Here is a 71589-nt window from a genome sequence, read left to right as displayed (position 1 = left end):
ACAGTATTGATCGTACAGTGTGGGGTAAACAAAAAAGAACAACACAGTGTAGTTATAAAAATAGTAATATTTATTATACACACTCACTAAGCCCATTGGTATAGCTCCTACCCGGAGATCTAAACACAATGTACACAATATATCAAAAGGAGAACAGGTAAGTACCAAAAATACGCAGTAGTCTCCAGGGGGGAGACCCAGCCATATATTAATAAAGTGGAATGCGAACTTTAACCAAAGTCGAGACATGACCCAGAAGACTTAGAAAAGCTGGGAACCCAAGGAACCACCCGAGGTAAGTATCCAGGAATTCCACGGTGGCTATGTGCAGTGTGGAAACACAGCCATGAACTCAATGCAAGTCAATAAGAAAGTCGCGGTTGCAGTTTTCAAGAAGAAGGACCCTTCTCAGAGGACCCTGAAGAAACTCAGTGGAAGATGGAAGGTTGGAGAGTCACCCCAACCGTGGATACCCCAGGAATCAGGATACCTACACCAGGGAAGCCGGGTGCATAGTTGCAAAGTGACGTCGGAAACTGACTAGACCACAATGGAGGACTTTAGTGAAGATGACGCTGGCGAAAAAGGTGAAAGAGCAGGTGGAATCCAAGGATGGATTCTTGAAGAGAAGTACCTGCAAGCAGAGGGGACAGAGTCTATGCCACATGGGTGTGACCAGGAGGCATGGAAGACGAAAGACCACCGATGTTGGAAGATGCAGGAGAGTTGACAGTGACCTTGTAGCTGCAGCTGTGAAGACCAGGCGATGCTGTGGAAGACCAGGAGCAGTTCAAAAGCTGTCCCCTGTAGGAAGTCTAGAACAAGGGGGGCAGTGTCTGGTGGGAGCACCAACAAGCCCTGGCAGCCGCAACAGACATGGCAAACGAAGAAAGTGCACTGTTGGGACCAGCAAGGTCCATGGGACTCACCTAGTGCAGGAGAGTCAGAGCAGGCCCGAGCAAGCAGGGGAGAGTCCACTAGAGCCAAAGAAGACCCTCAAGAGGACCCACAGGACAAAGGCACAAAAGTCGCATGAGGACCTCGAGCAGCTCACCAAGGATGCAGGCCGACGGTGCAGAGGATGCAGTGAGTGCCAAGATTTTGGTAGCAAGAGAGGCTGGAGCCTCTTGGAGCTCAAATATCTATGGAGGAGAGAGTCAACAAGTCTTGGCAATGGCAAGTTGACGTGGTGCACAGGGGTGCTGTTCCAGAGGTTCAGACGAGGGATACTGGCCTCAAACTCAGTGAGAATGCAGTGCAGGCCGAGGGAGTTGAGGAACCACCACCTGTGTTGCTGGGCCTTTCGAATTCCGGAGGACATCAGAGCAGAAGACCAGTCAGCTTAGCTATGGTGACTGCAGATGCAGGGGAGTGACTCCTTCACTCCAAGGGAGATTCATTCAGGTGTCTTTGATGCCCACAGTCCTGGAGAGGTATCTGATTGAAGCACAGGCACAGACGACACAGAAGACTGTCAGGACGACGAGACAGGAGCAGCAGGAGTCTTCCCATATGCAGTCTCGGTTCCCAAAGTGCAGTCCAGTAAAGTCCAAAGTGCGCATATTGTAGAAGTAGAAGTGGTTTCGGATCTGAATCTTGTCCCGACAAATCTGAAGAGCCAACCACAGGTAAGCAAAAGCAAAAGTACCCAAAGGAAAGTGATAGGATGATTCAGGGGTCCCTCCCAGAGGCGGGACCGGACAGAGTGGAGGATCCTCTTATGTCCTTTCTCATGCAAACGGCTCCCTGAACTGGTTTCAAGAGCACCAAATATGCCCTTCAAAGTATTCTGGTGGTGCTGGCAAGCACCTCAACCCAAGCCCAATACACTAAGTACTGTCTTGGAGGTGGTCAAACCTCCCTAAGGCAGGAAAGCTATTGTTCTACCTTTCCCTGCTCGAGCTCAGCTCAGCAGCAGGAGGTCAGAATTGTGTCTGTGGTTGGCAGGTGCTCTAGTTTGCTGTTAGACTCTGAAAGGCTGGTACTGGGAATACAGAGGGGCTCCCTAGTGGAGCCCCCAAGTACATGGAATCCTGCAGGCAACACTGGAATCGGTGTTGGGGTAGGATTCCAACATGTTTAATACCAAACATGACCAGTTTCGGTGCAGCCAATATATAGTTAGACATCTCGTAATTGACTGGAGAATCTACTCCTGAGTTTGTAGGGGGTGTCCAGCTCATGAAGGCACCCTTGCACTCATAAACAAGCACCCTGCCTTCCGGATTGAAAGGCCTGCCTTAGGGGTGTGTAAGCGGGACGAATCAGGGCGGTCCACAACAAGAGAGGTTTCAATGGGATTTATTTTTATATATATACATGCACTTTGGTTCTGTCGGAATGGACCTTCATAAATAATGTCTTTATTCGCCACTTCTATGGCTTTTTTCAGTATCCACGAATCCTGATACCGTTGTAAGATTGCCTTCTTGTCACGGGCTTTTCCTCAAAACATCAAAATAAAGAAAGAACAAAAAAAATGGTGTGTGACTATATCTTCACATTCACACCGTCACCATAGGGAGGAAAGGGAGTGGGGAAACACCCGGTGCTCTCTCACTGGAAGGTGGTGTACAAGTGAAGGGAGGGGGATTAACGGGTTGGTGGCAGAGCTATGCGGTTTAGCCTGGTTTCTCCCCACCGACCTTCGCCGGCCTCCCAGCCCACCCCGCAATCCGTGCACGCACCTGGGAGAGCCACACTCCTCCTGGATGTTACACAGACACGTCGGTCTCCTTCTACTTCCGCAGTTCCGATGGTCCCTCGCTCGGCAGTCAGGACTGGACTCGGGGCGTTTTCTTCCTTTCCCAGCTTTCCTTTTCCTGGACTCTGCACGCCGTAACCTCCTCCGTTCCCGGTGTGTCTCCCTGGATTCGGCACACAGTGTCTTCCTTCCGCCAGCGGTTCTTCCAGTCCGTCTTCTCCTCTGGAGCCTCGTCCTTAATTGGGTTAGGGCAAATGACGACAGGCCAGGGGGGTGGTTCGTTGAAGCTTGCTCCTGGTTAAAGGAGCCCCTCCTGTCTCCGGTCGAATCTCGAAGGAAGCAATCTGGGAAAATCCTCCGTCTGCAAAAAAAGGAGAGGATTGTGGTTTCCATGAATATGCCACCCAGTGTAATCATTGGTAAGGGGGGTTTCGTGACAGGGTGACTTTTAGGTTTTAAGAGCAGGGACCACAGATATAAGGAAACGTATATCTGTGGTGAGGGGTGCTAGAACCAGCTCACACAGGCTGCAATGGCACTCCTATATTCACAGTCCGAGTGGTCTCTCTTGTGTTGCATAATACATGGTGCAGCCTATGGGAGATCCCTAGTATACCCATGCCCTGGGTACCTTAGAGCCATATACTAAGGACTTAGAAGGGTACAGCAGTAGCCAATTAGTAAGGTACCAAAGTACTTACCATAGTCCAATTTAGGGAGAAATCACAATGACTGGGGTCCTGATTAGCAGGAACCCTGTCAGAAAACAGAACAACATAAGCAAAAAAGTGGGGGTAACTATGAAGCAGGTCCTACTTTCCTTCAGTTGGGTAGGCTGTGCCAGTGACAGCACCTAGGACAGACCCCAGGAAGGGCTGAACCTAATATGACTTGATAGCATTTATAAAAAATCCAAACCTGTGGAACAGGGGAATAGTAGCGTGGGTGGGCGAGGCTCTTATGCCTGCTTGCGCTCTTGATTGGCCAATCATCTAGCTAGTGAATATGTGACCGCCTCCCCTTCTGAGGTGGCAGCTGCTACCACTAGACATTTGTGAAGACCCTTGGGGCTGTGGTAACCCCGGTAGGCCCCACCTTGAACTGGTAGGGCTGTTCACTTACCACAGAGCAGTGCAGCGCTGATGAGCAGGGTCCTGTCATAATGTGAGGGAAGATCCACCGAATTGGCAATATGTCAATTACTGACAACCGCCAACAATACTCTTGCCTGCTGCATCTATTAGCTTACTTTCCTGGTCAGGTAGTGGCTTGTGCAGAATTCTGTTTACTCTCAGTATGTACTACAAATGAGTCAGGGGGGAATATGAGCCTTCATGTATGTAGGATCACATGGAAGCAGATTGAATTTTTTTTTCAATCCTAGTTGTAACCATCCAGTCCTTGACAGGCTTGCTAAATGTCTCAGAGAAAGACTTTCCCCTTCCCTTTAGCATAGGGAGGAACTGCACGGACAACTACTATTTAAAAAGCATCTCCACAAGACCATCTTTTTTTGGCATCACATGCATAGCCATCTTGTGAAAGGCTGCGGCCTGTTGGATATGTTGTAGTGTCATGGGGGAGGAGTTTTTCTAAGTATGGAACCCCTGGTGGATTAACATTAAAGTCTTCCCACAGGTCCTTGTTCGGAGGGTGTGGAAGGAGGTCACACAGTAATCTGCCGCTATGTAAAGACTGTCAGTGCGTAAGAGTGCGGAGACCCGTGGGTAGAGTACTGTGGAGGTGAAAGCGAAGATGGAAGATGTGGTAGTGGAGGAGGGGAAGGTCGACCATAAGGAAGAGGGCTGGGAGTCATATCCCTTTGTCTCATAGGTGGCGGAAGATGGATCTGAAGGGATGTTCATCCTCAAACCCCACACCCGCTTCATTTGCAAAGTCTCTAGGGTCTTTGGTGCAGACACCTTGGCAGAATCTTTCTTGTACGAGGGTACATGAAGATCTGCGTTTACCTTACATCCAGTTCTTTTTGGGGCTTTTCCAGGATTGTTATTTTGGAGTAATCAAACCCGGCTGAGGAAGGCGCTCTTGGTACCCACTCTGACTTTGGCGCGGAAGGAGCAGCGAGTGCTGACAGTGTTTTCGTCTTTTATGCACTGGAAGGCCAATGAGGGTCGATGTACTTTGTTGGATCCTGTTTTATCTCTGATGCCTTTTGTTGGTGTTGAAAGGAGCCTGAAGGAGGGGGTGACCAGCAGGCAGCAGTTTTTTGCTCACAGGATCGGATACCAGACTCTCTTGAGACGGTGACCTGTCTCAGTGTGCAGCCTTTTGCGGAGCTTCTGGTGGGGTTGGACTTTGGATACACTCGCAGGTCTTGGGTCGACTTAGTGCGAGGGCCGGTACTGGTGGAGGTCAACAGAGCTCCTTCGATGGTCTCTTCTTCAGCATTTGAGCCACTGGAGTCTAAGACCTCTGGGCTGGATTGGGGAGGTAGGACACCTGAAGATTCAACATCTTCCTCCTCAGCACTGAGTGGTTCTAGTTACCGAAGATGTCTGGAGCTTTTTCTGTCAGCTGTCACTGCATACTGATGTGAGCCAAGCGCCTGTTCCTGCAGTAGCAATAGTCTTCTTATAATGGAAGGCGCGGAAGAATGTGCAATCATCATTGTTGTGGTCTGGAGAGAGGCCCCTCACAAGTATCCTTGCTGTAGGTGTCAAGGACCTTCTCCTTGACACCTACAGCCTCATCTTGAAGGGTCCCCCTGACCGGAACCGGTGAGAAGAAACTTCCGCCCCATCTCTCTTCTTCCCTTCCCGGCGAAAGTGATCGAGAAGATCTTCAATAAATAGCTGACCGCATTCCTCGAGGCCAATGGATTCCTCAACCCATCCCAGTCCGGATTTTGAGCCAACCACAACACCGAGACCGCCCTCATCGCAGCCACCGACGACATCAGGACCCTACTCGACAACGGGAAACTACCGCCCTCATCCTCCTAGACCTCTCAGCCGCCTTTGATACAGTCTGCCATTGCACCCTAATAACCCGCCTCCACAACGCCTGGATCCAAGGTAAAGCCCTGGACTGGATCACCTCGTTCCTCTCCGACAGAACCCAAAGAGTCCGCCTCCCTCCCTTCCGTTCCGAGGCGACCGAGATCATCTGAGGCGTACCCCAAGGCTTATCGCTCAGCCCAACCCTCTTTAATATCTACATGAGCCCCCTCGCCACCATCGCACGCAAACACAACCTCAACATCATCTCATATGCCGACGACACTCAGCTGATACTCTCCCTCACCAAAGACCCAGCCACCGCCAAACTCAACCTCCAGGAAGGAATGAAAAACGTCACTGAATGGATGAAACTCAGCCGCCTGAAACTGAACTTAGACAAGACGGAGGTCCTCATCCTCAGACCATCCCCTTGGGACGACTCCTGGTGGCCCACAGAACTGGGCAACGCACCGACACCCACTGACCACGCATGCAACCTGGGATTCATCCTGGACTCCTCTCTCACGATGACCAAGCAAGTCAACGCCATCTCATCATCATGCTTCAACACCCTGCGCATGCTCCGTAAGATCTTTCGGTGGATCCCTACCGGAACTAGAAAGACGGTCACCCATGCCCTCGTCACCAGCCGACTAGATTACGGGAACGCACTATACGCAGGAACCACAGCCAAACTTCAGAAAAGACTCCAACGCATACAGAACGCATTCGCACGACTCATCCTCGACATCCCCCCGCCACAGCTCCATATCAGCCCACCTGAGAGACCTGCACAAGCTCCCCGTCAACAAAAGGATCAGGTTCAGGCTCCTCACCCACGCACACAAAGTGCTCCACGACATAGGTCCTGAATACCTCAACAACCGCCTCACGTTCTACACTCCAACACGCAAACTCCGCTCCGCCAGCCTCGCCCTCGCCACTGTCCCACAGATCCGCAGAACCACCGCTTGAGGAAGATCATTCTCCTACCTGGCGCCCAAGAAGTGGAACTCCCTCCCCGCACACCTACGACTGACCCAGGACCACCTCACATTCAGGAAACACCTCAAAACCTGGCTCTTCGAGCAGTAGCGGCACCCCCCACCTCCCCCAGCGCCTTGAGACCCTCACGGGTGAGTAGCGCGCTTTACAAATGTACTGATTGATTGATTGATTGACGTGAAAGGATACCCTTGCACCTGAAGTTCGCAACCGATGGTGACCTGGTGTCCAGCAATTCTTCAACTACATCCCACAGTCGTTGGTTCCCTTCATCCAGTCTTTTGGCTCTAGCAGCAGCCCTTTTTCGTGACAAACCTATGATGACTGGCCCAAAGATACTTATCCTGGCATTGAGGTTATTTCATCACCCGTCTTGTGTGAAATATCCATGTCTAATTCTTACTCACCCATATTTAGACCTCGCACAGTTCTACTGGATGCAGTCTCTGTAAACTCAGTTGTGCAGTCTTAACAGTGCAATACCTGATCTAGCTATCCATTTATAACTTATTTTAATATACAACCTCAACAACTATGAGGTGTAGCTATCATTAGCAGAGCAGGTGCAGTGGCACCAGGGCCCAGAGGTAAGTGACCCACTCCACTCTAATTATGAGTGTCTTTTACCTCCCTACCAGGTAGTGGAGGCCAATCTTTCTTGCATTCATTAGAGTGCATGACACCCTTGGTACACCACACATATAAAAGCGAAGTAAGCGGAAATATTAAGTATAAACGTAAGAATACATCAGACATCATAGAAATTAACTAGAGAAAAATATGCAGTGAGGGAGCTTTGCTGACGTCCCCCATAATGGTAAATAATGTCAAAGGATTGCTGTATGTGCTGTTAATAAACTCCTCTTAACTGAACAGGCTCCATGTGGGTCATCTCTCAATTGTATCCTAGTTTGATCCCCTTTTGATTGCAATTGCTGACCACTTCCACCATCGATGTGCAGAACCTATCAGCTAATTTCCACCCCAAACCTTTTTTTTAAAAACATTTTTATTTGCATTTTATTAAGTAACAACAATACAATACAATCATGTCGTCATTGGTCCTCGCACCCTCCCCCCAACCCTCCACCCACCAATCAGCACCATTAGAAGCAATATAGTGTAATTCAGAGCAAGTATCTGTGCCGAAACAGTCTCGAGCCCAAGTCCGTATTGCCATATCAGACTACCCTTAGATGGAGTGCCTATGCTCATTCTCGAATCTTTCAAAGTCCCCCGTCGAGTACATGATATTTCCGCCATTTACTCCAGACTCTGCTAAATTTCTTGGGGCACCCCCTAGCTATGTACGTGACGCTTTCCGCTGCCATGTATAAATCCAGCCCCCTCCGCCATTCCTCCAACTGCGGTGGAGAGGCTGCCCCCACTTCCTTGCTACGTCTCTCTTGGCCACCACTAACGCCAGGACCAGGAAAATCAAGAGCGGGCGTGCGAGATCCACCTCATTTGTCATACCCAACAGGGCTAGTTTAGGGTCCAGTAGCAAGGGCGTCTCCAGCACCTCCCCCAATTCACTCAGGACTTCAGTCCAGTAGGCTTGGATTATCGGGCATGACCATATTGTATGATAGAAATTCCTCCAATCCTTGGAGTTCCAAATTCTGGCCTTCGTGTCTTGGCTCTCCTCCTCGCCCTGTCGACTCTGCTAAGAGTCTGGGAGTTATTATTTGTAAGGACCTCTCGATGAAGCCCCATATTAATGCTGTGATCTCTTCTAACTTTTTCTACCTTCGAAAGATCCGCAAAATATCTTGCTTCCTCACTACAGAGGCCCTTACCCTGGCCCTTCTGGCACTCGTAATCTCCAGGATCGATTACGCTAACTCCCTCTATGTTGGAATTCCTGCATACCAGCTGAACCGTTTGCAGCTGGTACAGAACCAGGCTGCGAGATTAATTTTTCATCAGCCCAGACACCACCATGTTCGTCCCCTGCTTAAAACCCTTCACTGGCTCCCGGTGGCCAAACGCTGTGAATTTAAATTAGGTTGCATCACCTTTAAAGCCTTGGCCGGCCTTTACCCGCTTTTTATTTCTTCTCTCCTTCACCACAACCTCCCATCGCGCAACCTTCGTTCCTCCCATCTCGCCCTCCTCACGACTCCCACTTTTAAGCGCAAAAAGCATGGTGGCCTCAGGTTTTCGTTTCTCGCCCGCCTCGCGCTGGATTGCACTTCCTCTGGAGCTCAGACTTACCACTTCTTATGCCCATTTTAGGTCCCTCCTCAAAACTTTCTTGTTCTGTAAAGCTTATGACTAAAAACTCCATCTCTCTGTTGCCTTGACTTCTGACTGTCCGTCCTCTTTTGCTCACAGCGCCATGAAACCGTTGGGTGTAAGTGCGCTTTACAAGAATTTTAACATAACATAAACACCCTACGGGGGAGGGGGTAGTATTCATTCTGGAATGCATAAAGAAGTTTGGGCAGAGTCATCCTTTTGAACATGGCCGCATGGCCCAGGATCGTAAGGGGGAGCAGACACCATCTATTCGCATCATCTTTAAAGTTATGTACTATCCTTCTTATGTTTTTGCCATATGAGCGGCCGCTATCGAGCGTCATAAATACACCAAGGTAGGTAAAACCCTCCCTAGACGTCTGCAACTGCTCAGGAAAGTCCACCCATTGTTCTTGTCCTCTGGGGTCATATAGGACGGACTTATGCCAGTTTATCCTGTATCCTGCGTGGGTTCCATACCTTTCTAGGTCTGAGAATAGGGCCGGTATCGTGGTTTCAGGGTGCGTGATATATAAGAGGACATCTGCGGTATTCGTTCCCCCCAGTTGGAAACCTCTAATTTCGGGGTTTTGCCTAATTGCACTTGCGAGTACCTCAATTGTTAGCGTAAAGAGGAGGGGGGACTGTCGGTCCCTCGCCTCACTAGGAAGTCCCAGGATAAAATCCCATTTACTTTAACCTTCGCTCTAGGGTCTGTATACAATAATTGATTTCCACCCCAAACTTAACTAATTCTAAGCAATATCTAAAAAGACTAGGAGGATCATTGTATGGAGTGGAGAAGTGTGGCTCAATGGTTAGAGCAGGCAGACCTCGATGCAGAGCTCTGGCCAGGGACCAGGGTTCGATTCCTGCCCCGGCGGGTCTCGGGCTCATTAATTCCCCTGACCGGATATTCTCGCCTTAGTGCCTATTCTGATCATGGGTCCCACGCTGCAACTCTGGGCAATAGCTGCTTAGTCTCCACAATGGCCCCCACAACGCGAGGGATGCCTGGCCTGCACCATGGGGGTGCCCAGGAGTGGACACTTCACAGGGAAAGCCAGGAAGGGTTCCCTTGCGGTATTCGTACAAGCGCCGGGAAACCCACTGCGGGTAGCTGTGCGCTATACAAGTACAAAAACATTTACATTTTACTAGCATTGCAAAAGTAATTTGTCATAGGGCAGCAATAAACTTCATTTCAGAACTAGCAGGTGCTGGAGAAGAAAATACTGTTTTGCTAAACTTTAGTGGGAGAGGGTTCCCAAAGTGAACTGTGCTGGATGAGGAACCTATCTGGAGGAATTAATATCACTTGAGGCTCTTTACTTAACTGGTATCCCTTGCTTAACTGGCTTAGAGAATGACTTTGGTTTGCTTTTCAAAACACAGTAACTCTCATCTGGTCTTCTGCTTTGTACTAAAATATTCATTACAAGCGAGCAAGATCGCCTTATCAGTGACCAAGTCCATCTTTATCCACATATTCTTCATAGACCCAGATAGAGTGTCATGTATGACTGTTGTCACTGGACTTGTCTGAAGGAACAATATCAGTTCTAACTCAAAGAAGATTGCTAATCACAATGTTTCTATGTGAATTTGAAATTAAATTCAACTTAGTCAAACACCATTTGAGCATGCAGGGTGATGCCGTACAGTCTGAGGTCTTTGAGCGCCAGGCTTGATGAGTATTTTCAGCAGCTGTATTTCAACTTTTCTGACTTTGTCAAAGATCTACGAGGGCTGCTTTAGATGCTCTTAGGGTAGGTGTAGGAAAGTGCCCCTTTTTGCATAGCTGCCCCCTAACCTTTTGCCAGACACTTGATGCCAACTTGACTGAGTGTGTGTTGGGATCCTGCTAACCAGGTCCCAGCACCAGTGTTCTTTCCCAAAATTGTACATTGTACCCACAATTGGCACAACTCTGGGGCACATGTAAGACCCTTGTAAAATGTATTCCTGGTACCAAGGGCCTTGTGACCAGAGAAGGACTCTGAGGGCTGCAGCATGTATTGTGCCACCCTCAGAGACCTCGCAGCAAAACACCCCCACCCTGCCATTGCAGGCTGCGTGTTTTGGTGCAGACCAAACTGAAGAGTCGACATGGCACACATCCCTGTGTACCATGCCCACCAACACTGCCTGTGGCATGGGTAAGTCACCCTTCTAGCAGGCCTTACAGCCCTAAAGGCAGGGTGCACATACCCGGGTGAGCAGTGACGGCTCCTCCGCTGTGGAGGAGCGACGCCCCCTCCTTTTAAGCAGTGTAACTAAACGAAAAAATAAAATGATAACTTTATTATAATTATATTTGTTCCTGCTACGTTGCAGCTGGAAAGGCAGAGGCTGCTCTGCTTTCAGAGCAGGGGAGGAGTTTTTTGCCCACTCCAAGTTCGTATGACTGATTGGCCAGCCCTCTACGACCGGCCAAGCAGTTATGCGCACTTTGCATGTTCTACACACAGGCTGCATTTCCAGCCTGCGTGGAGAACATACCCAGGCCCCAATTCACTGGCTGAGCTCTGATCTATGGGGCTCAGACCAATCACAAAGCTGCATTTCAGCATTATGATTGGTCAGGGGGGCCTGGGTGCTTCCTGGTTCCTGTTCCGGCTGAGTCCTGATGCGGAGGAGAGAAAGGAGAGACGAGGTGGCGATAAGGTGTGTTTTTTTTTTACATTCCTCCCCTCCTGACGCGCCATCCCCGATCTGTGCCCGACGCCACTGCAGGTGAGGGAATAGATGCAGGACCAATGTGCCCATACAGTGTCTGTGCCATTCACAGACATTGTAAGTGTAGTGGAGCCATTTTGAGTGCATGGGCTGAGAGTTTGTCAACACAAACTCCACAGCTCCATGATGGCTCTACTGAAATCTAGGAAGTTTGGTATCATTTATCCAAGCACATTAAAGCCACACTAAAGCCAGTGTGCGATTTAATGTAAAATGCACTCAGAGGGCATGTTAGAGATAACCCCTGATAAACGACCAATCCTGGTTTGGTTCCTGACTGGCTGTCAATCCATCTGCCACCACAAGACAGGTTTCTGGGCCCCTGGGCAGAGACCCTCTTCTCTCTGGGTCTGGATACAAACCACATCTGAGCAGAGATTTTGCGCCTCCTCCCCCAGGATAGGCAGGGTTCCCGAACAGGAAGCTTCAAAGGCCTGCCGCCTTTGTTAGCTACCCCCAGCCTCTGCTGCTATCAGCTACTGGCTCCAAATGGTTCTGACCCCCATTTTGCATTTTGGGCATGAGAACCGGCGGGAAAACCTAGCCAGGAAAGGAGGTGTGCCCACCTTTGCCAACCCCACCCGTCAGGTGGGGGAGGCGAAGGGAAGGCCACCTCTCAGTCCCCGCCATCTTGAAGATGTGGGGACTCCTCCAATCAGTAAGAGGCCTATGTCCCCCTCCCACTGGAGGGTGGCACACTAGGGTGTGTAGACACTCCAGTGAAAGGACCCATTGGTCCCAACCTGCACATCCCTGTAACACCCCTAAATCTAGTATTTAGGGGCACCCCCGATCCTTGTCTCTTTAGATGCAACGTGACAAGTAGGACCAAAGAACCGTGCTGCAGAAGAGTAGGTCGACGACAATTGCTTTGGCCCCAGCCCTACCGGCCTGTCTCCAGCTCTGAACCCCTGCAAGCTGAAACCCCGCATTTCCTGCAGCCTACAAGAACCTCTGGGACCTGCCCTGCCTTCCTTAAGAACTCTGATCTCCCGTAGATACCGCATTTGTCCAATACCAACTCAAGCCAGGACTCCAGATCCAGCCGGATACGCAAGTCCTCACCACTCTGCACCCAATGCACACAACCAGGTTTGAGTGGCCCCAACACCCCAGGGAGGTCCCCCAGTGATCTGGACCTATGTTCCAGCATTGGACGACCTCCTTGACACCTACAGACTCATCTTGAAGGGTCCCCCTGACTGGAACCAGTGAGAAAAATACGACGTGAAAGGACACCTGTGCACCCGCTGCTCCGGAGGTTCCCAACCGATGGTGTCCTGCAATTCTTCGTCTACATCCCCCAGTCGTTGTTTCCCTTCATCCAGTCTTCTGGCTCCAGCCTGCAGTCCTTTTTCGTGACCGACATCCTCCATAGAAAAGCATTGGGCTTCCGACACCTCCTGAGCACCCTGCACACAGCTGCCCTAGCGCCGCTGGTGGTGTGGACTTGGTGCTAACCTGGGACCCCCTTTGCCCTGACCTTAACCCTTAGATTCCTTTGGAGCAGGCTCTATTTAGAGGCTCTTAACCCCTTGCATGCTGATGACAGAACGGTTCCGTCATCAGCGACGGCTGAGCTGTGCTGATGACGGAACCGTTCCGCCATGACTCCGCCCGCGCAACGCGGAGTCAGCATGGGCGGGGAATTCCCGCCGCACGCAAGGGGTTAAGGAAGCGTAGGTTTCGATGCTCTTTGGTTAGATACATTTAGTTGATCTTAAAGTAAGACTGATTTAGATTCTCCTAACTTAGGTCTGACTTAGATGCTTTTAGGGTGAGGTACACTCTCAGGCTTTCGATGAGTTGTCAAGTTAAATGCCCTCAGTGTGGATAGAGGATTTAGATGCACCTGGATGTGATTTTTAAAGGGAATGATCTTTTAAAGTATAGGATGAGATTACATCAAAATATCAGCATTAATCCACAGAGGTATAACTGGTAGGCTGAAATGAACCACAGAAGGCGTTGATTATCCAAAAAGCAAACGTGAAACTGAGATTTGATGTTGAAATCTCACCTGTTAGTGTGGGCAATTTGGTTCTAGGAATTCGCTGCTACTGACAAGGTGACACTATTGTCCTAACGTCAGCAAAATCAAGATAAAAAATAGGGGCCGTAGGCTCACATCAAAAATGATGACTGAGGTAAGGAACACCTTGGTGACTTTCAAGCACCCCATCAAGGACTACCAAAGCGCTACTTTCCAATAATTGTTCTTTTTTAACTGCTTAGGCAATGGTCCCAAATAATCTGCATAAAGGATAAACCTCAGTATTTGATGGATTTCAATTTCCAAGCAATTCCAGAGATAACTTTTCTAACTAGGCCGTTCTGTGGCATAGAAATCAGACTTCAGTTTTGGCATCTCTTACTAATCGATATATCTAGTCACTATTGAGCTATAAGGGACAATTTCTGTAAAGAAATGCTAACTTTGTGACTATGTCATTGCTCCACAATGCTAAGAAACTCTAATATGAAGACTTCAATGACCATTGGAATCAACTTTCCAAAACATGAACCTTGTTTCACAACTTGTGACTTGACTTTACCCAATATTGTTTCTCCCTTGCACACGTCCAATGCCCAACTTTTTAAGATTCTTCTTCCAGTAGCAGGAGGTCAGTGAGAATGTGTTGTCACAAGTAACAACCAATACCCTCTTCGGTCTCATCTGCATCCACCCACAAGCTTCAAGAGGATTTCTCAGTTTCTGGGAGAAATCAGTTTCTGGGAGAAATCTTCTGCTCTACATAGATTATCTGATGTATTTTCTAGCCCTGGGCACACATTACACATGCAAACCTTTAGTTACCGCACAGTAGGTATTTTTAATTAAACATTGGCATAAGAAAGGAAAGAATAAAAAAAGATATATAATTTTTATGTGAATAATGCAATTAGCCGATTCTTTTGGCATCAGCAGAGATCTTTTATTTGTAGATCGTGTCCACAGTCCAAGTAGCCAACACGTGTTTCGTCGGTTTAGCGACTTCATCAGGTCTGTTTATAATGGCGCCAGATCTGTTGAACGGCACGCTAGATTGGAGGTCAGTAAGTCAATCAATCAATAATTCAATCATAGCATTTGTGAAGCGCACTACATACCTGTGAGGGTCTCAAGGCGCTGGGGGCGGGGTGAAGGGGGGGGGGGAGGAGCACTGCTACTGTTCGAAGAGCTAGGTCTTGAGGTGCTCCTGAAGGTTAGGAGGTCTTCGGTTTGCAGTAGGCAGATGGGGAGGATGTTCCAGGTCTTGGCGGCGAGGGGGGAGAATGATCTACCGCCGGCGGTCGCTTTTCAGATGCAGGGGACGGTGGCGAGGGTGCGGTGTAGAGGCTGAGTCGGCTGTTGAGGTATGTTGGTCCGGTGTCGTGAAGTGCCTTGTGTGCGTGGGTGAGGAGCTTGAAGGTTATCCTCTTGTTGACCGGGAGCCAGTGCAGGTCTCAGGTGGGGTGTGATGTGGCTGCGGCGGGGGATGTCGAGGATTAGGCCTGTGGAGGTATTCTGGATGCGTTGGAGCCATTTCAGGAGTTTGGCCGGGGCTCCTGCATAGAGTGCGTTGCCGTAGTCCAGTCTGCTGCTGACGAGGGCCTGGGTGACGGTCCTTCTAGTTTTGGTGGGGATCCACTTGAAGATCCTGCGAAGCATGCAGAGGGTGTTGAAGCAGGAAGAGACGGCGTTGACCTGCTTCGTCATGGAGAGGGTGGAGTCGAGGATGACCCCTAGGTTGCGTGCGTGGTCGGTGGGTGTAGGAGGTGCTCCCAGGGCAGTCGGCCACCAGGAGTCGTTCCAGCCCGAGGGGGTGGGACCGAGGAAGGGGACCCCCGTCTTGTCCGAGTTCAGCTTCAGTTGGCTGTTTCTCATCCAGTCGGCGACGGCCTTCATTCCTTCGTGGTGGTTGGTTTTGGCGGTGTGGGGGTCGTTGGTGAGGAAAAGTATCAGCTGGGTGTCGCCGGCGTAGATGATGATGTTGAGGTTGTGCCGACGGGCGAGCTAAGCCATGTAAACGTTAAGGCCCAAGGGGAGTATTCCTGCCGTACCAATCAGGTAGGAGGTAAAAAACAATCAGATTGCAAAAATCAATATTTTATCCATTGGAGTCATTGTACTGCACATTTATTTTGAAAGATCAATCCGAGGGTTGCGTAATAAAGTTTCAGTAGTGTAAGAGTAAATTAAAACTAAGACAGGCCGCCGAAAACCGAGGGTTATGCTACGAAGCAAAGCCTAGAGGGACCGTACTCAGATCCCCGTGCTCCATTATTCCTTGTATTGGGGAACCACGATCTTACTCTACTTGCCAGGATCGTGTAAAACAGTCATTATTTGTGAACAAGATCTACAAACAAAAGATCTCTACTGACGCCAAAGAATTGGATAATTGTATTATTCACATGAAAAATAATAATATATTTTTACATTTTTTCCTTTCTTATGCCAATGTGTAATTGAAAATTACTACTGTACGGTAACTAACCGTTTACATATGTAGTGTGTGCACAGGGCGTGTCAATTCCTGTACACGACTCCCAAGGGGGGGGGTCTCATTTTTAGGAGCGTAGGGTAACACTCCTACCTTGTGTGCACCACTTTAAACTCTTCTTTTGAAGTATTGTGTCTTACTATCAGGTGAGCATCAACCACTAGTCCCCAAAATTTACCCATGTGAGTTTTCATATATCTGATGTACTTTACTGCATCAAAGTGAACAATTAAATAATATTTCAGATCCAATGAAAGCTCAACTCATCAGGACGAAGAAATGTGCCTCTTCCAACTTTCTTTAACTTAGCACCAGTAATGTGTAATACATGAAATGAAATGGCCAAGCCCGTACTGTATTGTCTTGATGCCCTAGAAACATGGAGGTGGGGGGAGATAAAACACCCACAGACATAACTACATCAACCCCGCCGTCTTCCATATGATTTTTCTGCCGCCAAGAAAATTTACCAAAATCTATCTATTCCAAAGAATTGAAAGTTTAACCCTCTGATGTGTTAAACCAGAGACCCATCACCGAGGTATATTTTCTGCGAAAGGCCACTGCACAAGCAGTGAACTTTCAACTCCAAACGTTACTCTCAAATCGGTCCACTTGTAGAGCACTACTACTAATCCCCTCTATTGATCTCTAGTGAAATAGTGGTCAAGAGTGTCAGGGGTCTCCGGTACGCGTCACCCATTTAGCCCATTGCGGGCTGGAATGGAGTACGGTGGTTCGCAGCCAGCATAACTCCACCACTGGCCACACCTAAGTCTACTCGTGGCTCTGACGCACCCTGACGTGGAGCCGCCTGTTTGGCTATTCCAAAGTTGGGCGAGACATAGGAGTCTCAGCGACTTTTTCAGGGCCACAAACATAGCTGCGCTAAATTGACTAACGGATTCAGCTCCCATACTTGCATCTCCATTATTTTTCTCCCGACCGTTCTCCAGTTCCAGTTTGTCCCTGTTCCGCTCGCTCCGAGGAGCTAACCCTGATTTAGTTATTCCATTGAAAATTGAGTTAAGTAGCTTGTACACTAAATATGAGCTCGCGCATTGAGGGGTTTGCCATTTGTATTCTACTTGGGTCATCATTTAGAACGCTTTCATCGAGATTTTCTGCTTTTTATTGTAACGTTGGTGTAACCCATAGTTTACCCCCTCAAAATTGCATGTGGTCTTAACCTCGAGCTTATTACCAAGAGCTTCATTTGGTGTTTAACAGTCCTTAAGAAATTCCTAGCCATTTAATACCGTGATCGTTATCGATATGCCTAGTGGCTTTTATTGTTTTCCCCCGCATTAGAAGAAATAGGCTTTGCCTTATACTGGAATCTGACTTATTAGACCCAGACTCCTTCATAAGCTCTGATTTCAAGAGCTCCTACTGCATTCTGAGCCTTACCACCAATAAGTTCCTTTTGCAAATCAAATGGCAAGATATCATGAACTTGCAAAACCATAACATTCCTGAAACTCCATCTAAGTTACAAAACTTCCAGGTACTGCCTTACACATAAAGGGTTATTATATGATATAGTATCTAAAATATAGTTTAAGTTCATATATATATATCTCTCTTTTCCACAACAATGTGAGTTCCAAGGGTGTCGATCCTGCCATGTGGTATGTCAAGTCGCTGTTTGTACGCGGTCTAGAGGCCAGTCAAGAACAGAACCAGGGAGGACAAGTGAATAGTTTTTCTCTTCCCCCACTTTCCTTGTTTTCTTCCCCTGTTTCCACTCGGTGCTTCCTCTTGGTGGAGTGTTGTTTATTCATCAGGTTAGAGCAGGGGCGCAGTGGAGCACTATGCTTCGAAATATTCCTGCTGGGTACGACATATACAGGTCATTGCTACTTGATTTTCTACTTAAGCGCTGAGCTGTCTGGCACCGAGAAGGTCACCAATAAAGACCTCCAGGCCACCCATATGCAACTTGCCAGTTTTGTGCACAAAAGCGGTCACTGTCACCTTTGTTCTTTAATATAAACATGGAAAAGTTGGGTCTTCTGATGGAACAACAGGCGTCTGGTCAGCGGTAAGCAATAATATCTCATTTTACCTCTATTCTGCTATCATGATGGTATAAGCAAAACAAAATCATACCACGGTCTCAATGAAAAATGAACTGCAGCATCTTTTTTCAAATTGGTCTGAGCTGCCTTCTTTCCCGTTCAGCCAGACAAATTACCCACCAACTTTTAGCAAAGCCATCTCAAATTCACATCTGGGCATTTGCCCAAGTCTACCTGCCAGCTAAGACAAGAGACTCTGTACTAGGTAACCATGGGTCTACAGTTCTACCGGTGGGCCTGCACATATTCCGGCAGGGCTGTGTATAATGTATAGAAGTATTTCACAGACAACATAAAAATGTAATTAAAACATTGGAGCCAGATTGTAGGATAGAGGTGGGGTGTGTATGTGTGTGTGTGTGGGTATACACAGCCCTGCCATACTAGGTGCAGCCACCGATGCCTGTGATCTGACGATGGGCCCCTCTGACCCAACTCGGGGAAAAAAATGGGACATGACACTCATGACTTTGTAAAAAAAAGGTTACACCAAAGTTGCAGGACATAGAAACAGAATATAAGCTGTTTATTTGGGTTTTCAATTGTTTTCTTATTTATTGCAATACTCAGCTGGCGATTATCAGCACCTTAGCGTCTCTATGTCGCATCAATAGATCCTGGGCCTGCTTTGCCTTGTGCTTTGTTTGGCCAAGTCCAATGCCTCGTCCCAGTCCAAGTGCTAACAGACATCACAGGCCAACATCCCCAAGTTATTCACTGCTGATCCTTTCCTGCGGAAAGCATTCCTGGGCACATCCAGTAGTTTTTGTGCAGTTTGCCAGCCTTCACCATTAGCACAAGTAGCAGCAGAACAAAGACCAGCCCAGCAGGTGGGTCTAGCAGGATCTCTACCCAAAGATACCGGGGTTGCGAAGTCGCAAGGTCTGCAGAAGGGTTTTGAAGAGTTCCGGGCTCCAGGCAGACACCTGATTCGGGACTGAACCCACTTCAGGGCACAGTTTCTCAGCACTGCTGCTTGATGGGCTGAGGGACACAAAAAGAGATTAGGTTAACACCACAGACTTCTTGGATACATTTAGCATGGAATACTGAAGTGACCAACGTACCACACAGCACCAGATGGGAGATGGACAGCCGCCTCCACCAACATCACAGACCTTATGAAACACATGTAAGGCATTCGTACTTCATCCAGTCTTGGTTTATCCTCCGCATTCCGGTACATCGTTTTAATTTTTCCCATTGTAAACGATAACCAACAATTATTAAAATGCAACAAACAAACATCACTGGATAAGCTACTCACACTCAACAAACAACCTGAACTCTATGTACAGCAGTTCTGCTGATATGGAATATTTATTAGAGGATCCATTATAGGACTGTCCTGGGGGCCGTGGCTAGAATATGTTCCTTAGGCTGGGATCTCGAGTATTCGCGGATCTGAATATCTGCCAGATGGATACCCCAGATTTAGGGTGAACCAGCTATCCTAAGTCTACAGATCTGCAATGCACTGTCATTACATTGTTTTAAGTATATAGCGCTGTAAAACAGCCAATCCTCTATCGTAAACATGTGCAGCACTTTAGTTCTGCTACCCATGTATCTGGACCATGAATAGCCTTGTGGTACCAACTAACCTGCATAGTCGCTGTGCACATTGGTAATGGGAATAAGAAGGTAAAAAAACTACTTGTGCGTAATCCTCCTTCTCCATCATTGGATTTTACAATGAATATCAAAACTGGGTATCTCTGCCCACTTCGCTGGGTGCAAGTCTACCTAACAACATTTTGCAAGTGTATGAACAGATCTCCAGTTAAGTGGCTTAGAAAACTTCACTCATGGGCACATTTCAAAGGAGGGCTGTAGCAATCTCTTTTAAAGCGGATTCTAGGATTCCCTCACAGTGGCCAAATGGCTTTTTTTGCAACATCCTGAAATCCATGAACAAATCCAACGGGCTACAGATTGTTTTGAGTTTGGCAATTGTAAATAAATATTTTTCTTGTTATCTAATATTTTAGTTTTGCATAAGTAATGCTGGAGACCCCTCCACATGTAGAGTGTGGTGTGCCTTCTAAGCTGGCAAGGACGGATTTAGAAAGAACAATGAAAGCAATTTTTGGAAGGGACGATGGGTGTCAGGTCTGGCATATCCAGATTGCGGCGTAAGACCCAACAGCACCACCAGCAGGACTGGCTGCACAGAGTGGCATATTTCAATTGGAAGGTGCAAATATAGCCTGTTGCCGAAGGTTGTAACACAACACACTGCATGCTTTTGCCACGCAGGCCTTTACCACACAGTTTTTACAACGCATACAATTACCACGCATCTGCCTTTGCCAAGCAGGTAGATTTAACTGAGGAAAGTAAATTAAATATATATATATTTTCACTCCTCCCCTCAAAAAAATGTAAAGTAACGTTATACTTAGGTGGCTATGTAAGTGACAACATTAATGTGTTGAACTAGAAAAAAGAACTGAAATTCACCAGTTATTGTTAGCGGTGCTAACTATAACTTGCGCACCTGTCATGCACTGCTTATGACCTCACAAACTACATAATTTGTGACGTGTTCTATGACATCATTTATAACATCACTGATGGCATCTCAAATGACATAATTGGTGGGATCACAGATGACTGGGCACTCTGGAACCTTTAACGTCTCGGGAGGGGGCCCACTTGCCCGCACCTTATATTGAATAAGGCCCCGGGGTGGGATCCCAGGGACCAATTATTGCTTGGGGAGGGGGCAGCGTCCCCAGCTTCCCTTAAATAAACAATGCAGCCCCTGGGGTGGACTCACTGGTGCCTTTAATTGAAAATTAGGGCCCTGGCTGCCATTTTGGTTTTCTTACTTCAGTTCTGCGGGATCGCAACCAAAACAGAAACTGCAGATTCTGGTAACATTTTGGTCTGGGGGCTTAGTAGGTCAGGGTATCCCTACCCAGATAGATAGATAGATATAGATATATATATTTATTTTTTACTAATTGAGGACAGAGGACTAAGTCCCACAGTCCTCTAATGGCTGCTAGCAACATTGTTCTGATGTTGCTGGCAGCCAATCAGAAAGCTTGCTCTGCGGTAGTCTGACTCCTGTGGGTGCGCATTGGCTAAAGGGAAATAAATCTACCTGGGCTAATCAGAATGCTCTATAAACTGGTGCTCCCGAAGAGTTTCACGAGCCTTTAGCTGACCCAACCTTGGCTATCGGTCGACTGTTATCGGTCTAGTAGGCGAGACATCAAAATAGTGTCTCTATGTATGTATGTATGTAAAAAAAGTAACATTAGCATGGTCAGGAACTGTTCATCTTAGTTGCTTATAACATCGACACACTGCATACAATTTTACAGCAGTGGTATCATATAAATGATAACCTGGAACACCACTCAAGTTACAATGTACCACTTCAAAACACAAGGTTATCTGGCACTTGAACAATCCCATCAACAGCAATCCCTGCCCTCCATGGTGCTGATCTGCTTCTGATTTCTACATTGACCTATGAAGCTTGCCCCACTTCTGTGCCCTGGCTTTGCAGCATGCGCGTCAGCCTGGCTACCTTACTGTCTTCTCTTCTGCTTCTGTATTCTTAAGTAAGTAACCTGCAGGATTGCTATCCACTTGAGCCCCTCTACCACTAAACACACCTCTCGGGTGCTTGAAATTCTCTTTGGCCCTGTACAGTATGGAGCATCTCTCTGATACTACAAGAATGGATGTTTCCCACCAGTTTGCAAGAGCTTAGCTGATAAATGCCCACATGAGATGCACCTCATGTTTCACCAGCCCCTGTAGTGCCTCATTACTAGTATGAGCATGCAAACCAATAACTGCTGAAAAGCCAACACTAGCAGACATGGTCCATCTGCAGAAGAACATCTGATCTCGGTATTAATGTGTAGTCAAACCTCTTAGACCTGTCCGCCACATTGTTATAGCATTTTTGCTGCTTTAGAATAACATGTCTCCATGGGCCAGTCTGTAGCTAGTAACGCGCTTGCCTGCTTTGTGCCGGCAATATTAAAAAATGTGTCAATTATAACACAAGTGTTGTTTGTGCTTGTCGCTAAGTCAGAAGAACACTTTCCTAGGTCTCAGGATGATGTTTTCCAGGGTTCCTACCTTTGGATTTGCATTCCAAGACTAAAGTCCTTACATCCCTCTGCTGCACGACTCAAGCAACACCTCGCTGGAGAGGCCCAAGTAGGAGGTGTTGATGTGTTCACTTTCAGAGAGGATGTGGCCTAGCAGATCAGACTGGGCAGTCACTTATTGGGTGAGGTCAGACTCATTTGCATATGGTTGGTTGTAGTAACACAGACAAGCTAAACAGTGTGGAATGGAATGCACCTTGAGTAACTGCCAGTAGTTCAGATTAATTGAACTATTTCCATCTCTTCATTCTTTGCGGCAACCTTCATGAATAGCATAGAGAGCACGAAAGTAAACAAAACAGCTATAACAAGCGAGTCAACGCACAAGAAGATTTAGGACAGAGAAAAGCACTGGAAGTATAGACAGGGCAAAGTGCAGAAAAGAGATACAGATACCACAGAAAAGCGCTTACTTCTGCTTGCTGAGAAAGCCGGACTGGTTGATCTATTGCCCTCCTGATGTCGGGGATATGATTGTTTGGTTACAAAAATGAGTGTTTGGCCAAAGCTTGACAGTAGGGAGCCGAAAAATAAAAGAAATGGTTTGGCAAAACACTAAATCCAGGTTACCAAGCCAAATAAATAAATAAATCCGGGTCACATAGGCACATAAAGATATTCCTTCAGTGACTCACTTAATCACGACTGGATCGTTGAAGGTAAGGAGGACCTCTGTAGCAAACTGCGGCAGGCGGAAGAGGCCCATGTAAATATTCACTGTGTTTCTGGCCTGGAAGCAGATCACAAACAAAATTAATAGACTGTGCTCTCTTTAGAGAGGATTCAACATAATCTGCCATTCGACGTACATCAACTCCCTTGGCTCACGCCTGGTCTTAAACAGAGTAAGAGGTTGGTGCATCTGTGCGCCATCTTTTTTCTTCAAGTACTGTGGTGGCCGCTGAAGGAACTGCAGTTTGGAGTTACCGCGTAGTCTGTGTTCTAAGTCCCTCTAGCGAAGTACACAGATGGAGCATGAATTCCAATTGTTATCCTTCCAGCTGCTACCACAACACTTGTCAGCACTGGTCCTTAATAAAAATCAATTACTTAACCAGCAAACTCAAGGCCTTCCCCTTTTCATTCCCCTCCCACCCATATCTATCAACCCATCTTGAATGACCTTGTTCAGAAGAAAAACCCTGCTAAACTTATGAAGGCATGTCCCACAGCAAGCCAGCTGGCTGCCTTCCAAAAACAGGCCTTTGTGCTTGCTGATGGTTTTAATTTTCAGGGCCATCAACAGCTTCTCCCCACATCTATCTCCCTGAAACCGTAACACAATGTGTACAACTTGCAATCTGTCACCCTGAACGTTCCAGGGGACACTTAAAATAACCGGTCTACCAACCCCAATGCTACAACGTCATCAACACCGCGCCCTAGTCATCCCACCCAGATACAAATAGCTGCAAAACTGCTGGCTCAGTCAAGTGAAGTATTCCCAAGATAGAGAGAAATGTCTACCTCTTCGTTAAACTTTGACACCATCTGCCTTCCAATTAGGAACCAGGCACTGGAGCATTCAGCGAGCATCAACTGGTCTCCGGAAATGAGGTCAACATTCAGCACTTCCGACCTCTCCTGGCCGCCAGCATCATTGGCCGAGGCAATGTCTTCAAAATGGTACCTGGAAACAGATGGCATGTGACGTCACTTGCACGCTGTTGCTACAGCACACACCCATTTTTGAGCTCCAAACCTTTCCAGTTATCTGGCAACAAAGTATTCGCATTATGGCCAATAGAACAGATGAGCAGCGCGCCAAGTCAGTGAGTGCCCAGAGTGTCAGATCCGTTGATTACATAGAATAAGGAGCAAAGGGTAGTGAAAAGAGGAGGGGCCAAGCAGAAGACGAAGGAAAGCAACACTGGGGTGAGGGGGGGAAGCAGACGGGTGAGAACCATAAACAGTGTGGAGAGGCAGGATGTTAATCAGGAAGAGAAGCACACAAGAGAGGGAGAGAGGGGGGGAGAGGGAGCTAGCAACACGAGGAAGGCAGCAGCAAGGGGGAGGGGGAGGTATTTACCAGTTGAGAGTGCCCAAGAGGGAAGAGATGGAAAACTCATGCACTCTAATGGGAGGGGCTTAACAAAAAGAAAGAAGTAGCTTCCTAAAAGTGAGCATTTGTAAGATAGGAGTCAGCCAATCAGAGATATGGTGAAGAGGCTTCCAGAAGGCGGACAAACACAAGATGGACAAGGAAAGCCATTGAATAAGAAGAAAGCAAATGCGAGTGAGAGTGAAGCCAACCCATGGTGAGCAATGGACGGGCTCTAAACCTCAGTACGCCCATATAGGGGTTCTGATGCCAGACTGCTGGCAGGCTCGCCCTAAAGAGCCCTACATAAGGCCAGGGATTTCCGAATTGAGACTTATGAATAATATAATTTATATGTTCTCTTGGCTAAAGAAAGTCTGCATATTAATTATGTTTGATACAATACCCAATACAAACAGGCTTGATTATAGGGCAATCGGAGAATGTTTGTTAGATCTGCATCTGCGCCATCACATGAAATGTTTCTGCAAAATAGCCTAATAAGAGTAGAGTAGAGCAAAGTAAGAGTGCAGTGCAGCCTAGTAAGAGTAGAGTATAGCAAAGTAAGAGTACAGTGCAGCCTAGTAAGAGTAGAGTATAGCAGAGTAAGAGTACAGTGCAGCCTAGTAAGAATAGAGTATAGCAAAGTAAGAGTACAGTGCAGCCTAGTAAGAGTAGAGTATAGCAGAGTAAGAGTACAGTGCAGCCTAGTAAGAATAGAGTATAGCAAAGTAAGAGTGCAGTGCAGCCTAATAAGAGTAGAGTATAGCAGAGTAAGAGTACAGTGCAGCCTAGTAAGAGTAGAGTATAGCAAAGTAAGAGTACAGTGCAGCCTAGTAAGAATAGAGTATAGCAAAGTAAGAGTACAGTGCAGCCTAGTAAATGTAGACTATAGCCAAGTAAGAGTACAGTGCAGCCTAGTAAGAATAGAGTATAGCAAAGTAAGAGTACAGTGCAGCCTAGTAAGAGTAGAGTATAGCAAAGTAAGAGTACAGGGCAGCCTAGTAAGAATAGAGTATAGCAAAGTAAGAGTACAATGCACCCTAGTAAGAATAGAGTATAGCAAAGTAAGAGTACAGTGCAGCCTAGTAAGAATAGAGTATAGCAAAGTAAGAGTACAGTGCAGCCTAGTAAGAATAGAGTATAGCAAAGTAAGAGTACAATGCAGCCTAGTAAGAATAGAGTATAGCAAAGTAAGAGTACAGTGCAGCCTAGTAAGAGTAGAGTATAGCAAAGTAAGAGTACAGTGCAGCCTAGTAAGAGTAGAGTATAGCAGAGTAAGAGTACAGTGCAGCCTAGTAAGAATAGAGTATAGCAAAGTAAGAGTACAGTGCAGCCTAGTAAGAATAGAGTATAGCAAAGTAAGAGTACAATGCAGCCTAGTAAGAATAGAGTATAGCAAAGTAAGAGTACAGTGCAGCCTAGTAAGAATAGAGTATAGCAAAGTAAGAGTACAATGCAGCCTAGTAAGAATAGAGTATAGCAAAGTAAGAGTGCAGTGCGGCCTAGTAAGAATAGAGTATAGCAAAGAGTACAATGCAGCCTAGTAAGAATAGAGTATAGCAAAGTAAGAGTACAATGCAGCCTAGTAAGAATAGAGTATAGCAAAGTAAGAGTACAGTGCAGCCTAGTAAGAGTAGAGTATAGCAGAGTAAGAGTACAGTGCAGCCTAGTAAGAATAGAGTATAGCAAAGTAAGAGTACAGTGCAGCCTAGTAAGAATAGAGTATAGCAAAGAGTACAATGCAGCCTAGTAAGAATAGAGTATAGCAAAGTAAGAGTACAGTGCAGCCTAGTAAGAATAGAGTATAGCAAAGTAAGAGTACAGTGCAGCCTAGTAAGAGTAGAGTATAGCAGAGTAAGAGTACAGTGCAGCCTAGTAAGAATAGAGTATAGCAAAGTAAGAGTACAGTGCAGCCTAGTAAGAATAGAGTATAGCAAAGTAAGAGTACAATGCAGCCTAGTAAGAATAGAGTATAGCAAGGTAAGAGTACAATGCAGCCTAGTAAGAATAGAGTATAGCAAAGTAAGAGTACAATGCAGCCTAGTAAGAATAGAGTATAGCAGAGTAAGAGTACAGTGCAGCCTAGTAAGAATAGAGTATAGCAAAGTAAGAGTGCAGTGCAGCCTAGTAAGAATAGAGTATAGCAAAGTAAGAGTGCAGTGCAGCCTAGTAAGAATAGAGTATAGCAAAGAGTACAATGCAGCCTAGTAAGAATAGAGTATAGCAAAGTAAGAGTACAATGCAGCCTAGTAAGAATAGAGTATAGCAAAGTAAGAGTACAGTGCAGCCTAGTAAGAGTAGAGTATAGCAGAGTAAGAGTACAGTGCAGCCTAGTAAGAGTAGAGTATAGCAAAGTAAGAGTACAGTGCAGCCTAGTAAGAATAGAGTATAGCAAAGTAAGAGTACAGTGCAGCCTAGTAAATGTAGACTATAGCCAAGTAAGAGTACAGTGCAGCCTAGTAAGAATAGAGTATAGCAAAGTAAGAGTACAGTGCAGCCTAGTAAGAGTAGAGTATAGCAAAGTAAGAGTACAGGGCAGCCTAGTAAGAATAGAGTATAGCAAAGTAAGAGTACAATGCACCCTAGTAAGAATAGAGTATAGCAAAGTAAGAGTACAGTGCAGCCTAGTAAGAATAGAGTATAGCAAAGTAAGAGTACAGTGCAGCCTAGTAAGAATAGAGTATAGCAAAGTAAGAGTACAATGCAGCCTAGTAAGAATAGAGTATAGCAAAGTAAGAGTACAGTGCAGCCTAGTAAGAATAGAGTATAGCAAAGTAAGAGTACAATGCAGCCTAGTAAGAATAGAGTATAGCAAAGTAAGAGTGCAGTGCGGCCTAGTAAGAATAGAGTATAGCAAAGAGTACAATGCAGCCTAGTAAGAATAGAGTATAGCAAAGTAAGAGTACAATGCAGCCTAGTAAGAATAGAGTATAGCAAAGTAAGAGTACAGTGCAGCCTAGTAAGAGTAGAGTATAGCAGAGTAAGAGTACAGTGCAGCCTAGTAAGAATAGAGTATAGCAAAGTAAGAGTACAGTGCAGCCTAGTAAGAATAGAGTATAGCAAAGAGTACAATGCAGCCTAGTAAGAATAGAGTATAGCAAAGTAAGAGTACAGTGCAGCCTAGTAAGAATAGAGTATAGCAAAGTAAGAGTACAGTGCAGCCTAGTAAGAGTAGAGTATAGCAGAGTAAGAGTACAGTGCAGCCTAGTAAGAATAGAGTATAGCAAAGTAAGAGTACAGTGCAGCCTAGTAAGAGTAGAGTATAGCAAAGTAAGAGTACAATGCAGCCTAGTAAGAATAGAGTATAGCAAAGTAAGAGTACAATGCAGCCTAGTAAGAATAGAGTATAGCAAAGTAAGAGTACAATGCAGCCTAGTAAGAATAGAGTATAGCAGAGTAAGAGTACAGTGCAGCCTAGTAAGAATAGAGTATAGCAAAGTAAGAGTGCAGTGCAGCCTAGTAAGAATAGAGTATAGCAAAGTAAGAGTGCAGTGCAGCCTAGTAAGAATAGAGTATAGCAAAGAGTACAATGCAGCCTAGTAAGAATAGAGTATAGCAAAGTAAGAGTACAATGCAGCCTAGTAAGAATAGAGTATAGCAAAGTAAGAGTACAGTGCAGCCTAGTAAGAGTAGAGTATAGCAGAGTAAGAGTACAGTGCAGCCTAGTAAGAATAGAGTATAGCAAAGTAAGAGTACAGTGCAGCCTAGTAAGAATAGAGTATAGCAAAGAGTACAATGCAGCCTAGTAAGAATAGAGTATAGCAAAGTAAGAGTACAGTGCAGCCTAGTAAGAATAGAGTATAGCAAAGTAAGAGTACAGTGCAGCCTAGTAAGAGTAGAGTATATCAGAGTAAGAGTACAGTGCAGCCTAGTAAGAATAGAGTATAGCAAAGTAAGAGTACAGTGCAGCCTAGTAAGAATAGAGTATAGCAAAGTAAGAGTACAATGCAGCCTAGTAAGAATAGAGTATAGCAAAGTAAGAGTACAGTGCAGCCTAGTAAGAGTAGAGTATAGCAAAGTAAGAGTACAGTGCAGCCTAGTAAGAGTAGAGTATAGCAGAGTAAGAGTACAGTGCAGCCTAGTAAGAATAGAGTATAGCAAAGTAAGAGTACAGTGCAGCCTAGTAAGAATAGAGTATAGCAAAGTAAGAGTACAATGCAGCCTAGTAAGAATAGAGTATAGCAAAGTAAGAGTACAGTGCAGCCTAGTAAGAATAGAGTATAGCAAAGTAAGAGTACAATGCAGCCTAGTAAGAATAGAGTATAGCAAAGTAAGAGTGCAGTGCGGCCTAGTAAGAATAGAGTATAGCAAAGAGTACAATGCAGCCTAGTAAGAATAGAGTATAGCAAAGTAAGAGTACAATGCAGCCTAGTAAGAATAGAGTATAGCAAAGTAAGAGTACAGTGCAGCCTAGTAAGAGTAGAGTATAGCAGAGTAAGAGTACAGTGCAGCCTAGTAAGAATAGAGTATAGCAAAGTAAGAGTACAGTGCAGCCTAGTAAGAATAGAGTATAGCAAAGAGTACAATGCAGCCTAGTAAGAATAGAGTATAGCAAAGTAAGAGTACAGTGCAGCCTAGTAAGAATAGAGTATAGCAAAGTAAGAGTACAGTGCAGCCTAGTAAGAGTAGAGTATAGCAGAGTAAGAGTACAGTGCAGCCTAGTAAGAATAGAGTATAGCAAAGTAAGAGTACAGTGCAGCCTAGTAAGAATAGAGTATAGCAAAGTAAGAGTACAATGCAGCCTAGTAAGAATAGAGTATAGCAAGGTAAGAGTACAATGCAGCCTAGTAAGAATAGAGTATAGCAAAGTAAGAGTACAATGCAGCCTAGTAAGAATAGAGTATAGCAGAGTAAGAGTACAGTGCAGCCTAGTAAGAATAGAGTATAGCAAAGTAAGAGTGCAGTGCAGCCTAGTAAGAATAGAGTATAGCAAAGAGTACAATGCAGCCTAGTAAGAATAGAGTATAGCAAAGTAAGAGTACAATGCAGCCTAGTAAGAATAGAGTATAGCAAAGTAAGAGTACAGTGCAGCCTAGTAAGAGTAGAGTATAGCAGAGTAAGAGTACAGTGCAGCCTAGTAAGAGTAGAGTATAGCAAAGTAAGAGTACAGTGCAGCCTAGTAAGAATAGAGTATAGCAAAGTAAGAGTACAGTGCAGCCTAGTAAATGTAGACTATAGCCAAGTAAGAGTACAGTGCAGCCTAGTAAGAATAGAGTATAGCAAAGTAAGAGTACAGTGCAGCCTAGTAAGAGTAGAGTATAGCAAAGTAAGAGTACAGGGCAGCCTAGTAAGAATAGAGTATAGCAAAGTAAGAGTACAATGCACCCTAGTAAGAATAGAGTATAGCAAAGTAAGAGTACAGTGCAGCCTAGTAAGAATAGAGTATAGCAAAGTAAGAGTACAGTGCAGCCTAGTAAGAATAGAGTATAGCAAAGTAAGAGTACAATGCAGCCTAGTAAGAATAGAGTATAGCAAAGTAAGAGTACAGTGCAGCCTAGTAAGAATAGAGTATAGCAAAGTAAGAGTACAATGCAGCCTAGTAAGAATAGAGTATAGCAAAGTAAGAGTGCAGTGCGGCCTAGTAAGAATAGAGTATAGCAAAGAGTACAATGCAGCCTAGTAAGAATAGAGTATAGCAAAGTAAGAGTACAATGCAGCCTAGTAAGAATAGAGTATAGCAAAGTAAGAGTACAGTGCAGCCTAGTAAGAGTAGAGTATAGCAGAGTAAGAGTACAGTGCAGCCTAGTAAGAATAGAGTATAGCAAAGTAAGAGTACAGTGCAGCCTAGTAAGAATAGAGTATAGCAAAGAGTACAATGCAGCCTAGTAAGAATAGAGTATAGCAAAGTAAGAGTACAGTGCAGCCTAGTAAGAATAGAGTATAGCAAAGTAAGAGTACAGTGCAGCCTAGTAAGAGTAGAGTATAGCAGAGTAAGAGTACAGTGCAGCCTAGTAAGAATAGAGTATAGCAAAGTAAGAGTACAGTGCAGCCTAGTAAGAGTAGAGTATAGCAAAGTAAGAGTACAATGCAGCCTAGTAAGAATAGAGTATAGCAAAGTAAGAGTACAATGCAGCCTAGTAAGAATAGAGTATAGCAAAGTAAGAGTACAATGCAGCCTAGTAAGAATAGAGTATAGCAGAGTAAGAGTACAGTGCAGCCTAGTAAGAATAGAGTATAGCAAAGTAAGAGTGCAGTGCAGCCTAGTAAGAATAGAGTATAGCAAAGTAAGAGTGCAGTGCAGCCTAGTAAGAATAGAGTATAGCAAAGAGTACAATGCAGCCTAGTAAGAATAGAGTATAGCAAAGTAAGAGTACAATGCAGCCTAGTAAGAATAGAGTATAGCAAAGTAAGAGTACAGTGCAGCCTAGTAAGAGTAGAGTATAGCAGAGTAAGAGTACAGTGCAGCCTAGTAAGAATAGAGTATAGCAAAGTAAGAGTACAGTGCAGCCTAGTAAGAATAGAGTATAGCAAAGAGTACAATGCAGCCTAGTAAGAATAGAGTATAGCAAAGTAAGAGTACAGTGCAGCCTAGTAAGAATAGAGTATAGCAAAGTAAGAGTACAGTGCAGCCTAGTAAGAGTAGAGTATATCAGAGTAAGAGTACAGTGCAGCCTAGTAAGAATAGAGTATAGCAAAGTAAGAGTACAGTGCAGCCTAGTAAGAATAGAGTATAGCAAAGTAAGAGTACAATGCAGCCTAGTAAGAATAGAGTATAGCAAAGTAAGAGTACAATGCAGCCTAGTAAGAATAGAGTATAGCAAAGTAAGAGTACAATGCAGCCTAGTAAGAATAGAGTATAGCAGAGTAAGAGTACAGTGCAGCCTAGTAAGAATAGAGTATAGCAAAGTAAGAGTGCAGTGCAGCCTAGTAAGAATAGAGTATAGCAAAGTAAGAGTGCAGTGCAGCCTAGTAAGAATAGAGTATAGCAAAGAGTACAATGCAGCCTAGTAAGAATAGAGTATAGCAAAGTAAGAGTACAATGCAGCCTAGTAAGAATAGAGTATAGCAAAGTAAGAGTACAGTGCAGCCTAGTAAGAGTAGAGTATAGCAGAGTAAGAGTACAGTGCAGCCTAGTAAGAGTAGAGTATAGCAAAGTAAGAGTACAGTGCAGCCTAGTAAGAATAGAGTATAGCAAAGTAAGAGTACAGTGCAGCCTAGTAAATGTAGACTATAGCCAAGTAAGAGTACAGTGCAGCCTAGTAAGAATAGAGTATAGCAAAGTAAGAGTACAGTGCAGCCTAGTAAGAGTAGAGTATAGCAAAGTAAGAGTACAGGGCAGCCTAGTAAGAATAGAGTATAGCAAAGTAAGAGTACAATGCACCCTAGTAAGAATAGAGTATAGCAAAGTAAGAGTACAGTGCAGCCTAGTAAGAATAGAGTATAGCAAAGTAAGAGTACAGTGCAGCCTAGTAAGAATAGAGTATAGCAAAGTAAGAGTACAATGCAGCCTAGTAAGAATAGAGTATAGCAAAGTAAGAGTACAGTGCAGCCTAGTAAGAATAGAGTATAGCAAAGTAAGAGTACAATGCAGCCTAGTAAGAATAGAGTATAGCAAAGTAAGAGTGCAGTGCGGCCTAGTAAGAATAGAGTATAGCAAAGAGTACAATGCAGCCTAGTAAGAATAGAGTATAGCAAAGTAAGAGTACAATGCAGCCTAGTAAGAATAGAGTATAGCAAAGTAAGAGTACAGTGCAGCCTAGTAAGAGTAGAGTATAGCAGAGTAAGAGTACAGTGCAGCCTAGTAAGAATAGAGTATAGCAAAGTAAGAGTACAGTGCAGCCTAGTAAGAATAGAGTATAGCAAAGAGTACAATGCAGCCTAGTAAGAATAGAGTATAGCAAAGTAAGAGTACAGTGCAGCCTAGTAAGAATAGAGTATAGCAAAGTAAGAGTACAGTGCAGCCTAGTAAGAGTAGAGTATAGCAGAGTAAGAGTACAGTGCAGCCTAGTAAGAATAGAGTATAGCAAAGTAAGAGTACAGTGCAGCCTAGTAAGAGTAGAGTATAGCAAAGTAAGAGTACAATGCAGCCTAGTAAGAATAGAGTATAGCAAAGTAAGAGTACAATGCAGCCTAGTAAGAATAGAGTATAGCAAAGTAAGAGTACAATGCAGCCTAGTAAGAATAGAGTATAGCAGAGTAAGAGTACAGTGCAGCCTAGTAAGAATAGAGTATAGCAAAGTAAGAGTGCAGTGCAGCCTAGTAAGAATAGAGTATAGCAAAGTAAGAGTGCAGTGCAGCCTAGTAAGAATAGAGTATAGCAAAGAGTACAATGCAGCCTAGTAAGAATAGAGTATAGCAAAGTAAGAGTACAATGCAGCCTAGTAAGAATAGAGTATAGCAAAGTAAGAGTACAGTGCAGCCTAGTAAGAGTAGAGTATAGCAGAGTAAGAGTACAGTGCAGCCTAGTAAGAATAGAGTATAGCAAAGTAAGAGTACAGTGCAGCCTAGTAAGAATAGAGTATAGCAAAGAGTACAATGCAGCCTAGTAAGAATAGAGTATAGCAAAGTAAGAGTACAGTGCAGCCTAGTAAGAATAGAGTATAGCAAAGTAAGAGTACAGTGCAGCCTAGTAAGAGTAGAGTATAGCAGAGTAAGAGTACAGTGCAGCCTAGTAAGAATAGAGTATAGCAAAGTAAGAGTACAGTGCAGCCTAGTAAGAATAGAGTATAGCAAAGTAAGAGTACAATGCAGCCTAGTAAGAATAGAGTATAGCAAAGTAAGAGTACAATGCAGCCTAGTAAGAATAGAGTATAGCAAAGTAAGAGTACAATGCAGCCTAGTAAGAATAGAGTATAGCAGAGTAAGAGTACAGTGCAGCCTAGTAAGAATAGAGTATAGCAAAGTAAGAGTGCAGTGCAGCCTAGTAAGAATAGAGTATAGCAAAGTAAGAGTGCAGTGCAGCCTAGTAAGAATAGAGTATAGCAAAGAGTACAATGCAGCCTAGTAAGAATAGAGTATAGCAAAGTAAGAGTACAATGCAGCCTAGTAAGAATAGAGTATAGCAAAGTAAGAGTACAGTGCAGCCTAGTAAGAGTAGAGTATAGCAGAGTAAGAGTACAGTGCAGCCTAGTAAGAGTAGAGTATAGCAAAGTAAGAGTACAGTGCAGCCTAGTAAGAATAGAGTATAGCAAAGTAAGAGTACAGTGCAGCCTAGTAAATGTAGACTATAGCCAAGTAAGAGTACAGTGCAGCCTAGTAAGAATAGAGTATAGCAAAGTAAGAGTACAGTGCAGCCTAGTAAGAGTAGAGTATAGCAAAGTAAGAGTACAGGGCAGCCTAGTAAGAATAGAGTATAGCAAAGTAAGAGTACAATGCACCCTAGTAAGAATAGAGTATAGCAAAGTAAGAGTACAGTGCAGCCTAGTAAGAATAGAGTATAGCAAAGTAAGAGTACAGTGCAGCCTAGTAAGAATAGAGTATAGCAAAGTAAGAGTACAATGCAGCCTAGTAAGAATAGAGTATAGCAAAGTAAGAGTACAGTGCAGCCTAGTAAGAATAGAGTATAGCAAAGTAAGAGTACAATGCAGCCTAGTAAGAATAGAGTATAGCAAAGTAAGAGTGCAGTGCGGCCTAGTAAGAATAGAGTATAGCAAAGAGTACAATGCAGCCTAGTAAGAATAGAGTATAGCAAAGTAAGAGTACAATGCAGCCTAGTAAGAATAGAGTATAGCAAAGTAAGAGTACAGTGCAGCCTAGTAAGAGTAGAGTATAGCAGAGTAAGAGTACAGTGCAGCCTAGTAAGAATAGAGTATAGCAAAGTAAGAGTACAGTGCAGCCTAGTAAGAATAGAGTATAGCAAAGAGTACAATGCAGCCTAGTAAGAATAGAGTATAGCAAAGTAAGAGTACAGTGCAGCCTAGTAAGAATAGAGTATAGCAAAGTAAGAGTACAGTGCAGCCTAGTAAGAGTAGAGTATAGCAGAGTAAGAGTACAGTGCAGCCTAGTAAGAATAGAGTATAGCAAAGTAAGAGTACAGTGCAGCCTAGTAAGAGTAGAGTATAGCAAAGTAAGAGTACAATGCAGCCTAGTAAGAATAGAGTATAGCAAAGTAAGAGTACAATGCAGCCTAGTAAGAATAGAGTATAGCAAAGTAAGAGTACAATGCAGCCTAGTAAGAATAGAGTATAGCAGAGTAAGAGTACAGTGCAGCCTAGTAAGAATAGAGTATAGCAAAGTAAGAGTGCAGTGCAGCCTAGTAAGAATAGAGTATAGCAAAGTAAGAGTGCAGTGCAGCCTAGTAAGAATAGAGTATAGCAAAGAGTACAATGCAGCCTAGTAAGAATAGAGTATAGCAAAGTAAGAGTACAATGCAGCCTAGTAAGAATAGAGTATAGCAAAGTAAGAGTACAGTGCAGCCTAGTAAGAGTAGAGTATAGCAGAGTAAGAGTACAGTGCAGCCTAGTAAGAATAGAGTATAGCAAAGTAAGAGTACAGTGCAGCCTAGTAAGAATAGAGTATAGCAAAGTAAGAGTACAATGCAGCCTAGTAAGAGTAGAGTATAGCAAAGAGTACAATGCAGCCTAGTAAGAATAGAGTATAGCAAAGTAAGAGTGCAGTGCAGCCTAGTAAGAATAGAGTATAGCAAAGTAAGAGTGCAGTGCAGCCTAGTAAGAATAGAGTATAGCAAAGTAAGAGTGCAGTGCTGCCTAGTAAGAATAGAGTATAGCAAAGAGTACAATGCAGCCTAGTAAGAATAGAGTATAGCAAAGTAAGAGTACAGTGCAGCCTAGTAAGAGTAGAGTATAGCAAAGTAAGAGTACAGTGCAGCCTAGTAAGAATAGAGTATAGCAAAGAGTACAATGCAGCCTAGTAAGAATAGAGTATAGCAAAGTAAGAGTGCAGTGCAGCCTAGTAAGAATAGAGTATAGCAAAGTAAGAGTACAGTGCAGCCTAGTAGGAGTAGAGTATAGCAGAGTAAGAGTACAGTGCAGCCTAGTAAGAATAGAGTATAGCAAAGTAAGAGTGCAGTGCAGCCTAGTAAGAATAGAGTATAGCAAAGTAAGAGTGCAGTGCAGCCTAGTAAGAATAGAGTATAGCAAAGTAAGAGTGCAGTGCTGCCTAGTAAGAATAGAGTATAGCAAAGAGTACAATGCAGCCTAGTAAGAATAGAGTATAGCAAAGTAAGAGTACAGTGCAGCCTAGTAAGAATAGAGTATAGCAGAGTAAGAGTACAATGCAGCCTAGTAAGAATAGAGTATAGCAAAGTAAGAGTGCAGTGCAGCCTAGTAAGAATAGAGTATAGCAAAGTAAGAGTGCAGTGCGGCCTAGTAAGAATAGAGTATAGCAAAGAGTACAATGCAGCCTAGTAAGAATAGAGCATAGCAAAGTAAGAGTACAATGCAGCCTAGTAAGAATAGAGTATAGCAAAGTAAGAGTACAGTGCAGCCTAGTAAGAGTAGAGTATAGCAGAGTAAGAGTACAGTGCAGCCTAGTAAGAATAGAGTATAGCAAAGTAAGAGTACAGTGCAGCCTAGTAAGAATAGAGTATAGCAAAGAGTACAATGCAGCCTAGTAAGAATAGAGTATAGCAAAGTAAGAGTACAATGCAGCCTAGTAAGAATAGAGTATAGCAAAGTAAGAGTACAGTGCAGCCTAGTAAGAGTAGAGTATAGCAGAGTAAGAGTACAGTGCAGCCTAGTAAGAATAGAGTATAGCAAAGTAAGAGTGCAGTGCAGCCTAGTAAGAATAGAGTATAGCAAAGAGTACAATGCAGCCTAGTAAGAATAGAGTATAGCAAAGAGTACAATGCAGCCTAGTAAGAATAGAGTATAGCAAAGTAAGAGTACAATGCAGCCTAGTAAGAATAGAGTATAGCAAAGTAAGAGTACAGTGCAGCCTAGTAAGAGTAGAGTATAGCAGAGTAAGAGTACAGTGCAGCCTAGTAAGAATAGAGTATAGCAAAGTAAGAGTGCAGTGCAGCCTAGTAAGAATAGAGTATAGCAAAGAGTACAATGCAGCCTAGTAAGAATAGAGTATAGCAAAGTAAGAGTACAGTGCAGCCTAGTAAGAATAGAGTATAGCAAAGTAAGAGTACAGTGCAGCCTAGTAAGAATAGAGTATAGCAAAGTAAGAGTACAATGCAGCCTAGTAAGAATAGAGTATATCAAAGTAAGAGTACAGTGCAGCCTAGTAAGAATAGAGTATAGCAAAGTAAGAGTACAATGCAGCCTAGTAAGAATAGAGTATAGCAAAGTAAGAGTACAGTGCAGCCTAGTGAGTGTAGACAATAGCCCAGTAAGTGTAGATTATAGCCTAGTAAGAGTAGAGTACAGACTAGTAAGTGTAGAGGATAGCCTAGTAAGAGCAGAGTAAAGTTAACTAAGTGTAGATTATAGCCTAGTAAGAGCATAGTACAGCCTAGTAAAGTAGAGTAAAGCCTAGTAAGAGTAGAGTAAAACCTAGTCAGAGTAGAGTACAGACTAGTAAGTGTAGAGGATAGCCTAGTAAGAGCAGAGTAAAGTTAACTAAGTGTAGATTATAGCCTAGTAAGAGCATAGTACAGCCTAATAAAGTAGAGTAAAGCCTAGTAAGAGTAGAGTAAAACCTAGTAAGAGTAGAGTAAAACCTAGTCAGAGTAGAGTAAACTCTAGTAAGAGTACAGCCTAGTAACATTAGAGCCTAGTAAGAGTAGACCAGAGCCTAGTATGCATCTCTCCTTTTGTTACGATCGGAAAGGGGGAGGGCAGTCGCAGCTTAATTGGACGTGTCCTCGGCTATGAAAATAAATGTGGGTTAACTTGCTTTGCGTTTACAAACTATTGGTCTTACACAGAGAGACCCCACCAGGGGATATTGATGTAGACAATGGTGTTCTGGATACCGTTGGTGGATCGATACATTGCAAGTTGGAATAGAATTTGTAGGTTACCCTAAGGAATATATATGATTCATGGGCTTTTACACATTATGAATATACATAATTTTAGGTGATCATGTTTCCATACTTAGGAGTTGACCTATATTAACATGAGCCCCTTTGGTAGCATCTGGGAGATACTATTCCCTAACATCTTGTTTGAACAGAACAAGACGAATATACCTATTTGATGAATATGATCCATGATTATGAGGGTCACCAGGTCATAACAATTTTTTTGATGTACCTACAGAGTTTCGGATACTGAATCCATAAGAACTCTGTAATGGGAGTATAAAGAATATGAACAAATTGGAGGTGTGTTTGTGTAAACTTTTGTTATGTACAGGTCCTCGGATTTCCAATAGGATTACCAAATAAGTATTGTACCATTCGAATGGTGATATCCTAAAATAGAGGAAATGTGTGTTTTCAGGGTGTATAATAAGTGTTTAAGACTATATTCACTTCTTATTGTTATGCTGTCCCTTTATGGTACTCAGGGATAAAACATGTAATGATTTGTTTAATTATTCACTTACTTATTGCCATGTTCTGGTGGTTTATTACGCACTACTGGATGCTATGTCATAGTGCATTCTATCTAGGCCACTCCCTTCCATTTTAATGGACACAACATACAATGACATTTATAGTTTTGTTTAACCCTTTCCATGCGGCCGCGATTCCCCTGGTGTCCTGTAAACAACACGAACAGGGGCGGGCGTGACGAACACCAGCCGTCATCAGCACACGAGCACCGTAGTGCCTGACGGCTGGGGTTCATCATCAGCATGGAAGGGGTTAATGCTTGTTTGTCAGGTTCTGTTGCTTTATCTTTATTTTCATTATATATGTATGTATGATTTGCTATAATCACCAAGTGATTGTCATGTTTTGATGTCCTATTATACACTAAAATATGTTATCTCATAGTGCCCTTCTGTCCAAGCCTGTGTGGTCTTTTTGTGTTTTTTGGTCTTTCATACAATGTGGTATAATGTGTTTTTAATATGTCTATATATGAATCTGTATTTATGTTTTTTCATGTATTGTCTCCAGCCCTGATGAAGTTAAAAAATTTCTCTTTGGACGAAACACATTGACTGGACGTTGCTAAGAATGGAAAATGATTTTATGAATCACAGGAAAAATAAAAACTATTTGGAATAAAATTGGAAAGTTGTGGACTATAATATCTTCAGGTGCACCATTCCACTTGTATATTTATTCAATTTCTGCTAAGCAGTGGTACCAAATGTCAGCAGGTACAGGAAAAGAACTGCATGGGGCGTAAAACTGGTTGGAACTTTGTGCGAAATGCAGGTTTCTTTAGTCCGCCGTTATTGCTTTATGGTTGTATAGCTTAGAATGTGTAGAGCATAGCCTAGGAAGAGTAGGGTACAGCCTAGTAAGAGTAGAGTACAGTTCTAGTAAGTGAAAAGTATAGCCTAGCAACAGTAAAGTATAGTCCTAGTAAGTATAGAGTATAACCTAGCAACAGTAGAGTATAGTCCTAGTAAGTGTAAAGTATAGCCGAGTAAGAGAAGAGTAAAGCCTAGTAAGAGTAGCGTAAATCTTAGCAAGAGCAGAGCACAGCCTAGTAAATGTAGAGTATAGCCTAGTAAGAGTAGACTAGAGCCAATAAAGAGTAGAGTATAGCCTAGTAAGAGTAGACTAGAGCCAATAAAGAGTAGAGTATAGCCTAGTAAGAGTAGAGTACAGCACAGCCTAGTAAAAGAAGAGTGCAGCCTAGTAAGAGTAGAATAGAGACAATAAAGAGTAGAGTATAGCCTAGTAAAAGAGTGGAGCACAGCCTAGTAAAAGAATAGTGCAGCCTAGTAAGAGTAAAGTACAGCATAGTAAATGTAAAGTATATTCCTAGTAAGAGTAGAGTATAGCCTAGCAAGAGTAGAGTATAGCCCTAGTAAGTGCAGAGTATAGCGTAGTAAGGGTGGAGTAAAGCCTAGTAAAGTGAATCTTAGTAAGAGTAGAGCACAGCCTGGTAAATTTAGAGTATAGCCTAGTAAGAGTAGAGTATAGCCAAGTAAGAGTAAAGCAAAGCTTATTAAGAGTAGAGCACAATCTAGTAAATGTAGAGTATAGCCTAGTAGGAGTAGTGAAGAGCCAAGTAAGTGTAAACTCTAGTCCTAGTAAGAGTGGCGTATAGCCTAGCAAGAGTAGAGTATAGCCCTAGTAAGTGTAGAGTATAGCCTAGTAAGACTGGAGTAAAGCCTAGTAATGTGAATCTTAGTAAGAGTACAGCACACCTGGTAAATTTAGAGTATAGCCTAGTAAGAGTAGAGTATAGTCTAGTAACAGTAGAGTAAAGCCTAGTAAGAGTAAAGAACAAACTATTAGGAGTAGAGTAAAGCCTGGGAAGAGTGTGGTAGCACTGCAAATACAAATTGGCTATTTATTATATTGCTTACACCTCCAAAAATATACTTCTGCTCTTTAGCAGAAATTGGACTTTGAAGATCATTTCCCCAAATAAAGTAAATTTTGGTCAGCATTACCAAAGCATTATTCCATTAGGCCATTTAATTGTCAGAAACTGTGGCTGTGCAAAAAACGAACATAAGAGGGAACTCTACAGCCAAAAACATGAAAGACCTCCTTGAGGTCAATGTAATTGAAACATTGCTCATCACAGAGACCATATAATGCTTTATGTTCTTGAAAACAGAGTTCTATTGTGGCCAAGCTACTAAATGGACCCCGTATGCCGGATCAGCGAGAATCCTTGTTAGGGAGGGAAAGATTCTGCTGTAATGGAGATTCACAAAAGAGGTTTGGGATCCCAAATTATTAAATGCATCCTTCCAGACAGCTATCAGTGCTTAACACATTTTTTATTTAACCTCTTGGAAAAAGTTGGATAACTAAAATATAAATTAATTGGTATGTTGAGGTTTTCTACTAGCCATAGGAGCCACAAGAATGGAGTTTACTGGCGTTCAGAGCATAAACTCTTAGCTCCTTTTACATTTTCTCACACCCGGGCTCGGACACTCAGATCATACACTTTGGAATAAGGCTGGGTTGGCCAAGCTTTTTTGTGCAGACTATAGAAGATTCAAAACAACAGCCAGCACAATATTACAAGCTTTCTTTTTGAAACCACAAACATGATTTAAAACGTCTCTGGAGTAATCGTATGCACATATCCTGTTCCTTCATGCTACCCCCAAAGTCTGAAAACATTGACTCAGTCTGGTGGAAATTCAAACCGTACAGTTTAGGTTCAGGTCGTTGCTGTCCGCTTAAGTGAGGCTCTCTTAAGTTCCAGCTTAGTTATCTCTGTAATCAAAATAACAAATTTATTCCTAAAAACTCCATCTAGTCCTAGATTTTTCCCCCCAAAGATAAACTAGAGATTGATTTGCAAATTCCTCTTTTGAGCCATGTTAAAACTAATGATTACATTCAGTGGTTTAAAATGCATCGGTATGGCAGGTCAATTTAACAAAATATCCTATTCCATGAATTTCCCTTGTTTACACATTCAAGCGTGTAAAAATTATGTCCTTTTCCGTTAGTCCATGTTACATGACGAGCTCAGCTCGTCATGCAGTACAGTGCTCCTGTGCTCATGGCGAGCTGAGCTCGTCATGAACAATGGAAATTATGGATCTGCAGCACTGGAGGAAAATCTCTCTAGCAGCAATGGTGTTAAGAGTCTAGTAGCCGAGATCTGTACATCCGGTTGGGCGAACACATCTTCCAGCGTATCTTCTGTTGCAAGCACCATCCCTCTGAATCTAGATTAGTTTTCAGTGCCTGAAATGGAACTCATTCCATTTTTTCTAGCATTCTTATGCCCACATTTCATTCGTAACTCCAAGCCTCTCATTATTTGTTAGACTCTATGATATTAACCAGGGTGAAAACACATATATACATATATGTGCTCATGCAAAAAATCCGTGGAGTGATTGCGGATTTATTTATTTATTTATTAAGCAACTTGTATCGCGCAGACTAAACCCGAAGGTATCAAGGCGCCTTTCAAAGTCAATAAACAGAAAATACAGAATACCACTACGGGTATGCAAGTGTGAAAAGATGAGTTTTAAGCGCGGATCTAAAAGTTTGCAAAGAGGGGCTAGATCTTACTTCCAGAGGGAGGGCATTCCACCACTTGGGTGCCAGAAAGGAAAAGGCCTTACCTCCCCATCTTGCTTTTCTGACACGGGGTACAGAGAGGAGGAGTTTGTGACTGGAGCGAAGATTCCTACTAGGGTTATGCCGAGAAAGAATGGATCCCATGCTTGTAGGGCTGGGTTTAGCAAGAGCTTTATACACCAGGCACATGGATTTGAAAAGGATCCGGTATTCAACGGGGAGCCAGTGCAGTTGTTTTCGGGCTTCAGTGGCAGAGGCACGTTTTGGTAGGTCAAGAGCAAATCTCGCTGCCGCGTTCTGGACCACCTGCAAGCGCTGTAGGTGACTGTAGGATTCATTTTCTGCACACCCTTATTATTTCTCCGTCCTGGTAAAAGTTTTACTCTTGCCTTTGTCAGAAGTTAATTTCAAAACTTTTTCAGTGCTGGAAGAGATTGTCGAGTAGTCTGTGAATACCCTCAAACATTTTAGTTTGGGTGTGCGCAGACTCAAAGGAAATTCCAGCCAGGAAGTGAAGTAGTGTGGCTCACTGGTTAGAGGCGGCAGACCCGAGAGCAGAGGACGGCCCGGGACCAGGGTTCGATTCCCGGTGCGGCAGGTTTCTGGACCAGGGTCAGCGGACTCGATAATTCTCTCGCCTCGGTGCCCACTCTGATCAGCGATCACACTCGGCAACTCTGGGCATTAGCTTGCCTCATCTTCACTAACGGCCCCACCAGACCGCCGGGGATGCCTGGTCTCACCCTGGAGATACCCATTAAGGGACCATCTCTCAGGGAAGCCAGGAAGGGTTTCGCAGCGGTCGAAGCGCCTTGGGACCCTACGGGTAAGTAGTGCGCTATATAAATGCCAATACATTTACATTTACAGGAACTACTGCTTCATGTGAACACAGAATTTTACTGGGGGCAAGGTTTACAGTTACAGTCCACTTCTTTAAACTCTTATGAATTCCTGAAAGTCGTAAATCCGCACTAATGCAGTGATATGTACCTTCAGGTGCATTTTCGTGACTTTCTTTAAGAATTGGGACGCTAATTTATTCTCATGTTGCTCACCACATTGGTTTACTCACCTGGAACTCTTAGAAACGTGTTGCCACACGTTGGACGCTTATGGAGAAGAACGCGGATTAAAAAAGCCATCGGATGGAACACAGCCTGGAACAATAGAGGGTTGGACAACCATTGGCAGAGAGGAAATAAAAATAAAAGGTCAAAAGGAAGAAAAAGTTTTCAAGGTTCCTTATATTTTTTTGAGCAGGACTAATCTGCTAGCAATGGACGCAAGCGAACTACAGATGTTATGGTCCTCATGAGATATTGAAGTTACTTGTGTGGAGCAAGCAACGTGGGACACACCAAGATAGAAGTTCTCCCGGTATAATTTGAAGACAATTTGAGAAGCAACTAAAATTGTGGTTGCGACAGTGTGAAATCTCCTAAGCGATACGTGAAAAGGCTGAAGTTATAACTGAGTATAAAAGCCCCAGGTCATAGAGAACACTTATTGATTTATCTGGCAGGTCCTGATGAAGGTGGTCTCCATTGCTGTTTTTTTCCACCGAAACGCGTTGGCCAGTCCTTATAAAATCCCACCAAGTGGTTCCATACTGGACAACGTAAAGAAAAATAATAGAATGTGTTATGAATATGAATAGATGAAGTTGTGAATGTGAGAGAGTGTTGTGTTTGGGTTGTTCTCTACCTGGCGAAAAGGTCATCCATATATTGCTACAGGATTTATTAATTTTGTTATTGTGATTTAAGATAAAAATAATGCAATTTGAAATTAAAAACATTTTTTTTAACTTGTAATAATGATGGGGAAAAAAAGAAGTAATTGAATGAAAAAATAATTTAAATAAAAAAATGAGAAAGTAAAAAAAATTGTGTTATTGCAATATGTTTATGCCCACATAACCAGAGGTTGTACCCTGAAATAATAGTTGAAAGGTTACGAGGGAGCTCTTTTTCTATTGTACTCACCTGGCAGCATTGGCATCTGCCACCCCCTCCTGATACTCCAGTAATTCCACAATGATGCTCTGGTCCGTGTGGCGGTGGGCAAAGACCTCCTGGTTGTCAGGTATCTCGCGAAGTTCACTTAGGATAGAGAGAACAATAGAACAACATTAATTTAACACATCTAAATAGGTGCGTAAATCTTTTCTGAAGAGTTTACACACCGCTGCCCGAGAGCATGTCAACAGCACACTTATGACAGAGGTCTTTCGCCTAAGGCTCAAGATGTGTGCTCCCTATCCCCAGACCATTGATACAAGCTCACTGACAAACCCTTCAGATTAATTCACGCTCAAACCTGAGCAGGGCAGCCCTTAAACTCTAGAAAAGCTTGCAACTTAAGACAAGCTCACACACTAGCCCTTGAGACTACCTGAAACCGACCTCTGGGCATTTTTGCAGAGCTGCAGTCACCAGGACTATGGAACGAGCTAGTGAGAGCATTTATTCAAACTTGCCTTCATATGGTGCACTTTTCCTTACTCTGGTAGTACGGCATCTCATTCAACAGGTGTTATTACGAAAAGCAATGATACCTCACTTAACTAACTCTGAAAGGGTAGAAAATAAAACAGGACGACTGCGGGGATTAAAACAAAAAAAGCAGGTCACAAACTAATCTCTTTATCAGGTATGCAAGCAGTTAAGCTTTCTGGCCAAGCACCTTAGAGGCAGTCTGGTAACTTTCCAAGATGCCTGAACAGAACTGCCATTAGCGACATGCACACCTCATTGGCTGCGCAAAAACCAAAAGTGGTCTAGGCCATAACCACATGTGCAGAGATGCCAATGGACAGTGAAAGAAAAGAGTGCAAGAATCGGGTCATAACATAAACACAACAAGAGCATGAACAGCAGTTATGGAAAAAAGCCTCAGAACAACTTGAGCATTCACAGAGGCCTGGTCTACAAACCACTTGGAACCCGCTTCATTTCCCTCCTCCATGACAGCCATCAAGTTGAGGACAATGCGACAACGCAAGAAGAAGAGTGGCCATCATTCACCACAGCATTATCTCTCAAAACATCATACAGCAAAGGCAGTAAATGCCGCTGCTGGCTAGTCCTCTCGATGCCTCAAGGATGGGAGAGCCACTGTTGGTAGAAGCTCAGAATCCCCCCAAGCTGGCATACTGCTATAAACATAACTTTAACTTACTCATTTGAGAGGTTTTCTTCTATTCCCAGTATCACACTATTGCCGTGGAAGTCAAGGGCTAAATAGAGACCACTTTATTCTTGAATAAATACTGCTATCAGCAGCCTGTCTTAGTGTTTCCAGCAAGAAAGTGGAGTGGTGTGGCTCACTGGTTAGAGGCGGCGGACCCGGAAGTAGAGAACGGCCTGGGACCAGGGTTCAATTCCCGATGCGGCAGGGTTGTGGACCAGGGTCAACGGACTCGATATTTCTCGCCTCGGTGCCTTCTCTAACCAGGGATCACACAGGGATCACACTCGGCAACTCTGGACATTAAGCTTGCCTCATCTCTACAACGGCCCCCCACAAACGCCGGGGATGCCTGGTTTCACCTTGGAGATACCCAGAAGGGACCATCTCACAGGGAAAGCCAGGACGGGTTCCCCAGCGGTCTTCAGCGCCAGGACACCCCGAGATGGGGTAACAGTGCGCTTTACAAGTATCATCATTAAGTTACAAGAAGCGCAGCGAAGCGCAGACTTACAGCAAGGAGTGTTGCAGCAAGCTATACCTCCATATACTGACAGCAATGTTGCAGTGAGCTATGCCTCTATACAGCGTTTCCCAAATTGTGGGTTGTGAGCCGATTTTTGGTGGGCCGAGAAATAAATACATTTATGCCTTTAAATTTTGTGTTGATCAAATCACATTTGACGGTGTTTTAAAGACAGGGGTCAAATGTCGGGCTATGTCTTCCAACAAATAGCAGCTTATTCTTTTAACATGGGAATTTGTGTTTCCTTTCCTTTCTCAGATTGCAAAGTGAGAAGAGTTTTTTTTAATTGAATGATGTGACAATCTTGCTGTAGTACAGGGAATGTGAAAGGAAAGACTGTAGGAGTTTGTTGTTAAGTAACACATAGGAAAATGTAAATACCTCTAAATTAACTGTATGCATTCAGCAGTTACAAAAGCAAAACGGATGCACATTTTAAAAAAATTCTGAAGTGTGCTGGAAACAGACATTTTAATAGTATCCAAAAACTTTACTTGGTGATCCACAAATGAGAAATATTCACAGAAACTCGATTTCTACACATTATCATTTGTGTGCAGTAGCTCTGAATGCTTCCACCAAGGAGTGTAGCAGCCAACTATGCCTTTAAACACTTTCAGCATGCGGTGCAGCTACCAGCAGCGAGCTATACCGCTAAACTCTTACAGCATGCGGTGCAGCTACCTGCAGCGAACTACGCCGCTAGATGCTTTCAGCATGCGGTGCAGCTACCAGCAGCGAGCTATGCCGCTAAATGCTTTCAGCATGCGGTGCAGCTACCTGCAGTGAGCTATGCCGCTAAATGCTTTCAGCATGCGGTGCAGCTACCAGCGGCACATCTAAATGCTTCCACCAAGAAGTGTTGCAGCAAGCTATGCCTCTAAACTCTAACAGCATGCGGTGCAGCTACCTGCAGCGAGCTATGCCGCTAAATGCTTTCAGCATGTGGTGCAGCTACCTGCAGCGAGCTATGCCGCTAAATGCTTTCAGCATGCGGTGCAGCTACCTGCAGCGATCTATGCCGCTAAATGCTTTCAGCATGCGGTGCAGCTACCAGCGGCACATCTAAATGCTTCCACCAAGAAGTGTTGCAGCAAGCTATGCCTCTAAACTCTTACAGCATGCGGTGCAGCTACCTGCAGCGAACTACGCCGCTAGATGCTTTCAGCATGCGGTGCAGCTACCAGCAGCGAGCTATGCCACTAAATGCTTTCAGCATGCGGTGCAGCTACCTGCAGCGAGCTATGCCGCTAAATGCTTTCAGCATGCAGTGCAGCTACCAGCGGCACATCTAAATGCTTCCACCAAGAAGTGTTGCAGCAAGCTATGCCTCTAAACTCTTACAACATGCGGTGCAGCTACCTGCAGCAAGCTATGCCACTAAATGCTTTCAGCATGCGGTGCAGCTACCAACGGCACATCTAAATGCTTCCACTTAGAAGTGTTGCAGCAAGCTATGCCTCTAAACTCTTACATCATGCAGTGCAGCTACCTGCAGCGAGCTATGCCACTAAATGCTTTCAGCATGCGGTGCAGCCACCAGCGGCACATCTAAATGCTTCCACCAAGAAGTGTTGCAGCAAGCTATGCCTCTAAACTCTTACAGCATGCGGTGCAGCTACCTGCAGCAAGCTATGCCACTAAATGCTTTCAGCATGCGGTGCAGCTACCTGTAGCGAGCTATGCCGCTAAATGCTTTCAGCATGTGGTGCAGCTACCTGCAGCGAGCTATGCCGCTAAATGCTTTCAGCATGCGGTGCAGCTACCAGCGGCACATCTAAATGCTTCCACCAAGAAGTGTTGCAGCAAGCTATGCCTCTAAACTCTTACAGCATGCGGTGCAGCTACCTGCAGCAAGCTATGCCACTAAATGCTTTCAGCATGCGGTGCAGCTACCTGTAGCGAGCTATGCCGCTAAATGCTTTCAGCATGTGGTGCAGCTACCTGCAGCGAGCTATGCCGCTAAATGCTTTCAGCATGTGGTGCAGCTACCTGCAGCGAGCTATGCCGCTAAATGCTTTCAGCATGCGGTGCAGCTACCTGCGGCGAGCTATGCCGCTAAATGCTTTCAGCATGCGGTGCAGCTACCAGCAGCACATATAAATGCTTCCACCAAGAAGTGTTGCAGCAAGCTATGCCTCTAAATGCTTTCAGAATGCGGTGCAGCTACCAGTAGCGAGCTATAAATGCCTCTAAACTCTTACAGCATGCGGTGCAGCTACCAGCAGTGAGCTATGCCGCTAAATGCTTTCAGCATGCGGTGCAGCTACCAGCGGCACATCTAAATGCTTCCACCAAGAAGTGTTGAAGCAAGCTATGCCTCTAAACTCTTACGGTACAAAAGGGGGTGGTGATGGACGGAGCATCTGAATCAATCAAAAACTCACATCCAGTCAAAAGATCTGGGTTTAATCCATCACCGTTCTTTAGCCCACCACCCCATTTTGTACCACTTTTGGCCACCATAAGTGTGGCAGGGTATGCTCAGACGCGAGTCCCTTGCTCACTTTACCACTGGATTCAAGCAAGCCGGGCTGAAGACGGCTGGAATGCCAGAAACCGGTCCTCGGAAGCTTGTTTCCGGTCCAGGGAAGACATGGCTTGGCAGTTCGGGCTGGACTGTTCCTATGAGGCAAAGGGTCAGACTGATTTGCATATAGCCATGTCTGAACTGGGGTGGCAGAGTGGGCTAAAGAACGGTGATGGATTAAACTAAGAACTTTTGACTGGGTGTGAGTGTTTGATTGATTCAGATGCTCCGTCCATCACCACCCCCTTTTGTACCTCTTTTAGCCGCCATAAGTGTGGCAGGGTATGCTCAGACGTGAGTCCCTTGCTCACTTTGCCACTGGATTCAAGCAAGCCGGGCTGAAGACGGCTGGAATGCCAGAAAAAGGTCCTCGGAAGCTTGTTTCCGGTCCAGGGAAGACATGGCTTGGCAGTTCGGGCTGGACTGTTCCCATGAGGCACAGGGTCAGACTGATTTGCATATATCCATGTCTGAACTGGGGTGGCAGAGTGGGCTAAAGAACAGTGATGGATTCAACCCAGATCTTTTGACTGGGTGTGAGTGTTTGATTGATTCAGATGCTCCGTCCATCACCACCCCCTTTTGTACCTTCTAAACTCTTACAGCATGCGGTGCAGCTACCTACAGCGAGCTATGCCGCTAAATGCTTTCAGCATGCGGTGCAGCTACCAGCGGCACATCTAAATGCTTCCTCCAAGAAGTGTTGCAGCAAGCTATGCCTCTAAACGCTTTCAGCATGCGGTGCAGCTACCAGTAGCGAGCTATGAATGCCTCTAAACTCTTACAGCATGCGGTGCAGCTACCTGCAGCAAGCTACGCCGCTAAATGCTTTCAGCATGCGGTGAAGCTACCAGCAGCGGGTTATGCCTCTAAACGCTTTCAGTATGCGGTGCTGCTACTGGTACCAAGCTATGCCTCTAAATGCTTTCAGCATGCAGTGCAGCTACCAGCAGCGGGTTATGCCTCTAAACACTTTCAGTATGCGGTGCAGCTACTGGTACCAAGCTATGCCTCTACATGCTTTCAGCATGCGGTGCAGCTACCAGCAGCGGGTTATGCCTCTAAACGCTTTTAGTATGCGGTGTAGCTACTGGTACCAAGCTATGCCTCTACATGCTTTCAGCATGCAGTACAGCTACCAAAAGCACATCAAGGAGTGCCTCTTCCAGCTTTGCCTCCAAATGGAGTGTATAAACTAGCAGCACTTATTGATGCCTCAAGAACGACAAAGTACCAGTCACAGTGCTAACTAAAGAAAGTCACTTGGTTTTATGTATTTTAAAACGACAACACAAAAAAGATAAAAAAGACATTAATTAATAAACCAGAAGTCTGTACCTCACATCCTGGAAATCTGGGGGGAGTACTGCAGAAAAGGCACCCCCAAAGAGCATGTGCTCCTGCGCCTCGCCGTTCTCCATCTTGCTGCTGCGGACTGGTATGGAACTGAACCCTCTGTGGGTAGGAGAGGTACAGACCTTCTGTCTGACGAAAGCTCCTGAAGAAGGCCCTCAGTGGTTTTAGACACACCTTCTACATCCTTTCAGGTGGCTTGCTTTACTCTATGCCCATCTGCAATAACATAAAACACTTAACAATCTCAAAGTGTACACGGCAACCTTCACGATTTAGGAGTGAGTCTACCGATTTCTGAGTTTTCAAAAATTTGAATGTTTTCATTTTTTTGGTATTTTCTATTCTAAAATAATATGGAGGTCAATACTTCACTGGAAACTGTCTATTATCTTGGCATTCCACTTCAGGCTTATTATTATCCTTTAAATAGTCCTGGGGTTTTCATAACAATACTGTGAGCATTGAAAAGGCATATTTAGGAGAACAAAGTTGGGTAATTGTATTGCCCTATAGATTAGTAATTAAGCAAGTCATATTGTATTTTCAAGAAGATGCAATTCAAGAGAAAAGCATTTTGGCAATGAAATTAAGGGAAAGAGGTGTGTTTCCCTTTATACGGCAATCCACATGCTTGGGAAACCTGTTGATGGAAATTGTTCTATGTGAAAAAGGCGAGGGGAAAAATAAAAAGGTAGGTTGGGCCTGAGGAGGGCGACTATTACAGGCTTCTGGCCCAGAGACAAGCAGGCCACATACCATGGGAAAATGGGTCAGACACAACAGACAAGCGCGTGGCACTAAAGACGGTTCATCCAATCACGGTATCCAATCACTAAAACAGCCTTCGAGGCCTTAGGGAAATGCCATTGGGAGCCCCATCGCTGCAGACCTTCTCTTTAGGTTGCGGCTGGCACCCCCACCTGCCCAACCCACACAGGCTTCTGGAAGACGTTCAAGGTGAGAACATTGTGAATGGAATGGCGACACTCTTTAGTGTCAAAAATTTCAAGCATGCACTATTACTCTGGAAAATGTTCCCTAATAAACGATATTACGAGTCCAAATCATTTGCTAAAGGTGGGCGCTGTCTGCTAGAAAATACATTTGACAGAGGGGTATTTTTCAAGCAATAAAACTGATTTTTTTCTACATTTAATGTGTTTAGTTTGCACTGAATTGTTTTAACAATATTACTATTTAACGGTACCACTCTTCACGTGTTTTGTCCCTCAAATCTGTAACACCCTTCAGTCACAGGGCGTCCACTCCTTCACTAATGCGCTCAACCCAGCAACACACTCAGAAACCTTAAGACCCTCATGGCTCTCGTTGTACTACACATCACTTGATATTTTAATCTGACGTTTAAGAATATACTTTACAAACTCAGTGGTTTCTTTTTAGAGTAACTTGATAAAGGCACTCTTTGTAATATACTTGTCGTGCAGCTGATACGTTCACAGGTATTTTCTCTCTGGCTCCTTCACATTTCCTTGCAGCACATTTTCCAAGTTGTTGCAAACCAACCCATGTCTATGTTTTTGTTTTGCAGCTTGTAAAACTGCTGGCACACCTTATTATGGCTACATTTTCAGTGCCCATTCATGCCAAAGCAGTGGGCTAGGTGGGAGAATGAATTCCTCTTAATTGGATTCCTGTTGATGCAAGGTTATGTTGGATAAGTTTGGAATGTCACAGGGCTCTTAAAATGCACTTACTAATACGTCTTAATCTTCGGAATTTATATATGCTATAATTTGGGAACTCCTACTGGGGAGAATTAGATGAAATTAAAGGGGGGGTCTTTGATTTCACCATTTACTGCAAAGGGGTAGAGGCAGTTGTATGCGGGAGAAGGCTAAAATACTTTAACGTTTCACTTGAAAAATCATAATTCCTCACCATTTACTGCACTGGCACAGGCAGTTAAAATTGCTCAGTGCATCTTATAGACAAAGTCTTAGGAGAGAATGTAACATTGGGCACTCCATGAAACTCTTCACTGCGCATGCTCCTCTGCTTCCACAAAACTGAGAGGATATCAACAAGATGCTCGAGTACAGACCAAAAACTGCTGGAAGTGGAAACAGCTCCTCTTCACCCGGCACAACTGCAGCTCATTAGACTAAGGTAACCAGATAACTCAAACCCCCCAAAGAAGCGGGGCTCCTGTCGCGCTTTTTCAATTTCTAACCTATTGCATTCTGGTGTTGTAGTCCTGGTCCACTTTAGTTGATCCAATGCACCAACACATCTTAAACGATGTGTGCAAAAGCCTGGAACTGAGATATGTGTCCTTGGCGACATGGGGGCACTTGCTGAGCTTAGACAGCAGGCAAGTCCCCTTGCTTCAGGCCATGCCCTCAGATACTATACCTTAAGGCCAGTGGCAGCATGCATTTCTGCCAAATTACCAATGGCTTCTGTAGCCTCATCAGCATGAATTTTTTTTAAGCTAACAATGCTTTGCATGCTGGGAGTTTCACCCCTATCGCCCATACTTAGAATGGGGGGAAATAAAATGAGAGCTCACAACTTCTTGATTTCAACACACGTAAGGAGCTCATCTAGTCCAGTGCTTTGCATTGAAGCACTTGTTGCCCTGACTGTATAACGGAATAAAAAATGACTACAAGTCCCTGAAAGTCATCCTGATGCAAGTATCACTTTTCTATTTCAAACGACAAAAAAACAGACTTTAATGGTATCTCTGATGTTTATACCCTGCTTAGCATGAAAACACCAGCAGGCCCGTAAAATAATGTTCTAATACCGTTATTTCTAGATCGCTTACTACTCCCCCTGGCAAGGCACTGAATTGCTTTTGTGATTGGGTAGCACACTACTCTGTGGAGGGCCGCTGTTAGTGGTTTAGGCAGGTGTGGTGGATTTAGAGTTAGTGATTGACACGTTCAGTAATGCAATTTTTCCGAACTGAGCAGGTTTCATTAGAGAAGCCAATCGTCCCGCTTTCTGCAGATTTGTACCGCTGCCCACATAGAGTTGCTCCAGGATGCCAAATGTCCCACTGTAGGCCACTCAAATGAGAAGCAAGAGGGGAGGACTGGAGCTACCTAGCAGGACATGTCAGCAGGCCGTGCAATTCTTAGTCTCTCAGCCCTATATAAAAGAGATGCCTATAAGTGACTGGGAGGGATTTTTTTTTGTGCATATTTTTATAGCGCAAACTCGACCCGAAGGTATTGGAGCGCTTTACATGAGCACCGTATTTACATTACACCTTCAGGCATGGGGAGATTAAGTGATTTGCCCAGAATCAAAGGATGTGGACGTGACCCCGAGGCTCGAACCTTGGTCTCCAGCACCAAACTGGGAGGGATCCTGTACAATGCAGCCACGGGAGGACTTTTAACTATAGAGATGTAAATAAAGCCTCCTTCTGTGAAGCTAGCCCTGAATACGCCAGCGAAAACCATTGCTGATTCGTGTATTTGAAATATACCTTTGGTATGTATTTCTCCCATTAAGCCTGTGCTCAAATATTGTCAGATTAGAGAACAGTGGCAAACAGAGAGTAAGATTTGCTAAAAATGAACCAGTTTTTCAAAAGTAGATGAAGCAAAAACCAACACACTACTACTTGCTCCAAAGATTATGTATTTACCACTGTATTATATTTTAGTGAATATGCCACAAAATTGGGCACTGTCCCATTTCTCACATGTAATATACAGTGCAATGTGATTAACAATACACTTAAAGTCTGAACTGGGGTGGTGAAGTGAGCTAAAGAATGGTGATGGATTAAACCCAGATCAGTTGACTGGGGGCAAGTGTTTGATTTGCTACACTCCGTCCATCATCCCCTTTGGTATCACTTTGTTTGCCCTAATTTGGCAGGGTATGCCCAGACGTGGGGCCCTTGCTCACTCTAACACTAGATTCAAGATAGCCTGGCTGATGAGGATTATGAATCCGAAACCGGTCCCAGAATGCTTGTTTCCGGTCCAGGGAAGACATGGCTTGGCAGTTCAGGCTGGACTGCTCCCATGAGGCAAGGGGGAGGGATGTAAGCCCCTTTTAAGATTTATATTGAATACAATAGATTTCACAAGTGCGCTGTGCAGGTGAAACCTAAAAAGTACCCTCCTTATAGCCAAAATTATACATTTCACTTTCAAATAATGGCCAACCCATGCAAATTGTAGATAGTTGTTCACGTTGTATATTTTTTCTGTTTATACTGGGCAATTAAAATAGATTAAGATAATTTTGCATCTATGTGTATTAACACCTTGGCTGCTACTTGAATTTTTCCCCTGTGCTGGACATTCCAGAACAGGGTGTGGTTGTGACGGAGCCATTCCGTCATCAGCACAGCTCAGCCGTGACTGATGACGGAATGGTTCCGTCACAAGCATCGAAGGGGTTAAAGTACCTCCACTCTGAGACAATTACCCAAGATAGCTACACAAAGCATTTAAAAACAAGTAATTAAAAATAAGTTAATATCTAGAGGCATCTGAACTGGGGTGGTGGAGTGAGCTAAAGAATGGTGATGGATTAAACCCAGATTAGTTGACTGGGGGTGAGTGTTTGATTTGCTCAAACGCTCCGTCCATCATCCCCTTTCGTACCGCTTTGTGCTCAAATATTGTCAGATTAGAGAACAGTGGCAAAAGGAGAGCAAGATTTGTTAAAAATGAACCAGTTTTTTTAAAGTAGATGAAGCAAAAACCAACACACTACTACTTGTTCCACAGATTATATATTTACCACTGTATTATATTTGAGTGAATATGCCACAAAACTGGGCACTGTCCCTTTTCTCACATATAATATAAAGTGCAATGTGGGTAACAACTATACACTTATAGGTAGCTTTTACAAATATTTCTAAATACTCGCAATCTTGCAATAACGTACCAGAGACACAAGATCAAAAAGTTATTGTCCAGGACAACACAATTTGACCAGATAGGGTGGATGGGATTAAAAAGTCTGTCCCAGGCAGATTTCACAGTTTCCAACAAATCCACATGGCCACAACTGGGTCTGGAATGACACTACTTCTGATGGCAAGACATGGCACTGCCCTCGTGACGGAAATGGTCACTGTGGCACGCGCACACCCAGCATATCTCAGAACAGCGGTGCAGCAGATAGCACGGGTGGCCAGGAACATGAATCACGAAAACATTAAACTAATTTGGACTGCCCAGTGCAACTATTAGTCTAACAGTAATGTCTGATCGGATTTTTTCACCATTGAAAACGCACGGATCCAGGGAGGGCGAGTGGGTCTGGATCCCGGTCCAGATGCTCGCGCCTGGAAAGCTAATCTGAGAACCCGGGAATGACTCGGTGACGTGAGCCAGAGGTGCTTACGTCATACGCACAGAAGTAGAGCACGGGTGGCGCGCGGCTGCCTATTGCGTCACAGGAGCTGCTGGGGGGGGGGGGGAGTCAGGTGAGTGGAGAGTCCCCTCGCTAACCCTCACCTACAGGAAACTTCCGCCCTGCAAGCCAGGGCGCACGGATCACGGATTCCAACAAGTCATGGTGCCTTCGGGTACAGTCTGTGCTCTCGCGTTACACATGCCTGGCACTTCCGGGCAAGCTGGCACAGCGTGGGGTTAGCAGCTATCTCCGTCAGGGACTCATGCTGCTGCAGCCAATGAACTGGCGATGTTGTCCTCCAGCCAGTACCTGGGGACCATACCAAAACCAGCAGTTTGAAAGACTCCATTCCAACCAATCACAACACTTTTGCACTCTTCTACCAATAGACTTTACGAACGCCGTTTATATTTTCTGATTGGCTCTGAGCGTCTAACTATTAGGACCTATTGTAAGCAGGGGACAAACAACCATTGGTAAGTGCAATAGGCTTTGTAAAGTTGTGGGGTCTAGGCAGAGGCGCACCATCCTAGAGTCAAATTTCGGGGAGGCTAAGAAAACATATGGGGGGGGGGGCTGATTCTTCAATCAAAAGGCAAAATGAAGCTGCAGGGGCCCTAAGAAGGTGTGACAACCATCAAAAACCTCATTAACAAGCAAAAGGTGTTTAAAAGACCTGTGAAGTACTTGGGTGAAGCCCTTTGAGTCTAATTGGCATTGTGTGCCTGGCTCTATGCCCACATTCTTTGTACATGATAAACGCAGACATAGAGTATATGTTACTTAAAAGTGGCACCGAGCAGGTGCATTCGGGCTCTTTTTATTGGCAGTGACCAGTGAAGCCTGTGTTGGTTGGGTGTGAGGTGGGAGTATGGACTAACCCTCATGGGAGAGGCTGGTAAAGCACTAGAATGTGTCCCGCAGGACACAACATTTTTCTCCTATGTGATCCATTATAAGTTTTTTTTTTTTGTAAGTTGTATCTTGATAAGTAGTTGTGCAATATAAGTGATATATTTGCACTTAGAAGTGCTGTGGCATATGGTGGAAAAGCGTCAACTGCACTTGATGTGTTTAAACAGTGACAGTGGTCTTGTGGCGGGTATACAGGAAACTAGTGAAATAGCACTACCAAGTACCACACATCAGGTGTTAGACTAACGCGTTTCAGTGTGGTGCACCGCATCACAGCACTGAAATGCATTGTCACGCATATGTTGATGATACATTTGCTGTCACTGAAGCGCTGCAAACTTATGTGTGGCAGCTGACAGCCTTCTGTGGCAGAGCGCGCTGCTCCTGCAGGCTTGGGGGGCTGTGTGGTACTTGACAGGACTGCCAGCTGAGAACTAAGGCTGCACTGGCAAGCTCACAGTCAGTGCTACAATATATTGTTCAATTTTATTCCTGCGGCCTGGCACTGCCTGCGCAGCTCTGAGTCATGTGTTAGACATCCTGTTGTCACAGCAGGCCTGGTAGTATACCCAGTAGCTACTAGTACTACAGAGACTGTCAGGTTGTTTGATACATTGGCCGGGGGCATCATGTCTTGCTTCCAGTCCTGCTAAATTAGTAGCGCCTCGGGGTGGCCGGGAGTGTGAAGGCCAGCAGCTCAATGGTTTGCAGTTGGTGCTGCCAGCCACAATCATTATGACACTCCCGGCACTGCTCATAGCCGACTGGTGCTGTCTCAAGCAGTGCTAACACAAGCCGGACCCCCTGCAGACAATTCAATATTGCCTAGCCCGGTAAGGAGAGTGCAGTGCAGCGTGTCGCCGGAATCATGACCTGTGACCGACCGCCACACTCACTGATCGCCCGGTTCTGTTGTAGCGGCTGCCAGTAGAGGACTCAAACAGGCTGCCTGAACTAACCGGGCACCAGTGGCAAACTGAAAATGATTGCCATGGCAAGGGGCGGATGTTAGGTGGGGCGGGTGGCTTGAGACAGCCTGAGCCTGTACAGAGTCAGTTGTCGGAAAATGTCACACATAGCATTCTGAAACCTTGGCAGCTATAGTAAAGTAAACTCCATGCCGCAGCAAGTAGGAGCCCTGGCGTAGGGTGGAAACTTTAAACATTCAACTGCAGGTAATGTGCTTGTACAGAGTGGCAGTGCTTTTCGGATGAGTGAAAGTAAAACTCAATGCCACAGTAATACCTGGGTAAAGTGCTGTAAACTGCTGGTGACAGTACTCATCTGGCAAATGAATTGGCAACGAGTGAAGGTAAAATCCAGTGCCATAGTACCACCCAGATTGATCGGAATAGACCATTGGTTTCATGGTGGTACAAAGAAAAACATGAATTCTCTTACAGTGAGATGTATCTTGCTACATTTGCCAGTCGCCATGTTGGATTATTTGCATCCACGTGATTATTAAAGTGAGGTATGTCGCTGACATCAATAAAGGGCCATGCTATGCCAGAAAACGTGTTCCATGTTGGAATCCCCAAATAAAACTAATTCAAAGTCTGAGGTTTTAAAGATAATTTTACTGAGTGGCTAAGAAGAGAGTGCACCCTTGTTTCATCTGTGAATATCTAAATGTAGATGAAAAATGACTATGGTGCCCAAGTCGCATCTTTCATTGTCTGGGGAAATGGGGGCGGCTCAAAGGCTTTCTGAAAAAAAACAAGCACTCTTGAAATACTTGCAGTCATGGAGAGATTATGTACACAAGCACAACAGGCTAAACATAAAAATAAACACAGCGTAAGCGCTGGGCTTGTTTATCAGGCTCCGCTTTCAGTCTTCCTCGGGGCAGTGCTGAGAGTCCAATACCCGCCCCCTCTGAACTGCCTCAGAGTCAGAACGTATAATACAGACAACCGAGACAATTCAGACGTCGCGGGAAAGGAAGGGGACAGCGGGGAGGGAGATCTGAAATGACAAATAACAGGGAATTAGAACACCCTACTGTGATACCGCCACACGGGACACCCAACCCCGAGTCGCCCCCTCACCTCTGTTGTCACCTCGCCCCGCATCATGCCCGCGTAGGCGCGAGGGATCCCCAACGACAGCGTCCTTGACAACCGAAATCCCGCCCCTCTCTCCTTTGCAGGGTCCAATCAGGTGGAACGAAGGACCGGAAGGACTATCCTACGACCCCGGAAGTCCCGCCTCTCTACAGACGCCCGGATACAGAAAAGACGGAGGAAGAGAGACTGACGTCGTCGAAGGATCGTGGCAGGAGCTTTCGGCTAGAGCGGTGACGGACGGAGAAGACGGGAACGGAGACAGCGAGGAGTGGTCCGAAGAGTGGTGGAGTCCCACGGAGGTGGCTGAAGAGCGGCCGTAACTCGGAGGAGAGTTACGGCGGAGCGCGTGAGTACCAGCTTCCCTCCTAAGCACATTAGGTGCACTCTGTATATATTAGGAATCCCCTCCCTGTGTAAATTGTTCCCCGCTATCCTAGGCACGTCACCAGTAGGCACTAGGCAAATTGTATATACGCACTTAGCACTGTATAAAGCGCACCCCTTTCCCCACCACCCTGTGCACTTCTTTTACTTCCCCTTCCAACTCTCGCCCGTCCCTTCCTCCACCCGTACCTCCCTCACTTCCCTTTCGCTTCCTCACACGACCGGGTAACGGTGACGGGATCGGACCTCGAGTCCAAGTAACTAACGGCTCCCTTTCTTCTCTTATTGCCCTCCGAGGTGTCCTCCGACCATACCGAGGCAGCTACACGCAAGACCCGGACGCCCATCTGACCCTCGGAAGAATCGGCCAAACAGAGAAGAAGACGCCTACCCGGCCCGGGGTTTTTGGACCTGACCTCTTCCCCTGTCCCCGCAATCCACTGTACAAAGACTTAATAAATCACTATCGCTCACTATATCCGGCCTCCTCGCCTGATTTTCTAGTCCGCCGTTCGCCCACGATCACATCTGGTGTCAGAAGTGGGATTACTGGAGGTATGGAGGCGGTGATGAAGAGGATGGCGGAATCCCAGGAACAGCTGGGAAAGCTAATGGAGCAATTCCTAAAGACAGCTGAGGATGACCGTGGACAACTCCATGATGTGCTAAAAGGACAAGGGACCACCCATGAACAAGCCATGGGGAAATTGACCGATGTCTTAGGTCAACCGAGGCCGATGTCCTCCCTCCCGTCGGTGGTTCTTCAGAAATATGTGCCGGGGGAGGACCCTGACTTCTTTTTCACTAACTTTGAACGGCTAGCACAGGCGGCCACCTGGCCTGCAGATCGGTGGGCTCATTATCTTGGACCTCTGTTAACGGGTGACCTACAGGCCGCCTACCAGCAAGTGAACATTCAGGGCAACACTCCATATGCAGACGTAAAGAAATGCATCCTTGAACGGTTGGGCATCGACGAGGAAACGTATCGAGTTCGATTACGTCAGGTAAAGGAAGGGCCCCAATAGACCCCCAGAGCCCTCTCCTTCCGGATAAAAGACCTGGCCAACCGCTGGCTAAAACCCGATACCTCTACTAAAGAGAACATTCTAGAAAAGATATACCTAGAACAATTCCTGTCATCCCTGCTCCCAAGCACACAAAGATGGGTGCGCCAGCATGCCCACCTGACCCTGGACACGGCAATTGAAATCGCAAGCGCTTATAGCCGGGCCCAGGAGGTCCAGAGGGGAAGAGAGGATCACCCCCACAGACCTCACCCTCCTACCGGTTCAAGACCCCCTCGGCCCCCTGTTCCCAGAAGGCCTGACCCTCCTCTTGTGTTCCCCGCTCCGATGATACAACGTCCTATCAATCCTGGACCCCAATGCTATAGCTGTGGTGGATTCGGTCACATCGCCAGAATGTGTCCGCACAAAGAAGAGCCGATGGAAGTGGGTCTGGCGCATAACTATGTGTGTTCCATACCCGGGGCCACCCCCCCTCCATTTCAACGTCCAGTGTGTTTTGATGGACAAACCTTAATGGCCCTAACCGACACAGGGTGTCGACAGAGCGTCCTCAGACCTCAGGCATTATCGCACCCTATTAAACCTTCGTCCAACACGGTAGCCATACAGTGTGTTCATGGGGATACAAAGACGTACCCCACCACACTGGTAAAAGTCCAACACGACAAGGATCCCGGAACCGCTCTCACTGTAGGACTGATCCCCACCCTACCGGAACAGGCGATTCTGGGGAGCGATTATCCAGGATTACCAGAACTGTTACGAGACACCACTGAATCCCTGACCCACTGGTGGGAAGAAGCACCCTTTCCAAAAGGATTGTCCTCCCCCGTGCAAACACGCAAACCACCCAAAACCAAAGCCCAGAAGAAAAAAGAAAGAAGAGAATATACTGGTGCCTATCCAGTGATCCCGGATGACCATCCTTGGCAAACAGACCGAGAATTTAGGGCTGCACAACAGGAAGACCCTCTACTACAGGAAGCCTGGGGAAGGGCCTTGGAGCAAGAGGATCCCCTTACCGTAGGTCCCTACTTCTTCAAGAAAAACGGGCTATTGTATCGCCAGGGTGGGAACCAACAGAAACCCCAACTCCTGGTCCCCGGTCCCTTTCAGGAGAAGGTGCTCTTCCTAGCCCATAGTCACCTTCTGGGAGGGCACTTCGGAGAAGAAAAGACTAGCCAAACAATTTTGGACAAATTCTATTGGCCGGGGATTTTCCAACACATCAAAAGGTTTTGCAAAGAATGCCCCGTATGCCAGAAACATAGTAGGTACAGACCCCCTAGGGCACCGCTACAACCCCTTCCCGTGATTGATGTCCCCTTCAGCAGAGTAGGAATGGACATAATCGGACCCCTGTTACCTTCCCGCAGCGGATGTCGCTACGCCCTGGTTATTGTGGACTATGCAACCCGCTTCCCTGAAGCCCTTCCCTTGCGACAGCCCACCACCCAGAACATTGCAAAGGCCCTCGTTTCAGTATTTACTCGGGTGGGTTTTCCCAGAGAAATTTTAACCGATCAAGGTACTCCTTTTGTCTCTGCCCTGATGAAACAGGTCTGCTCCCACCTAGGAATCAAACAAATCCGAACTTCTGCATACCACCCTCAGACCGACGGACTAGTCGAGAGGTACAATGCCACCCTGAAACAGACCCTTAAGAAACTGCTGGGGTTGGAAGCCAAACGGTGGGAGGATATGTTACCCCTGGCCCTGTTTGCCATCCGTTGCGCCACCCAGAGTAGCACCGGATACTCGCCCTACGAATTGTTATATGGGCGACCCCCTCGTACCCTGCTTCACATGGCCCAAGAAGCATGGGAAGCAGAACCAGACCGTACTCGGCCCCTTCCAGAATACATGGAAAATCTAAAAACTCACCTAGCAGTCATAAGAGACATAGTACGCCAGAATCTCGAGAATGCCCAGAACAAGCAAAAGGGACAGTATGATAAAGGCACTAAACCCAGAACCTTCGTAGTAGGCAATCTTGTGCTATTGATGTTACCCTCCTCTGATCAAAAACTCCTGGGACAGTGGCAGGGCCCTTATCCCATCCTGCGTCAGGTGACCCAGGTCACTTACGAACTAGACATTGATCACGCCCGTGGGGTAACACAAATATATCATGTCAATCATCTCAAAAAGTGGGAGGGCCCTCGTCCGGTTTTATCTGGAGCACCTCACCCGGGTCCCCTTTCCTTCACCCCCTGTATTGACCGTGATATCACGTCACAACAGAGGCAGGAACTCGAGACCGTCCTTTTCCTATTGCGACGAGTCTTTTGCTCTTCTCCGGGATACACCACCATCACTGAACACACTATACAAACAGTGCCCGGAAAGGTAATACGACAAAGGCCCTATAGAGTCCCCGAGGCCCGCAGGGAGATAATACGAAATGAGACAGAACAGATGTTAAAGATGGGAATCATCGAACCGTCGGTGAGCGAGTGGAACTCCCCGATAGTCCTTGTGCCCAAACCGGACGGGTCTGTCCGCTTCTGCATAGACTTCAGAGAAGTCAACAAAATATCCTCCTTCGACACCTATCCATTACCCCGCGTCGACGAAATGGTCGAACGTATAGGGAAGGCACAGTATATCTCCACGCTAGACCTCTGTAAGGGGTATTGGCAAATCCCCCTCCGAGAAGAAGACCGAAAGAAGACGGCCTTCTCCACCCCTGATGGGTTGTACCAATTTCTAGTCCTCCCTTTCGGTCTTCATGGCGCCCCAGCCACGTTCCAACGAGCCATGAATACTATCTTACGGCCTCACTCACTATATGCAGGCGCGTATCTGGACGATATCGTTATTTACAGTGACCACTGGACACAGCATCTGGAGCACCTTCACCAGGTCATCACCTCCCTGGGTAACTATGGCTTCACCATAAATCCTGCGAAAACCACTCTAGCAGCGCAGACCGTTAAATATCTGGGCTACCTCTTGGGTGAAGGATTGATAAGACCGCAGGAAAGTAAAATTGAAGCCATCCAATCCCTCCCTTTTCCCCAAACCAAAATAGACCTTCGTGCTTTCCTAGGACTCCTGGGGTACTACAGACGCTTCGTACCCAACTTTTTCCAGAGAGCGGCCCCCCTCACGGACCTCTTAAAGAAATCCATAAAAACGGACGCCCTTCTTAAAACGCCCACGGCTGTCTTGGTACAGGCGTTTTCCGATCTGAAAAACGCTCTGACCTCCCATCCAGTGCTAGTAAGCCCTGACTACACACTACCCTTTATACTACAGACAGACGCCTCCGAACAAGGACTCGGGGCCGTCCTATCACAAAAGAACCCCCAGGGAGACGAGAAACCCATTCTCTTCCTCAGTAGGAAACTGTTCCCACGAGAAAGAAACTATGCCGTGGTAGAGAAGGAAGCCCTCGCCATCAAGTGGGCGGTGGAAACCCTCCGGTATTATCTAGAAGGAAGACAATTCACCATCTACACCGACCATGCTCCCCTAGAGTGGATGGCTCAGAATAAAGGGCACAACGATCGGGTCCTCCGATGGTTCTTGTCCCTTCAACCATACCACTTCACAACCGTGCATAGGAAAGGCTTAGACCAAGGTAATGCCGACTATCTGTCTCGATACCCTGTTTCCTCACCGGGTACAAGAAAGACAGCTAGGGGAAGGGAATGTGATCCCGCCACACGGGACACCCAACCCCGAGTCGCCCCCTCACCTCTGTTGTCACCTCGCCCTGCATCATGCCCGCGTAGGCGCGAGGGATCCCCAACGACAGCGTCCTTGACAACCGAAATCCCGCCCCTCTCTCCTTTGCAGGGTCCAATCAGGTGGAACGAAGGACCGGAAGGACTATCCTACGACCCCGGAAGTCCCGCCTCTCTACAGACGCCCGGATACAGAAAAGACGGAGGAAGAGAGACTGACGTCGTCGAAGGATCGTGGCAGGAGCTTTCGGCTAGAGCAGTGACGGACGGAGAAGACGGGAACGGAGATAGCGAGGAGTGGTCCGAAGAGTGGTGGAGTCCCACGGAGGTGGCTGAAGAGCGGCCGTAACTCGGAGGAGAGTTACGGCGGAGCGCGTGAGTACCAGCTTCCCTCCTAAGCACATTAGGTGCACTCTGTATATATTAGGAATCCCCTCCCTGTGTAAATTGTTCCCCGCTATCCTAGGCACGTCACCAGTAGGCACTAGGCAAATTGTATATACGCACTTAGCACTGTATAAAGCGCACCCCTTTCCCCACCACCCTGTGCACTTCTTTTACTTCCCCTTCCAACTCTCGCCCGTCCCTTCCTCCACCCGTACCTCCCTCACTTCCCTTTCGCTTCCTCACACGACCGGGTAACGGTGACGGGATCGGACCTCGAGTCCAAGTAACTAACGGCTCCCTTTCTTCTCTTATTGCCCTCCGAGGTGTCCTCCGACCATACCGAGGCAGCTACACGCAAGACCCGGACGCCCATCTGACCCTCGGAAGAATCGGCCAAACAGAGAACAAGACGCCTACCCGGCCCGGGGTTTTTGGACCTGACCTCTTCCCCTGTCCCCGCAATCCACTGTACAAAGACTTAATAAATCACTATCGCTCACTATATCCGGCCTCCTCGCCTGATTTTCCAGTCCGCCGTTCGCCCACGATCACACCTACCTCCCTTATCCTACAAGTGTCACCGTCCTTATGTTCTTTACACAAAATCCCCAAAGGTGATTAGGCTATACCTGTAAAGGAAAATACAACGGACCAAATCCAATGGAGACAGTTGCTTGAGGAGGTATCTGGAACTATACCCAACTGTGAATATAAAACAATACACATTCAAGATTCTCTGCTAATTATAGACAAGTCCAGACCAATGTTCCCTCTAATTTATTTCCTCTGTGTGCGGCACTGGAGGGTCTCTGTGCGCTGCAACCATGGCTATGTGCGCCAGGAACCAAACCGCGCGTGTCTGCGGCACCAAATAGCACTCAAAACGTTTACTTTAAAAAGTGAAAAGATGATGCATTTTCACACATACAGAGCCACAATAAGGGTCTTAAGGGCAGTTTGCAAATTTATTGTATTGCCTGTATTTTCATTGTGTCTCTGACTGCTATTGTCTGTCTTCCCCGCTGCCTGTACGTGGTCCATGCCCCGTTTTCTTCCCTCTGTTCCCCCCTCTATCCCCATGCTCTCTCTGCACGGTCTTTCCTTCTGTACTCCTCGCTGCCCGTGTCTCTGCCCAGTTTTCCCTTCTTTTTCCCTCGCTGCACCCGGGCCTCTCTGCCCGTTCTACCTTCTGTTCTTAGCTGCCCCTATATTTCTGTATTATGCCTCTATGTCATTAGTTTTTTGTGCCCGTCTGCCCTCTGTGCCACTCGTTTTTTTGCCCTTCTGCCCTCTGTTCCACTCGTTTTTTTGTGCCTTTCTGTCCTCTGTCCCACTCGTTTTTTGTGCTTTTATGCTCTCTGTCCCACTCGTTTTTTGTGCCTTTCTGCCCTCTGTCCCAGTCTTTCTGCCCTCTGTCCCAATCGTTTTTTGTGCCTTTATGCTCTCTGTCCCACTCGTTTTTTGTGCCTTTCTGCCCTCTGTCCCAGTCTTTCTGCCCTCTGTCCCAATCGTTTTTTGTGCCTTTATGTCCTCTGTCCCACTCGTTTTTGTGACTTTCTGCCCTCTGTCCCACTCGTTTTGTGTGCTTATCTGTCCTCTGTCTGTGTCCCACTCGTTTTTTTGTGCCTTTATGTCCTCTGTCTGTGTGCCACTCGTTTTCTTGTGCCTTTCTGTCCTCTGTCTGTGTCCCACTTGTTTTTTTGTGCCTTTCTGTCCTCTGTCTGTGTCCCACTCGTTTTTTTGTGCCTTTCTGTCCTCTGCAGCCCTGCCAAGTATCACGCATCATGCGTTAGACTAACGCATTCCAGTGTGGTGATCTGCATCACCGCACTGAAATGCATTGTCACGCATAGCTGCTCGGAATGTGAACGTGTGCTATGAGCCCCTTTACATTGTTTTTATATTTTATTTGGTTTTTTTCTATGCTTCCACCACAGTGACATACCATACCCCTGAACCCCATGATGTCGACAAGTTTGTTTCATGCTTTTTTAGTTCCATTAGAAAAAGCACACAATAAACAATTCACAGAATCTTTACATCAATCTTTATCGCTGATTGTTAGACTCAATATTTTTATTGACAATATGAGAACTGCTTTTCCTCCCCTAAACTGACCCGTACCCATCCCGCAGCAAGCAACACAGAAAGAGATGCGTTGGCAGCCGGTTGCCACCATGTGGGGCCAGAAGAGCTTCACTGTTAGCACTGACGCACACAGTCTTGCAAGAGGTCTCATGCGGTAAAAAAAATATTGCTTTCCATAAATTCAAGCACGTAGTTTACTAAGTGACGAGGTGCTCAAACACCTTCCCTCAACTGGCAACTACAACGTTCATCCGATAATATGGAACATTAGAACTCAGGTGGTTAGCAGATGCCTTAAAGGGGAATACACTACATATCATCCCCTTTGAAGAAACCGAGAAGAATAACTAAACTGTGAACAAACACGCGAGCATCTTAACATAAACATTTCAAATAGTCGTTAATCATATTTATTAGGGTTGAGCTGTGCTAGTAGTCAAGTCTTTGAAATACAGTGTCCTGGCTGGCTGTAATGTGTGCGTCTCACTCTCCTGAGGCTTTCCAATGCCTATGCTGTTTGCGGGTGCTCAGGAGTCAGCTGACTGCTGTCTATTTTAATATATGATATTTAGGCTCCTGAGAAGATCGTGTTGGGGGACCTCACATCCTACTACAGGCTGAGTCCCATGTAGGACATAGAGAGCGGCGGGACTGTAGTCCAGACTGATGCTGGACAATGTATTGCCAGGGAGGAGCTAGGGGGACCAGTCGGCAAAAGGCTGGCTAAGGCAGAATCTGTTAACTGTTTTTCTGCCGGCTAACTGGTCAAATAGGTTAGCGCCCTTCCATTTCTGTTGCTTTGCAGTAGATTTAAGTTCTTCTTCGAGTTTTTCGTTGCTCCAATGGATGTCATTTCTGAAATGTATAGGTTTCTCTTTTTTCTGCATTGCTTAATTTTGCCCACGAGAAAATGTCACTCATTGTAGTTGAAACGTCACTCATAATTACCCTGAAATTATTAAAGAGTCACACACGGGGATCTGAAACCTTGGCAGCTATGCCTCTGCTTGTGTCCCACTCGTGCCTTTATGCCCTCTTGCCTTCTGTTCCGCTCGTTCCCCAGTGGCTGTGGCCTTTTGTTTAAATAATGCTGATAATCAGAGCCCCTTCACGGGCTCCGATTAACAGCAATACTTAAACAAAATGCCACAGTCTGCCCCGCGCTTTACTAACAAAAGCGTAGACCCTTTCCAAACACAGCGCGAGCACAAACTGTGTTTGGAAAGTGTCCACGCTTTTGTTAGTAAAGCGCGTGGCAGACTGTGGCATTTTGTTTAAGTATTGCTGTTAATCGGAGCCCGTGAAAGGGCTCCGATTAGCAGCAATATTTACACAAAAGGCCACAGTCTGCCCCGCTCCCACACACCCGCAAGCGTCATAATCCCCATCAGCCCCCCCGCCTCCTTAACTGCATTCCTCACGCCCGCTCCACCGCAACCACTGAAAAAGTGCTTGTGTTCGCGCCGCTCGCGTTTTAAAAGCAGCGAGCGGCGCGACCCTCTAGCGACGTTCTGTGTGCGCGCTCCACGCTAGGTGGTGCGCGCTGACTTGGGGGGAGGTGCGCACGCGCGCGCGGCTTAGAGGGAACGGTGGTCCAGACTCATATGCGAGGGTATAGTACACATACAATTTACTATGCATCAATTCCCTTAGTATGGGTACTTCACTGTTCCAATACTGCAATAACCCTCATGTCTCCTGAATAAACGAAATAAGGAAAGAATAATGAACCCTGCATATATTAAGAGGCCACAGGAAGAAAACAGGCGTGTAAGGTCCTTCGTGCTAGCGTATTGTATTACTCCATACAATGGTTTACTTCTCCCTATGTAACATGAACACACAATAGTTCTATGTGCACATGCTCCGTTTTTGATGGACTGCGAGGCTCAATGTTACACTCACACTTATGAGTCCTATCACACCACTCTTCTCCTCTTTTCTATACAGTAAACAGTAAATATATATGGTCTTTTGTCAAAAGCAGGTTTCGCCGGGTGTTGCCACCAAAACAAGGGTCTCTATCCCTGTGGCCGGAATGCCCAAACAAAACCTCTTGGTAAGTCCACTGCTAGTCTGGTAACCGTGTCCCTCTCAGCCGAGAGAAACCCCAAGACTGAGCAGCATTTGGGGTGCGCTGTTGGGATCGGTGGTACCAACGCCTCACACCCCAAACAGAACAATGTACTCACAAAATATGTAGGACTTGGGAAAAACAAGTCAGGAGTCCTACCGCGGCTTACTCCAGAGTAGACTCGAATTATCAGCGTTTCACCGCCGCTCACAGCCGCCCTTTATTTCCCGGTCTGCGCGCGCACCTCACGTTGTTGCGTGACGCATGCACGGCCTGCCGGGAAATGTAGTTTTTTGCGCTGACAGCCCGTGCTACCCGATGACCCCACGCCATCGAGGCTGCAGACCTTGACAGTACATCCCCCCTCACAAGGGGGGCTGACTCCGCCCGCGGCTTATCTGGAAACAGTTTGTGAAATTGGGCCACCAACCGGGGAGCCCGAACAGACCCTGCAGGCTCCCAGGAATCTTCCTCCGGTCCGTACCCCTTCCAGGAGAGCAAATACTGTAGACGACCCCTCACCCATCTTGAGTCCAGGATCCGACTCACCTCATACTCACTATCCTGCTGCACCCAGATAGGCAAAGGAGCCTTCCTAACAGGACACCTGGAGGGCTTCAAGAGTGAAACGTGGAAGACAGGATGAATGCGCAGCTGCGCAGGTAGTCGCAGCCGAACAGCCACCGGATTTATGTGTCCCAACACTCGGTAAGGCCCAATAAACCGGGGGTTGAATACGCTGTACTTCCTGAACCTGATATGTTTGGTGGACAACCACACCAAGTCCCCCTTTTTATACACGGGATTGGGTCTCCGATGCTTGTCAGCCTGGAGTTTGTATCTTGCCTTGGCCTGTGCCAGATTCTTGCGCGTATCCAAAAGCACTTTGCGTACCCGCAACAATCTGTCCCTCACCTCTGGCAGCTTCACATTGTCACTCGGCAAAAGCATAGGGGTGAATCTTGGGTGATGCCCATAGGAGCAAAAGAATGGTGAGTGTTGAGTGGAAGCGTGTTGCGTGCTGTTATAGGCTACCTCTGCCACCCACAACCAGTTTACCCAAGAGTCACTGCTTTCCTGCACATAACAGCGGAGATATTGTTTCAGGGATTGGTTCAATCTCTCCGTCTGCCCATCCGTTTGCGGATGGAAACTGGTGGACACTGAAGATGTTATGCGCAATAAAGCACACAAAGTTTTCCAAAAGCGGGCAGTGAATTGTGCGCCTCGGTCAGATACAATGTCCCTGGGAAGGCCGTGTAGTCGTACAATGTTCACAAGGAGCAGATGAGCTAATTGTCCCGTGGTGGGCACCTGTGTGCACGCGATGAAATGGCCCATTTTGGTCAAGAAATCCACAACCACTACGATGGCGGTCTTGCCTTGGTCTTTCGGAAGTCCCACTATGAAATCTACTGAAAACCTCTCCCATGGATGTTCTGGAGTGGGCAGAGGTTGCAGTAATCCCTGAGGCTTTTGTCTGTCCGTTTTCATCCGATTGCAGGTGACACATTCTGCCACCCAACGGCTTAAATCAGGTCTGATGGAAGGCCACCAGAATTGTCTCTGGGTTTTTTCCAACGTCTTTACAAAACCCATGTGTCCGGCACTTGGAACTTCGTGGCACCATGAGAGCACTGTTTTACGTAAATTGATCGAGGGTATTAAGACCTGCTTTCCTTTCATCGGGATGCCATCTCTTATCTTCCATTCCGGATGGTGTCTCAGCCATGTGCGCCAAATACATGTTTGTGCTCCTCTTCTGACCCCCAACAGAAAATCACTGGTTTGAGTTGCTCCTATAACATTGGCTGGTTCTACGATGGATCGAATGGGTTTTTCTGTGGGAAGCAGGAGGTTTTCTCTTCTTGTGAGCGCGTCCGCCTTTCTATTGTTAGAACCAGGCCGGAAAGTAACCACAAAGCGGAACTCCTCAAAAAACATCATCCATCGGAGTTGCCGAGGGGACAAATGTCTGGCGGCCCGTAGAAACTGCAAATTTCGATGGTCAGTGTAGACAGTGACCAGGTGTTTAGCTCCCATCAGCCAGTGTCTCCATTCCACAAATGCATCTCGAATGGCCAACAGCTCCTTTTCCGCGATTGTATAATTAATTTCCGCGGGACTGAGCTTGCGTGACATGTAGGCTATAGGATGGAGCGTTCCAGTAGAGACCTCTTTTTGCGATAGCACAGCCCCCAGTGCCATTTCTGACGCATCCGCCTCGACAATGAAAGGGATGTCGGGATTGGCATGTGTTAATACCGGTGCGGTGGAGAAAGCGTTCTTTAGCTTGTCAAAAGCGGTTTGTGCTTCGTCATCCCACACAAACCGAACATTTTTTCTCGTGAGCCGAGTGAGTGGTGAAACCATTCCAGAAAACCTGGATATAAACCGTCTGTAAAAGTTGGCAAACCCCAACAGGCTCTGGATATCCTTGACGTTGTTGGGACGAGGCCACCCCACAATGGCCTGCACCTTTCTTTCAGCCATTACCTGCCCCGATGGAGTAAGCATTACCCCTAGAAATTCCACTGTCATCACATGAAATTCACACTTGGTGATTTTGCAGAATAGATGATGCTTCTGTAACGCGTGCAACACCGATTTCACATGCGTTACGTGTTCCTCGGTTGAGTTGGAATATATGAGGATGTCGTCAATATAAACAACAACATGATGGTCCAAATATTTGCGAAGCACTTCATTTAAGAAGAATTGAAATGCGGCCGGGGCATTGCAGAGCCCAAAGGGCATAACTCGATATTCGTAAAGCCCATACCGCGTCTTAAATGCAGTCTTCCACTCATCACCCCGTCTGATACGTACAAGGTGATATGCACCACGCAAATCTAGTTTGGAGTATATGCGCGCAGCTCGGACCTGTTCCAGTAACACTGGGATCAAGGGTAGTGGATACTGATTTTTCATGGTGATGGAATTCAACGCTCTGTAGTCGATGCAGCATCTCTTTTCACCATTGGCCTTCGGTATAAAAAACAACGGAGAGGCTGCAGGGGATCGAGAAGGTCTGATGTATCCAAGAGCCAGATACTTATCCAGATAGGCTCGCAATGTCTCGTTTTCGGGTATGGTAAGAGCATAAATTCTCCCATTGGGAATTTCAGATCCAGGTATGAGGTTGATGCGGCAATCATACGATCGATGTGGAGGAAGAATCTCAGCCTCCTTATCACTGAATACTGCTTCATACTCAGCGTAACACTGGGGAAGAGATACTTCTTTTTCTGCTGCTGTGGCTATGGAATGCAACGTAGACAACGTTTGAGCCGGGCTCCAGACCCCCGAAAGGCAGTGTTCCAGGCAAAAGGGAGAAAGAAACCGAATCGTCTTTGTGGTCCATCTTATCTCAGGATCGTGTTTTTGCAACCACGGAAGTCCTAATATGATCCCATATTGCGGTGCTTCGATAATGTTAAATTCCAGGTGTTCATGATGGGTGTGATCATGAGTTACTTCATACTCCAAAGTACGACATGTGATGGGTCCTGCTTGTAGTTCGTTCCCATCAACCGCGTAGACCGTTTCAGGACTTTCTTTGGGAATTAACTGCACTCCCAACCGACGGGCCTCGGTGATATCCATGAAACATCCAGTCCCCCCTGAATCAACCATTGCTCGAATGTCTTGTTTCACCTCATCAATCAAAATAGTCATATCCAAAAAGAGGTGTTTCCTCTCATATTCTACTTTTGGGGTAAGGGAAGGGATGATATGAGTGCTTGAGTGCCTCCCGTCGTTTGCCTTCAAGCTTTGGAGTTTTCCGTCTCCTTCTCATTGGTTCCTGCAAGGTTTTGTCCTCTCCGAAACCTGTTAGCTTTGGGTTTCACTGGGCATTCACGTAAATAATGTCCTTTTTTCCCACAGTATAAACATAGTCCTTGTTTACGTCTATGTTCCCTTTCACTGGCGGTCAAGGAGGCTCGCACTGCTCCTATGTCCATAGGCTCAGGGAATGTAACCGTCTTTTCTCCACTACTCGCCTGTTCATAAGGCAGAACTGCTTTTTCTTTCTTCTTATGTTCCCCTTTCCTTTCCTTCATTCTATGGTCCAGGCGTAGGGCGAGTTCTATCAGGGCAGAACATGTACGGGGTTGGGGGTCTATGTGGGCCAGAACATCTTTCATTTCTTCACTAAGGCCTTGGTAAAATAAGGCTGATCTCTTGGCTTCAGGCCAATCCGTCTCAGCCACTAGCCGTCTGAAATTGTTTAAATAGGTAACCAGATCAGCATCTCCCTGTTTCAGTTTTAACAATTCCCTATCTGCCGTGAAGGTTTCTGCTCTCCTATCAAAGGTTTTTTCAAATTCCTCCCTGAAATTATCCCAGTGATATAAGAGTGGGTCGTCCCTTCTAACTATCGGAACCGCCCACTGCGCTGCTTCCCCCCCTAGATATGAAATAAGGAAAGCAACCCTCGCTTGGTGTGTGGAAAACATTTTAGGCTTACACATGAAGTGCAACTGGACCTGTGTCATAAATACTTGTACTTTTTTGTTATCCCCATAGAATCGTTCAGGAGGAGCAAGAGGGATTTGTGCAGGCATTTCAACCACCACGGATGTAGTAGGAGATGAGC

At 45.7% G+C, this 71589-nt stretch overlaps 1 protein-coding gene across 3 annotated transcripts; it reads right to left on the bottom strand.

The window, feature by feature from the left end:
• Positions 1 to 18728: 18728 nt before the first annotated feature.
• RANGRF (RAN guanine nucleotide release factor) lies at positions 18729 to 54736 on the bottom strand. 3 transcript variants are annotated; one of them, XM_086946050.1, is made up of 6 exons: positions 54451 to 54736; positions 48971 to 49204; positions 43373 to 43489; positions 23824 to 23986; positions 22992 to 23086; positions 18729 to 19201 (listed from the first exon to the last, which is right to left on the bottom strand). In XM_086946050.1, the coding sequence occupies exons 2-6, from the start codon at positions 49051 to 49053 to the stop codon at positions 19066 to 19068; spliced, it is 594 nt and encodes a 197-aa protein (XP_086802176.1). In that variant the 5' UTR covers positions 49054 to 49204; positions 54451 to 54736; the 3' UTR covers positions 18729 to 19065. The 3 variants fall into 3 exon arrangements, with proteins under 3 accessions (XP_086802176.1, XP_086802177.1, XP_086802175.1); XM_086946051.1 differs by lacking the exon at positions 54451 to 54736 and adding an exon at positions 54216 to 54325; XM_086946049.1 differs by lacking the exon at positions 54451 to 54736 and adding an exon at positions 53876 to 54310.
• Between the last annotated feature and the right edge of the window lie 16853 nt (positions 54737 to 71589).

Source organism: Lissotriton vulgaris, chromosome 12 (genome assembly GCF_964263255.1).
Source record: "Lissotriton vulgaris chromosome 12, aLisVul1.2, whole genome shotgun sequence".
Classification (NCBI taxonomy): Eukaryota; Metazoa; Chordata; class Amphibia; order Caudata; family Salamandridae; genus Lissotriton; species Lissotriton vulgaris.
This window is presented reverse-complemented; position numbering and strand designations above follow the sequence as displayed.

Bases quoted from the DNA above. Each gene is read 5' to 3' on its own strand.
- RANGRF (XM_086946050.1), bottom strand. From the start codon at position 49,053: ATGGAGAACGGCGAGGCGCAGGAGCACATGCTCTTTGGGGGTGCCTTT. The intron at 23,087-23,823 runs GTAGACATTTCT...ATCTGCTTCCAG, and splicing joins TGTCAAAGTTTAACGAAGAG to GCCAGAAACACAGTGAATAT. The intron at 19,202-22,991 runs GTGAGTCACTGA...TGTGTCCCTCAG, and splicing joins AACGATCCAGTCGTGATTAA to CCCATCAAGCAGCAGTGCTG.